The sequence below is a fragment of the Amblyomma maculatum genome, unplaced genomic scaffold, assembly GCF_055883805.1.
Source record: "Amblyomma maculatum isolate TAMU_Amacu unplaced genomic scaffold, ASM5588380v1 scaffold_13, whole genome shotgun sequence".
Lineage (NCBI taxonomy): Eukaryota > Metazoa > Arthropoda > Arachnida > Ixodida > Ixodidae > Amblyomma > Amblyomma maculatum.
Window position 1 is genome coordinate 36,083,651 of NW_028146738.1, and position 72,089 is coordinate 36,155,739.

A 72,089-nucleotide genomic window follows, 5' to 3' on the forward strand; every position below is an offset into this window, starting at 1 on the left:
CATTTGACATATAAGTATAGCTGAAGTAAAGGAACCCACTTTACATTTGACATATAAGTATAGCTGAAGTAAAGGAACCCACTTTACATTTGACATATAAGTATAGCTGAAGTAAAGGAACCCACTTTACATTTGACATAAAAGTATAGCTGAAGTAAAGGAACCCACTTTACATTTGACATATAAGTACAGCTGAAGTAAAGTGCTAGAAGGTTTGTAAAGTTTACGAAGAAACCGTGTCTAGAAGCTCGTTAAATCTGCTTCTTGACTGAGGCGACAGACGTTGAACGCTAGGGAGACCTTTCTCTTCCTTTGACAGCCGGTCGTTTATTTATTGGCATTTGGCGCAGCAACCACATGCATGATGCCTGTAAGATCGCTCACTCAGCGTTCCTACAGCGCCTATGCACGCTGTTGCATATATAGCTTGACCCGCTGCGAAACTTAGTAAAGAGCTTCGTAAAATACTTCCTCGGGTGTACTCAACGCTCGGCCGCACGAAGAAGGTTACTTTACATCCGAAATAAAATGACAAAAATGTGGCGGAAGTTTCGCTATAACGTAGTGGGATTTGCCTCTAGACCTCCCCAGGCTGCCGTTTTCGCGACTCGCGTGGACGAGACAGCGATTCAATAAGAAAAAGTTAACTACATTTTCTTAAAGGCACGGTTAGCAGCATGTTCTTCGACGTAATCGTCAAAACTGGCTTTACAGAATTTTATTCTTGGTTGGCCCTCTTGTATACTATAGGAAAAGAATAAGGAACTGCATACTCCTTCGGCTGCTGATTTCCTGGCATAATGACAAGTGTTACGCTTTCGCAACTCTCAAGACGGCTTCTCGCCACAACTTAGAGAGGCTTGTTTTTGTTTAGATATAAAATTGGCTATTTCACATTTTGCTAAATTAAATATATCTGATCTCTTCTGTAAACTGTTGGAGAAAAATTAATTTTATAGAAGGGGCGACCTGAATAGAATTGGTGCCTGAACAATATGCAAATGGCGTTTCAAAGGGGTAAATATATTCTTCATGATATGTTATACGTTTAGGGCATTCCTGCGCATGTTTCAGACCTTTATCCAATCTGCCACGCCAGGAGCTACCTTCATTTATTTATATATGGCTCACAGTGATGAATGGTCATCAAGATGGCACCGCATACATTTCTGGTCCTAGAAAGTTCGAAAATCTAGAAACATTATGCCGTTTCCAGTAGCTGATAGACCACTTGTGAGTTGTAAGCGGTAAGACAATCACGTAAAATATAGTGACAGTAAAAATTAACCCATGGTAGCCCACTGCATGAGAATCATTTGGCTCGCCTAGGTACCATTAGTCGTCTAAATCGCCCGCGCTACTAATCTAAAACTGATGCCGCGCTGAAAACTCTTTATAGGAGCGTTTACTCCCGTTCCAGGACCTTCAGAGCTCACCACTTCAATAAAGTAGGTGAGAAAAATAGAAATGGGCCCTAAAATTATGCGACTGAGAAAAAGAATGTGACAAAGGCGGCGTTGCTTTGTGCAAAATGTTTATACCCAGTCGACATTGCACTCCAACCGTCAACAAAACACGGAGACAGTTCACAGAAGCCAACCGACTCACTTTGTTACGGCCTGGCGTTGGTGAAAGTAAAGCGGTTCGCTAAGTACGATTCACATGAGGGATCGTCGGCCCTCGGGCCCGCATCACGAGATCCCACGTCACTGCAACCAGGTATGCGATTTTATGCCGCCAAGCGGACTAGGCGGGCAAAAAAAAAAACAAAAAAAAAAAGAAAACAGATTACACACTGGGAAATTGAAGGCGACTAAATTTTGTCCGCTTGAACCGCAGGCTTACCGACCCTCTCTGTCCAACTTGCCTCCTCCACCTCTCCACAGACCTATCCCGACCAGTCAACTAATCACAGGACACCAATGAAAAGGTCCGTCTTCTTTTGTCCCAGGACTGCAGTCGCAAGCTGAGCGCCTGCGGTGAGGGAGTCCATTTCTGGGAAGAATGTGCTGGTTGTCACATCCAGCGTGAACCGCAGACCGGAGTTCTCTCGCTTAATTCGACCTTTACTGTCAGGCTTCTGCGCAGAACTACCCAGGAAATTCGAACACCCAAAGAGGAGTAAGGGTATATTCTTTTCCTCTGATCGCATTTCCATGGCTGCACTCGACCTCCAGTTAGGCGCAGTATCGAGGGGAACTTCGGAGGCAGTCTTCAAGGGGAAGCATTTCACAGTAAAGCTCAGTTTGTGCGAACAAATTAACGTACAGAGAATTCCTTGCTGACGATAGTTATTTCTGAGCTAGCAAAAGTTTGTCCGCTTTTCCGTCGTATTACTGTTAGGGTAAATTTACTCTCGTTGGCACAACGGAGCCCAGACACGTAATCGCTTTTCCCATCCCAATGGTATGGTTGGCAACTTCGACAGACTTATGTGGTAATACTAAATCAATTACTTAGCACAGTTCTCTTGTTACATATATGTTAATTACACCATACTTTTTCTCACATTTGTGTGCTGAAGTTCCATGAATCTGAAGAGAGTCTGGGCCGCAATTTTGCAGCTGGATTCTGGAGGCAAACGAAGCTTTCGCTTTTACAGCTCATGAACGTATCTTGTCTTCCAAGGTTTTATATCGTACTTCTGTAACTGGCGGTCACCTCTTTGCGACATTCCCGCCGCTACAAATAAAGTTTCTCACTTTTCTCAGTCTCTATCTCTCTCTCTGCATAGAGGATTTGCAAAAACCTCAGTTTTTTGGCGCTCGGCCCAGGTAGACACGTTTGCATATGACGAAAGAAAATCACGTTGTATACGGTCACACCGAAGACCATTCTAACTGCACTGTTACTCATTAACGTGCGTTTCTGAAAGATGAAAAGCCTAGAACGAACATTACGGACTCGCTCTGCGCACCCATCGTGAGTTACTTGAACATCTTTGGTAGGTGACCTTTCTTTGTAGCACATTTATTCTTATATTGGGCAACTAGTGCACCTGCGTTAAAAGCTCTCAGCATGGAGCTCGAGAGGGAAGGCATAAATCCTGAAGCGATCCTCTCTTTCTTTTCAAGAAATATTTGAGTGACCTGTACCACAGCACCCACGACATTAATTTTTTGACGTTATATGTACGCTTAGACACTTCTGCTCTACTACGCAGGGCCTCTACTTGGAATCTATTTGCGGCACATGGTGTAGCACTCTGCAAGGTAAGTGTGATATGCGTAGGTAACACTTACTTACTATGCAATACTTAAACTATCTAGTAGGGCATTCGCGTTCCTGTCAGCATTTTAAGGTGAAAGCCTGTAATGGCTTATGCTGTCGTGGACAAATTGTGTCCCGCTTTTGCGGCAGCTCTGATTGGCCGAGGCGAGATGACGTCATAGAGGATTCGACCAATCACAAAGCACCACCACAGTATGCGCGAATGCGTCCGTTTATGGCCATATGTCAATCAATGATAAATTACCAATAAATAATTTTAAATAATTACTCATAACTATTTCACATCGCACAGCACACGGCGCGATGTCAGTGCACGTTAAAGAACCCCAGGTGGTCGAAATTTCCGGAGTCCTCCACTACGGCGTCTCTCATAGCCTGAGTCGCTTTGGGACGTTAAAACCCACAAACCAACCAAACCAACCAATCATTGCTATTTGATGGCTGATTAAATAATTATTTTAATAACTAAACAATTACCTAAAGACCAATGAATTATTTACTAATTAGTGCCAGTTGCGTAGCAGAATGCGGCACTCAGGCTTTCGCCTTTGACTACTTCAATCGTAAAGTCCCTCGTAATTTTTTCATGCGTGGCCTTGTAAACCATTACGGAGTTGCACGCGCTTCGCGATAAGCAAGACGGCAAGCGCTACAAGGTAATCTTCAGATCGCCCGTACAACAGCGACCAATGACCTAGTGACGCCTTTACTGGGTCGTACTTGCCGTCTTTCTTTCTGCACTTTCAATATGGTACCACGTCGTCAACGCCCGACATAACTACACTGTAAAAATAGAGATTTTTGAAAAATACAGAATATGCGGAGATACAGAAAGTGAAAAATACAGATTTTTGTTCTGCGGTGTTTTCCCTCTTTAATTTTTTTTTATTTTACAGTATTGTTTTGAGTAAAATTAAGAGAAAATATTTGTAAATTCAAAACATTATTTGTTATACTACGTTTTCTGTTTGTTACTTTTCTATCGCTTTACAGAGGTTTCCGTTGCAGCTGACAGAATGACATAATTTTAAGGCGAAGGCCCTTCTAGGCTCATGGAACGAAATCCCGTGCTCGAGAGTCATGCGCGAGATCTGTAATATTCCACGAGATTAGTTCTTGTCTAGCGTTCCTGTCATCTGCGATCCCGCGCCAAAGAACGCCACGCGACAGGAGCGATGGTGTACCATCCAAACTAGCATTTGCCGAAGAAAGTGTGACAGATGAGCCTTAACATTGCTTTCAACAATTATAATTATATCTAGCACTGCAAAGAACGCGGATATGAGGCAAACGATTAGGGGCAAATGATAGGAGAAAAGGGGTAGACTTTCGCCATTCTCCTCTTAACAGACATCTAAGAGACTCTCAAATTTTTTTATTTACAGTCTTCCTTTATTGCGCATGTTTTTCTGCCTGTAAAAGACAGTAAAGCTCCACTTTCCGCGAGTGAAAAGCATTTTTAAGGCTCCAGCCTTACTTATCCCATTACACAAAATATGGTCTATCGCCGATGGCAAACTCGAGGGCATCCATAAAGTTGATCTTGCAACAACCGCTGTCTAGCCACTGAAATGGCGACTACTGAAACGACTCCATATTCCACTACGGCAGGGCGTCACTCTCCCTTCTCATTTGGCCCACTATATGCTCGTAGGTATCAATGACGGACCTGAACGTGGCGCCATCGCTTATTCTTTTTCGCATCAAAACTGTTGCTCAGCTATATTCTTCGGAACACACCTTCTTGGTTGCCATAGCATGTAACTCCCCATTTGGCATGCATCTACAATTCAAATAAGAATCCCTTTGCAATAGAAAATTGAGGTCGCGACACCTGTGCCTTCAATTTTCTGCCTTCCGACCATGATTTCAGCTAGAAAACAGAAAAGTACCTTTTTTTTCCCTGAAAGTGTTTCGGTCAATAGCGCATAACAGATACTGTCTGTAAGGGAACAGAAATGTTTTTAGAAATAACTAATTTCACACACAATTCTTACAGTGTATGCCGCCAGTGTAAGTTCATCATTCGAGAGATATACAAGCTCAAATTGTCATCGGCCCTGGCAGTACGCCCTTGGTTGCTTGTCTTCGATTGGCTACGGCGGTTTGTAAGCATGAGCTCTCATTTCTTCTTTATTACCCTGTAAGCAAAGCTGATTTATCATCAGGGTCGCATTACTTGCTGGCGCAGTGACGTTTGGAATAGAAGAACCACGTTTAATATCACAATGCTATGCGACAGCGTGTTTCAATAGACAGAAGCCGCTTACCGGTCAGACGAGGCGCTAATATAGTTCATGACACCGCGCTTGTCGCCTCATGCATGACAAGGCGCAGGCGGAAAATAAAACTATCCGCTGAAAAATACATGAAGTGAGAACTACATCGAGCTATATTCGCATCAGTTCAGTTCAGTCGTTCAGTCGTGTCGGACTCTTGGTGACCCTATGGACCATGTCACGCCACGCTTTCCGGTCTCTCACTATCTTCTTAACATCACATAGCTTCATCTGCAATGCCTCGAGAATGCCATCTGACCATCGCGTTCGCTGCCTACCCCTTCTCCGGCGACCCTCAACCTTTCCCAACATCAAATCTTTTTCCAGCGACTATATTCGCATAGTTGCGTTAATTTGCAACGTTTTCGTAGCCCCTGATAAAGAGTTACTCTGAGTCAACAGAGACGTTCATGTAAAGCTTGCGAAATATTGCACTGACTTTAGCAGATATCAGTTGCTTTATTTGCGCCACCTCCCGAGAAAAAGGGGTTGAGATATATAGTACACACAGAATATTGTGAACGTTAACCGCCCCCCCCCCCCCCTTAAACATTTTCGAGGCTTCTTTCCACCATTGATTGCAAGCATGCACTTCGCGACGCCGGAATGCGAACGAGCACCTCCATCCGCGTAACTCACAAAGCGGCAAGCTCTTTCCTGGAAGTGTCGACAAGGAAAAAAATTATGTTTATAAATTCGTTCGTTACCCCCTTTCCCGAGCAACCCTGATATTCGAGTAGGGTAGATACCAGAACGTCGGTTCCCCTCATGAGACCTCTTGCGATTTTCATGTTCTCTTATCTCTAGATCTAATCAAGCACGCAGCAATACAGCTGGTAGACGCCGAACGCTCGCTTTGCTGTTTTCTGACGCCGTTTTTTTTCTCCCCCTTTGAAGTATGACCATCTCGGTCAAGGAAAGTAATTCATAGGTGTATGTCCCATATCAGGTAAAGAAAAAGTGCGCCGTCGATGCGAGACTCCGCTAAGGAAATTCTTGAAGACCAGAATACGTGACGCTCTAAGGCAGCGGTGTCATGGGCATAAGCACACCGGTGCGGTGACGTGTAGCAGCACCTCCCCCCACCCCTATCACAAACCAGCACTTCCTTTTTACTCGTGGCTGCTAGAGGAGGCTTTTTTTTTTCTTTTTAAGACATCCACAATGCAAACGTACAGTTTTGTCAAAAGTTTAGAGCCCAGGGGGTTTGCTTTTGAGCCATAACATGTGGCCCGTAATGCATTCCCAGGTTTCAAAACTTGCTGAAGGCAACAAATGTTTTCATCCTACCCTCTCCAATTGCTCAGACTTCCACGTTTGTTGAAGAAGCTATAATATATGGCTTAAAAGCCATCCCTCTGAGCTCTAAACTTTTGACAAAGGCTGTACCTCCCGACTTACTATTCAATAAAACATCACAAAAGGACCTAGTTACGTATTTATTTCTGAACAAAAAACACTACCAAAAGGAAGGGCGTGTCTTACTGTTTTTGTTTCCTAAAGAAAGATGCAACCTTGAACGAATAGACAGAGTAAGTGGCCTATGACAGATGAATTATTTCCCCGGATCGCGGCCATAAAAATGAAGGGGCGCATATAAACCACTAGAAACGGAAACATACAGCGTTTAGAAACCCTTGTACGCCCCGATGTGCGCACAAATAACTGAAGGAAAATATTTTTTCCCGAGTTTTTGGTCATTTCTTTTTTTCCGTTTAACGTCCGAATGCAACTCAAGCTAAAAAAAAGTTATTGAAGTGGCAGGTGCCACCAGGATTACAAAATCGTGGCAATCTGCTTCGAACATGCGAAAACCGCGAGAACTGGCAGATGCGCCGTCTTATAGGCTATGTTTTTTTGGCTAGTTCCACAAATGAAGCATAGCGACTATAAAAAGTTTCGAACATGCAAAAATAACTGCCCTTGCACACGCAGGGATGGAAAAGAAAAAGCGAGTGGTCAACCAAAACAATGTTAGACAAGGTGATCACTCTCGTAAGGATATGCGTAGAAATGGCAGTTGAGAACTAAACATGATAAGTACCAAATGACAACTCGAACACCTAGAAAATAGCTTAAATTAATAAACTAGAAAACAGTAATCCCAAGCCTTCATTGCCCGTAAAAGAGGAAGCTTGTTAAAAGTAAAAACGCATAATTAAGTATTCCGCAGATGTGAAATAAGCCCGCCCCGTGATGCATACATTCCAGAGTTGCTGCGCCGGAGCTAATTCCTTCAATTTTCTGCAAGTGCCTCAGCTCTCGTTCGAGTTGCCTTTGAGAGTAACCAAATATTTCAAGCGACACGTACTTGAGCACTTTAATGGCACATAGCCGAAAGACGATATCCGTCTGATGCCTGGCAATTTTCGTAGCAATGAAGAAGCACTTTACAAGCGCATTTGAAGTCCTCTATAAAAAATTCGCAGAAAAGAAAAGCGCCGCCGCTGCTTGACAGCATCTTTCTTCACAAAATAGCATTCATGCAATCTTGCACGAATTCAGCACGTTACTCTCGGGTCTGCGTCTTCAAGGTTTAAAAATAGACTCGAGGTTCGCAAACTCAAGGATGAGCATTTTCTTTTTATTGTGTTGCGGCCGCACATAAGCCATAGACAACATTGATAAGCAGGCGGTTAAAAAGCTTTTCAATTGCTAAAACAATTCGATGCGATCAACGTTCTTTTTGTTTGCCAATCTGCCCCCATGTAGCAAGTAGCGAACCTCAAATTTACGTATCTAAGAGGGTACAAAAGTATGCAATTTGGCGCAAAGTAGCCAAACCACGCAACAGTAAATTCGTGAGTCATGACCAAGGAGGTTGTAATAGAACTGTGTCGTGACTCTGTAAGGAGCAGAATTGATTTTCAGTACTGTTGAAGAGAGTTTAGGACGAGGATATTGGATGCAGCTAATTTTAGATGGAGAGGAGAATGAAGACAGCTAAGAAATAGTAGGCAGGAATTATGGTCCAGGATTACGCGGCAATATTTGCTGGGGAATTTCTTGGTATTAGATGGCCCCAGGGTAGTACTTCTGCGCGAGCTATTTATTTATTCATCTAGTTATAAACACGGCTCCCGCGCATACGCGACATAACTGCACAGCTTCATACAGCGTTACTCGTCTACGTCTGCAAACGTTTAAGTGTTCCTCCTCGCCCTCTCAGGAGTGGAGTGACTTCACTGATTATGCAGGCAAACTATCCCAACATGTGCTGAGGCAAACACGGTAGATGAACCTAACTGTCCAACTTTCGGTGTACTTCGTGGCCGATACGTATGCAAGTTAGGCGAGTATTCCAGAGACAGCTTTGCATGCGAGTCTGGCCCCTCCGTGCGAGCGAGTTAGGTATACCGTGCCCGCGCGCTTCTTTGAATTCCTGCGCCTTCATGTGTGCGGCGAGATGCTCCTTTCGCGGCTGCGTACGAAAGCGAACCTCGTTCGTTGAGGCTGCAGTGTCGGTTCATCATCGTAGGTACCTTGTTGTTCACACAGAGATAAATAAGTGCACGTTAGGATACGAGTCCTGGTAGCAGCTGCCCCACGGCATTAGTTCCTTGTTGAACACTTCTGGTTGTTCTAAGGGCGTGTTCAAACACTGAAAGCACCTCTGACATGTCGCAACTAGAACTTCTCGTGATACTGCTGTTGGGGCGTCAGGCTGCGTGAGTTGCTATTAGGAGGGCGGTCATGCTAAGTGCTTGCTGCCATGCACCAGAGAATTACTTTGGCAGACATACGCAGGTGAAATAGTTTATTTTGCATTATCGGCGTTTGACTTCCGACATCACCATTCCGCAAACATGGTGCAAGTTGCACCTTGCATCCAGACCGAAATGTTGCCAATGTGCCGCGAAACGGCCATTTGTAGCTGGGTGATGGCAGGCGTCATGAGGCTCGACCCTATGATGAAATGAGCTGTATTTCTCATTTTAACAATAACCTTCTCTTGTTGAGAGAGCAGAAGCTTATACCAGTGTGCTTACTCTTAACTACGTGCTCGAGCACCTCAAATTAGTTGAAACACCCTGCCCAGTCAGATATTTTTGTGCTCGTTTTTTTTATAGCCGGTGGGTAGTGATAAGAGAATTGCTACTACTCTTAGCGGCAGGAACGCCGAACATTTTCAGATTTCACCTTTTCACAAAAGAACATCTGGCCCCTCCCCCCTTTCTTTCTCTCTAGCTGCACCCCCTGAGTGCTGCACCCCCCCCCCCCTCCCTCCTTAGAGACGTCACTGTTCTAAGTTTTGGGACAGACAACTAAAGCTAGCTACAGAGCGCGCAGTGTGTGTGTGTTTAGTTTAGTTTAGTTTATAGGATCTAACGCACCAGAGCGACTTATGAGGAGTGGCGTTTTCAAAGATCCTGAACATTATGACTGCATGGGGTTCTTTGAAGGTGCATCCAGGCGACGGACCATGGACCTCTCTTTGCCCGCAGACCAAGAGTAAGGCGACGTCCAACTGGTCGGCGCCAAGTCCACGGACCGGGGCAGGCGATAAATGGCTGGACATTTTTCTCAGGCCGTGGAACACGGACCTGGTGGCGTCTGTCACGGTAGGGGCGCGTCGCCAACCGATTGAAGTGCATAAGCTAGCCAACATCAACTATGTAGTACAGTCGTGAGAAAAAGTAGCATACAGCACTTAGCCGATGGCGAAGATCGGCGACCATCTAGAACCATCTAGCAACAGCTATTTGGGATCGAGACAATCATGGAGTTGCCCCACTTTATCGACATGCATGTGTCGCTACCGCTGTCCTGTCGCTCTCGCTAAATAGCATTTCGATGCAGTTCCTCCGAGCGCCGTCGCCACCTAAGTGTTGTATAGAACGTTTGATCACGACTGTACGTTTAGCGAACGTTTTCAAGAGCACAAAACAACATAGGCAGTGACAAGAATGGCGTGCGATGGCGTGCGTGGTTTTTTTTTTTTTTTTTTTTTTTTTTGAGAACTATGAATCCCATCAGATTCTAAGAGAAATAGATGTGAGTATACATACATTAATTCTTGAAAATCGTACATAATGGTATATGGTGCAGAGTGTTACATGTACACATTCAAGCTCACAACAATCGGAAAAACGGGTATGTGATTACGTGTTCACGGAAGGCAAAAACTAGTAGAAAAGCTGTTTTAAACAGCGTTCAAGTACCGCGCCTGATGGTACGTGTACCCTACTGCTTCCCCATCCCGTCCTGAATGACTAGTTTGCATTGGCGTGTTTAGTAAAAAATGTCGAAGAGGTCGGTTCCCGACTACAACTTAAAAATAGAAAGAAAAGTTTGCAGATTGAATAACGCGAACTTGCCGACACGGCGCAGCCGCGTATGCGGCGAACGACGGCCGCTCGATACTCCTTACTCGTCGGTATAGGCCTTGATTGTTTCGCATCAAAGCAACAGGGAACGGTGCTTTTGAATTTGACCAGCGCTATAGTTAATGATCTACTCATTAAAAAAAAACCTACTCATTTTCTCGTAGCAAACGAAAGCTATGTTCCTTTCCGCGAAGCCTTAGCAGCGGAGATAGGGGTGAGGCTGGGTGAGCCGGTGCACCACAGGTAACAGCTACTTTGCCGCTACAAGCAAAAACTTGCTTCTGATTACACCTACGAGTCACTGTGTATGAGTCAGAGATAGTGGTCAGATTTGATACGCCTTCATGCCAGGCGTATTATTCTAGAGAAAAACTATTTGCCTACGTACGCTGGCGCAAAGCATATCCGCCGCTGCTGTACCGGTGGTGACAGGTTACGGGAGGTGCGGCGCGGTGGTAGGGACAATGCATCGGACGATGCTTGAGCGCACTATTGTCGTCCATTCGACACACGCGGTTATAAATAACTAAGATGCTTGTAAACACCGCTTCGCTATACCGTTCGTCCAAGAGGCATGTAACAACGGCGAACTGTAATTCACGTTAACTGCGGGTAAATTCGGGAGCCGGCCTCGTATGTTGTTATGGTCCTTATACCGACTTCATCTTTGCGTCTGGAATTAAACGGATTAGGTGCAACGCTGACAAACGTAGGTACGTTGCTAGTGATTTAGCGTTCAGACGAAGCCAGTACTGTGCCTGACTATCGCCCAAATGCACGCAGAACTCAGCATTGCAAAATAATTCTTAAAACTTGGGAGGCCGCGTGCTACGAGCGCTCACGGAGCTACGAGCTCCATAGTGTATCCTTTCGACCTGGCCGCTGGTACGGCTTGTCAGCAGCTCTTTTGGCCGCCGTGTAGATGCGGTCGCGGGTGGGGGGACAGCTTTCCTCGCCTGAACTATCGTGCGAAATGGTGGAATATTACACCACAGTTTCTGACGGTATACCATCTGTGCTTGTGAGCGTGCGGCGCATCTTTTAAAGCCCAGCGTACGACTTGTAGCTGACTGAAATGGTAATGTTGCCTTTAAGTGCATAAGCGCGGAAATGGAGACGTATAGCAGAGCTCTGACCAAAATAACTCGTTGCAGTTGCTGCAGCTGGCGTAATTGCCAAGCCACATTTTACCATAGAGTCAGCGTAATTGTCATCGACAGTGTGCCTTAGACGCTTACTTACTGGAATAAGTTTTATAGGCAAGATGTGAGCCTGTTGCCACAATCACCGTTTCTAACCGGTCATGGGCAATGGAAAGTCGCCTTGCGTGCGTCTTGGTCGTCTTTATTGCTGAAACATTGAAGCTATTCAATAGCCTTTTAGAATTATTTTAATGCTTAGTTAATTATAGCGTCGTTCGTCGCTTTCCATAGAACGTGCTTCAGACGCAATATTACTCGCACCTCGAAAGTATGTAACCTTCTCCAGAATTTGTCTTACATTCTAGAGCACCAAATGTGGGAAGCGGCCCTACACATGTATCGATAACGTTGCACTGCACTGTCCAGTATAAGCTGCAAAATAATGCTTTGCTTAGTCGCAGGAATTCTATTTGACTTGAATTACGTTTGTTCAAGCAAGCCAGAAAAACGAGAACGGGTGTAGGTAATGGTGCCGACAAACACAGCGCGAAGCTGACAAGTGTAGCGAGCTGCACTGTACAGTGAAGGCGCATCTGGTGCCACAACGCTTTCCGGCCCCTTGCGACATCAGCGGCATCACGCCAGCGGGCTCAGCGAGAACACTACCAATTGTTCTAGTTTACTTTATTCAGCAGCTATCAGATTCTTACCATGGCTCGCTGACAACAAATTAGAAAATTAGTTTGGTTACTGAGACACTTAAGCTTACAAATATATAAGTGGTTGACTTGGTCGAACGTAATCCTGAACGCGGGCGTCTCTAGCTATTTATGCACCTGGGCGAGGTCGTAGCAGAACCGCTCTACAATTTGGCTTTGCACTGCATTGAATGAACGAGGCCCGTTTAAGCAGTGCAGTGCAGCTAACTGCATATAACACACGCCATTGGGCAAAGAATTTTATGCTTCCCTCTGCTCACAACGACGAGGGATTTCTGTATTTCCAAACGGATAAGCCCCCTACACTCTTTATGCTTAATCCATAAGAGCAAATAGAGAAAGCGATAAGCCATAATTTAATACAGACGTATGTCTTCCTTTCTGAATTGCAAAGCTCAAACGAAGCTTTATTTTTCGCAGCAGCGGCAAGCAGCTAAGAATGCACAGGGTACATGAACACGGCTTTAATATGTACTGGGGACTTTCGCGAGAATAAAGCTTATCCATTCGACTGACGGCCTCCTAGTGGATTTGAAGTCACTTTTTTTTCGAGAATATTTACCCTGCCTTAACCTTCCAGAGCAAGCCTGAAGAAATATGCTGTCATCATCCGTCTGACTATACCCACTGCAGGGCGAAGGCCTCTCCTATATTTCTCTAATTAAACTGCTTATGTGCTAGCTGCATCCACTTGACCCCTGCGAACTACTTAACCTCATACACCCACTCAACTTTCTGCCGCCCCCTGCTACGCTTTCCTTAGCTTGGAATCCAGTTTGTTACCCTAAGCGACCATCGGTTATCCTCTCTTCGCACTACATGTCCTGCCCATGCCCATTTCTTCTTCTTCATTTCTACTAGAATGTCGGTAACTTGAGTAATTTCTCTGACCTACTCAGCACGCTTCCTATCTCTTAATGTTACCCCTTAAATTTTTTGTTACATAGCCCTCTGCGTTGTCCTCAGCTTAAGCAGAACCCTCTTGGTTAGCCTCCACGTTTCAGCTCCATAGGTGAGTACAGGTAAGATAAAACTGTTGTATACTTTCCTCTAGAGCGATACCGGTAAGCTGCTAGTCATAATCTGCGAGTGCTTGCCAAATGCGCTGCATCCCAAGCTTAGTATTCTTGTTATTTCCTTTTCATGATCCAGATCTGCGGTTACTACCTGTCCTAAGTAGACATATTCGCCTACTATTTACAGTGCTTCGCTACCTAATGTAAACTTCTGCTCCGTCCTTAGGCAATTGAACATTACCTTAGTCTTCTGCATATTGATTTTCAAGCCTACCTTTCTACTTTTCCTGTCTAGGTCATCAATCATTATTTGCAGTTCATCCCCCGAGTTGCTTAGCAAGGCAATGTCATCAGCAAATCGCAGATTACAGAAGCATTCTCCATCTACCCGTATCCCTAACTGCTCCCATTCCAAGTCTCTGAATACTTCCTCTAAGCAAGCTGCTGTGAATAGTACTGGGGAGATCGTGTCTCCTTGCCTAGCACCTTTCTTTGTGGGAATGTTATCACTTTCTTTATGCAGAACTATGGTTGCTGTGCAGTCACTATATATATGTTCTAGCACTTTCACGTACGACTCGTCTACCCCCTGATTTCGCAATGCCTGCATCCCCGCCGAGGGTTCTACTGAGTCAAAGGCTTTTTCGTAATCAATGAATGCTATGTATAAGGACAGAAATGCGTGAAGAGTGTCAACTTTATTTTTCTGTTCCGCCATGAGCGAAAGAAACAAGTGTTCGAGCAAGTGTGTTCAAACGACTCCGTTTCGCGAAGTTAGCACGTCATCCTTACCTTATGTTTTCTTTTCAGTTGGCAGAGCTGGCTAGCGTCCCAGAGTTTTGCCTTATATAATGACAGAAAATGATCACGAAGCGGCGTTAAAAACAGCGCATATTTTGAGTGGGTTGAATTTGGGCCTACTGCTGCTCCTCGCACAAGCATGCATTCACCGCATGTTTCTGAAGACAGCAAGTGAGCCAGTTGATTCACCACAGAAACTTCAGTAGCAGATGTAATTTTCTAAATGTTGGCTTTAAGCTAAAACCAGATGGTCATCGGAGTTTCCGTATTAAGCAATGATTATTATTTTCCCTTGCCCTTCTTAATATTTCACTTAACCCAAAGCTGTAGAAAAGAAGTTTCGTTTTCTGCGGGGACAGAAAACAACACGATTCAACTTTTGTTCTCAGTAAAATTAGACTTTATGGACCTCTTCAGGATACCTTAACGTCATGACGGCAGGAAGCAGCATTTATTGCTGAGTAAAGCTTCGTGATCACGGTAATGAAGGGAAAGGCGATGCATTTTCGCCTCCGAAACCGGCGCCGAAACTTGGGACGACGCAGCGTAGGTCTTCTGCGAACAAGGCCTGCCTTCGTCCTGTCTTCTAAGTCTGTGTCCGTGTTAAATGCGCCAGTCTTTTTATTAATTATTTTCTTGCGAAATCAGCCGGTGGTGGCGGCACAAATATTTCATTTCACGGCTTCTCGTAGTTTGAATGCGGTTACCTACTGATGCAAGCTAAATTTAATATGTCCTCGGTGGGCACTTTGACTTAAAAGATAGCTGATGCTTCCCGCGGAAGTTGGATGCTTGCGCAGCGCGCACTACGACGCCCACCGCACATGCACGGCGTTTGCAGCTGGTTTGCGCGTTGTTAATAGAGCCCAACAGAGCGTCCGAGAAAAAAGGGATCACGTGACACGTAAGCGAAGGAAGGAAGCAGTTTTTGGTGTAACAATGAGCATATAGGCAAACACGCGATCTCTTTTAATTTGTGGAGGGAAATGCAAAATTGGCTCATAACGCAGAGCTAATCCCACGTTTAAGGTACTCAAACTGATACGCATATTATTAACGTCTATCTTTGAACTATTAGATGAAACCTGGCTCGTATTGTTAATTCGTAAATATATTTGAAACTAGGTAACCAGCATACTAATTACTATCATTCACCTGTTTACTGACGCCCTCCAACACTGGTTTTGATAGGGCGCAAAAGGAGACTTTTACCATTGAAGACATGCGGTTCGAAATCAATGACAGATCACCCTGAAACATGTGCCATAGGAGGCATCAATAGAACATATAAGTCAATCGTAATGAGGTGCGGGATTTGATACCCAATACCGCTGGATATCCACCGATGATACAACGGGTGCAACTTTCCCATAACCTGGTTCTTGTACTCTTTCTCGTAAAGTCTCTGTAAAGGGGTCTCTGGCCTCACTATGTGTAATGAAAATTTACGGAACAGTCAAGCTCCTCCTTTAAGGATGTGACGCGGATAAGCTCCAAGCAATGGCTAACGCTGTTGATTCCAGTTCACATACACACACTTTGCTCCTCCCTCAATCACTAACTCTTAGTTTGTCTCTCTGTACTCACACAAACAAACACTCACTACATACACCCTGTACTCTCATATACCCAATATACGCATACTCATTACTATGCGGTCGTAAGGTGGCAGAATACAGTGCAAGAATATCCGACACAGATATAAAGTGCCACATGACGTGTCTTCGTGGCCTAAGAGTAGCTTGACTGCGTCGGGAACCAAGGATATCGGAGTATTCGATTCCCGCCTAGCTTTTACATCTCAAAGAAGCTGCCCGAATCGGCAATAACAGCTAACGAGGTTGCTTTCCGGCCCACTCATCAATGTAATATTGTGTCATGACGTTGAGACAACTCACAGATCAGTCATTGCCCGTTCATGTCACCTGCCGACTGCGACTTGCCAGAGGCATGCTTGCTGTTTGTATCTCACAGCACCAACACCGAATTTTATGGAGCAAAGGGGCTTTCAACTCTATGTCATAGGAGGCCTATGTCCCTCAGGCTAAAGATGTCCATCCACCATGGAAATTTACCCTCGCGCTAATGAGAAAATTTTCCCGGTATTGTAAGTGAGCGCCCTGAGGGAAAGACTGATTTTAATGGTGCCTCATAAATGTATGAAATTTTTGTTTGGTTAATAGGGTTTAACGTCACAAAGCGACACAGGCTATGAGAGACGCCGAGGTATGAGAGTTCAACGAGCAGAAACAATGTAGTACAAGATGATGATAATGAGAGGGATTAGAAACGAACTTCCAGAGAATCATTTGTGGTTCCATCTAGTAAGATCCATAAGATTAGCAAACAAAAACCGTGAAAGAAATCCGTCAGTATGAAAAACGACAAAAAAAAGAAAAGGAAAGAATTGACATCATATTTTGAACCCGTGAAAATTGAACAGCATTCAGCTACCAGTTCACGCGGGATATCGGAAGTGGGACACGGTGGGCGTTTTAGAAACATTACTCCTTTAAGCTATATTAATGATATAGTACCCAACATCACGTCTTAACTATATATTCAACTCTTACCCACTGACAGCGTAAATTATACAAATAGATTGTCACCTTTGACACCGTAACTCTACGGGTGGATTTCATTCGCGTAAAATGAGTGCTGCCGGCTATGTGAGATGCATAAAAAAAACTATACTTATCACCTTTTCCACATGCTCGAACACGCTTTCCAATACGTACTCAAAAAATGAAGCAGTATTTCTAATAACAAATCTTTTCCAATATCTTGGTGTTTATATCACTGCTGATGCCGGAATTGATCATCCCATAAAGCATTTCAGATACTAGAACTCATCAAACGCAGGTAATATCTTCTTGACTGAGACAAAGCTTACAACGTATACTTCACTCATAAGATCAGTTCACAACATTTATCGATAATATAAAATGTGTGCAAAATTACAATTATTAACCTTCTTCGAGTCTGTTCAAAACAAAGCTGTCAGATTCATTATTCACATTAATCGTAGAAAAGTACGTCATTGCCAAAGTAGAGCTTAATTACTAGAAGCAAGTTCTCTTACTTTACGCTCTTTCTGTCATTGTAATTAGGCGAGAGCTCATTTGCAGCTAGTGGCATTGCTCCGGCTCTTTATATCTAATCTTCGAACTGACCATGCTCATAGATGACAATACTCTTCTTCGCACACACGCTTAGGTATCAGACTTCTTCCTTAGTGACACTCTTTCGCGAATATGATTGTTTTCAAACACAACTTTTAGCCCACTTTGCTTGCCTAAACTTGCCGTAGTATTTGTTTGCACAATTATCAGTTTTGGGAAACCAGAGATATCAGTCCAATTTTCGTATCACTTTAAGCATACAGAGTTGTGTACTCGTATATCATGTATAGTTTGATACTGCACTTGTTAATAAATGCTGTAAGTTGTAACTGTTTTACGTAGCCTCGGCCCCTCCTGCCCCTCTTTATGTAATGCCCACTTGATCCTTTAGGGCATTTGTATAAATAAATAAGAAATGCGAGAACCAACCGCTGGCTTGGAGTTAACTTTTAATGACAACTGCTCGAACGAACTTTGATGTACACGGACGTATTTTCACAAACGGATACAAAGGTCGAATATGTTCATGTAAGGCCAGCGTACCCAGCGCCAGTGACTGATAGCTAAATCTTTCAATTTCCCCTCCGCATAGACAATTTCAGTGTCACGTGCCTCTCTACAAGGATAGACGAGTATAGAGCATACGGCCCGCAGGAATTTGCAGTGACTGAGGAACGGCGCCGTCCGGGTACTTCAAGGAGAAATGACTAAATTCGCTCAGCAAAGCGCGGTTCCTCCGAGCCAGGTGTCAATGCCGTAGACATTTTGATATTCGGAGGATTTGATTTTCGCTCTATAGTTAAAAACGATTTTATGGCCTTGAAGGTTTTCCAACCGAAGTATTTAGGTATCCAGAACAGTTAAGGCTATAATGTGTTAAGTGGTATTCAAGGCATTACAAAAAAAACATCAGGTCTAAATCAACTGGAGCCTTCATAATTTTCTGAGTTTGATCATGGTGAAAGGGGTAGGTCTTGCACAATGCACGCACTGGTGCTTCCGATAATCGTTACTGCCTCAGGAATTAACTCAGACTGGCGTGCGACAACACGCATAGTATTTCTACCCATGGTCACGTGCATCAATTATTCAGGTGAACCAATTAACCGCGACAACGCCAGTGTAAGGGCCTGAGGTACCAGTTCAAAAACTAGAAAATCATTCTTGCTTCGAGAGCCTGAAAGTGGCCCACACACTCTAAAATATTGTCACTAAAGCATGCCTAAATTTAATCTTACAGAATAAAGGTCTCCCAATGCGTCAGATACAGGGAAGGTGTTTTCATTTCATGAAACCGAGAGAGATGTGACACCTTTGGTAGCCGTTTGTTGAAGAATTGGCTGACGCTTCCCACCCGTGATTCGTAGTTGCAATTCAAGGGGTAGATTATAATACAGACTTCCAGGACCCTTGGATTCCAAGTTAGGAACGGTTGCCTTTAGGCTACACAAACATATTTGAACGGCTTGTTACGGATCCATGTTTAAGCAGCAGCGCTCGACGGCGCCAAACTTACAACTGTCTTTTATTAAGAAAACATACATAAACTTTTACCCTAACCAAATAAACAAACATGCGCAATGTCAAAAACATGCATCAAGCCCAGATGTAGTACTTATCAAAATAAAATCACTTCAAAAGCCCACGTGTATACACTGAGCCATTATCCTTTGCGTAGCAGGCTCATTTCCCTGGCTGACAGAGCTATGAAAGGTATGCCGACACACTCGTCTATTTTCTGATTATATGGAATGCCTCAGTCAGCTCCCGTTTGCGCCGGTCATTATGCACAAACAACTCTTCTGCACCTACAAAAAAAATGGAACGCATTTACAAGAAAAGCAATGTTTGGCTAGGCGTGTGGCTTATTTTTCTAATGCGTTACAGTCCTCCATGAGCGTAACATTGATGCTTCTGCCAGTTTAGGCAATGTACGTGCGGCGACAACAAAGATGAATTTGTTACACTACATCCTTGTGACCCGGAACGTACCCGTTTACATGCTTAATGTTACACTTACTCACTTTGCGCCCTTCCCGCTTCCTTTGAACGGCAGCCCCCAATTTTTCTAGTTTGTTAGGAGCTGAGAATAAAACATCCACATCGTGCCTAGCCCTCCTTCTCCTAAATTTGTGAGAAAAGGCATGCACATATAACTTAACGGCCACCTTCTTGCGTTCTCTAGGAGCCGTTTGCAGTTCCGAACCGCGCCCAGAGTACTTCAACAATCGGATAACTTGGTCTGGACTAGACACAAGAACGGCGTCAGGGTACCCCGCTTCCTTACACCTCTTTACCTGAGTGGCGACGCTAGTGCTCATTTGTTGAGGGCAGGACTTTTTCCCTGCCGAACGTGAACAACTCGTAACTATGCCGTTTTTTTTTTTGCAAGCTTGGAGTGAAAGTAATTATAGTTCAGCAAGGGCTTGTCACTTCTTGGAGAAAACTAATTACAGTATTATTTGAAGTGTGTTTTCCTGATAAAAGACACTTGTAAGTTCAGCGCCGCCGCGTTGTCCCAGCTCGCTCTGGTCTTCGTCCTCTAGCGCTGTCGCTTAAACATGAATGATTACCAACTAGCCGAAACATCCGTTCTTCTTCCAGTTCGTTACGAATCTCTTCACTGGCATACCTTTGGCGGGTGGGACAATGATTTTTCTGCAGGTTTTGTGAAGGCTTATATCCTTTGTGTTTGCTCACAATGAAGGCGTGTATGACATTAGTGTAATCTCATTCGCGGCAGCTACATTGTGCTCAGATACGCCGCGCCAAGCGACGTGAGCAGCGAGCGGGAAGGCAGCAGAAATGTCATCAACGTATACCATTTACAAAGATAACCTAACTGAAGAGCTACCGGCAAGTCTTTTAGATATAGTGGCCCACTGTCGCGAAAGGCTGATGAAAATTCGGCAACGGCTTTGTTTGTGACAGCATATATACTTTGTGCTTGTATTGCAAAAAAAAAAACGTCTTACGAATGAATTACAAACAAGCTAACTCAAGATAAACCAAGCTAAACAAAGGTAAACAGAGCATCTGCTCGACAATTAGGTTTGACCACGTTAAACCGCTATTAATTTTTATTGACAGTCTGTTGTTGAGAAACCAGCATGTAATGCGACGTTTAAGCGGCCTACAGGGAAACATGCAATAAGGAGCCCTCCCCAGAGGATTCGGAGCATAGACTAAATCTATCTGATTGCGAGACTGTCACATGGTCAGTCATCTGTTATTGCTCGACCAGCGCCGGGTACGTGGCCACGTGCCCGCAGTGATCAGTGTTGCCACAGGTTGCCACAAATTCTGTAACTGTGGTCCATAATCGCAAGGCAGATAACATCATAGCGACAGCTTTCATTGAGATTACCGCATCATGCTTCAGAGCATAAACTACGTAAACTGTAGAAAGTTTTCGTAACTATTAGTCTTGTATCCTCCTGCCATACACATATGCCAAAACAAAAAGCAGACAGAGACATTTGGAAAGAGCCTGTCCTTTATTAATTTATCCGTAGTTTATTGCATGCGCCTCCTTAAACCGCCGCACGCGAATTTCTTTGACTACGGGACATCAGGTGCCCTAATTTTAGATTCCTTTGTGATTGTGTGTACTGCCTACTTTTTTACACGAATTAAAAGGACCAGTAAGTTGTTAGTCAACAGCTGGTGAGGCCTACACGAGGCTGTGTTCAAATCACCTGTGCCCATAACAACTCGACAGCCTCTGCAGTCCGTACACAGCCCTTCCAGGAAGCACTCCACTCAGAATCTGTATTTGGTTTCTCAGAAATAACTCAATGCTTCGCAAGCGCCTATGATTACCTTGAATGAACGAAGCCGCCATTCTGTCAAAATGGGATTAACTAAAATCGCCCTGGTTGCCCATTTGCGAGCCAAATGCACGACGAATATTATATGATGGTACGTTTTTTCCGCATGCCCTACTCACAGATGCGAGCATGTATTATAAAAGATTTTAGCGTCAGACTCTGTGTCTTTCCTTTCTCCCTCTAAGTCATTATTTTTGACGTAACAGGATACGACTTTAGGCATTTTGGCGTGCGTAGGTTTGCCACAAGAGAAAAGGTATTTCTCTAAGCGACCCACTGGAGCTTCGCACGTTGCAAAGAGAAGGAAGCTCAGGAAGAAAGTCCACAGCAGCACGCCGAAGAACAGGGTTGCCTGCATGGAAGAATTTGTAAATTGTAGTTGCGAAACAACCAAGTTCGAAGACAACACTGCGGTAAGGCATATGCGAGACGCTATGCCCTACATTTAAAAGAAACCATGCGCTATACAATATTCCCAAAGCTAAATAAACGCCTTGGAAATGTACACTATAACACGGGTATATTACATGTGGAAGCCGGCTCAAATTATAACAAAGTAAGCATACAAGTTTCGAAGAACAAGAAACGAAATGGTCTTTTTAATTAATGTTAAAGTGTTCAGAATGTGAACTATCTGAAGAAAGCTTAATAGGGAAAGCATTCCGCCTCGTTAAATTTTATGAATCTCTTTCTCGCAATAGCACGCACCAGCACATACAAAGAAATAATTTGTATTTAGGAAGCCGTAAACAGGAGCTCTTAATTAGTGAGTTTCGAAGTCTTTCAGCGTGCTCTGTATCAGCGAAAAGCAATTTCTGTGATGACAAGATACAGTGAATCGGGTCAACCCTGAAGCATAGGCTTTGCAGGCACCAACTGAGCACAATAATGATATCTTCAATGCAGTGGCCCAGGTGCAGCGAAAGCCACCTACATTTACCTTGTTTACGTGTGGCCTCATATGCCTCCATCCTCATACATTTTATTTAAAATGCCCTTCTGAGAAATCTGGCCCTCTGGCCCCGAGATGCCGACCCTGACCTCATCACCTTCTCTACCTTTTCTATTAAATATGCTCTTCCTTACCACCTTCTTAACTGTTTCCAAGAAGCCCACTGTTTCGTTGCCTTTGTTGCAACTAGCCGATAAGGGACAAAACACTCCCCTTATTTTTCCTTATGAATCGGTTAAGCAATAGATTTTACAATTTGTCTACACTCAACAGTGCCGATTTTAAACTCAATTACCTTTCTCTTATTTTTCCCTCTCACTTTAGCAGCGCAGTAACTATGCCACTTGCCTAGATCCCAACGACGATTGAGTATCCCGTCTTGTTACTACTATCGCAGAACTATATTATCACTTCGCCTATTTTTCATTTCAAAAAAGGGCCTAAATTAAGTAAAACACAACAGTACACAAGACCAAGTTAGAGCAGAACAAAACCTCTTTCTGTGTTTTTTCTCGCTATGCAGACAACTGACACACGTTCAATTTCGCGTTTTGCGGCTAACTGTAGACAAAACATCAATATAATGGCAAAATTTGCAGCATTCAAGAGCATATATCACTAAATACCCAAACTCTGCTACGCTGTCAAGCGGCCGCAAAGGGTCTCCTTAGAGCGGCGCAATGTCGATACTCCCATCGCTAAATGGCCTAGCATACCACTAACCCAGCCTTCTCTCTGCGACTCTTCTAGTAGCCCTACAACGTCGCTGTACACTTCTTAAAATGTTGTCAACACTCTTCATAGATAGTTCGTTTCTGACATTGTTATAAAGACTAGTACTTCATAGCATGAACGAAATAGCAACCGTTTTTAATGTTCATGTGAGCCGTTAAACCGAGAAGATCGGTAAAAAAGGCAAGAAGTTGCACTCACCAAAGCGAAGGTAGAATAGTACAGCCTCTCCCTGGAGGCGCTGTAGTAAAGGCTGAGGAAAGGAACGTGTATGACGTACAAGCCGAGTGTCAGGCGGCTCAGTGGCACGAAAGGTTTCCATGCTAGGAATGCGTTCAGGTAGCCTAAGGTGAAGAAACAAAGAACGAGGGCCATGCTTCAATTATTCAAAGCAAATTTATATACTGCTGCGAGCTAAATTACATTTCCATACTAGATTTCAAAGTATTGACGACAAATATTGAAAGTCGTATTAACGCTATCCATCTTTAATAACTTTTAATAGGGGGCCCCTTACGGGAAAAAGCTCGTGGAGACCGGTGTTCTCCGAGGCCGCGAAAACCAGCGAACACGGTTGGCAGGGACAATGCAGAGAGAGGAAAATTGTCTTCTCACTCGTAGGGGAGAGAAGGGAGGCACCGGTAGGTGGCCTGCCGCAGGGAGAACCACGGTGGGGGAAAGAGGGCAGCTGGAGAGGACAGATGAGGCTCTTACGGTGTTAAGGAAAGCGCAGCTTGACGCTGGTTGCCCAATTAAAAATCCCAAGGGTGGCTACGACGTACGATAAAGGGAAGAGAGGAAGAAATTTAGAGGTCGCTCAAGCCTCGCCTTAAGAAGGTACGCCAAGCGCCTTTCTTACTGCCTTTTTAATCAGCAAATACTTTTTTGTTTAAGTTGATTTTGAGAGAAATAAAGGCGCATAAACTGCCCGAAAGCGTTTAGCACCTCCTTTCATTCGCAAATACATTTAGATTTCCAAAGTTGTTGTTTTTTTAGGAAAGGAAGGCGCAATACCCCGCTTCTCACTGCCCCTTTTCTCAGAAATGACCACAAATGCACCTTTTCAGAGGTTCATACGTTGGCATTTCGAATACCTACCGCAAAATAGCCTCGGACATGACTTTAATATTGATGCTAAATGACAAGCGAAATGGTATGACTCTACCCTCAACACTGCACAAAGAACAGTTATGTCACAAGTTTGACGCGTAATAGCGTACGCAATTTATCCAACGCTGTTTTTTTTTTTGTTTTTTAATTTGGGATACGGTGGCGGCGATGGCTTTTCGGCCAAAGGAGCTTATATATGGTCGAGAGATAGTAGAGAGATGCTCATGCACCTGCTGCTATTATTGCTTTGAAGTGGTAATATGCAAGCTTCCCTTGACTTATCAAGTGTGCTGTGTGATGCTTTTGAGTAAGTGGCAGCGAAGCGAGACCTTCGACGAGGGCGTACAAAGCTTCGAAGATATGCGGCGAGTCCAGGGAACCACACAGCAATGCTTTCGAGAAGTTAAACTGAAAGTCGGTCTACTTGTTCGTATTTTTTCGCAGGAACAGCGCTCAAGCACAGCAGACAAGCAAGACGACGGGACGAGTGATGGCCACCAACTTAACGAGTTGTTCGAAAAAAAAAACATAAATTAGGTTTTCGCAAACAGGTTTATGCGTTCGTAGATAAGAAAGAAAGCACTGAAGTCGTGCGACCGATTGCAGTCTCCTTGTCCATCAGGCAAGGAAGAATTTGAGCCAACAACGACAGGAAGTTAGACGAGGTAGACGCTTGGGCATGTTGGCTAGACCTTATCGGTGCAGCGCATCCGACGAGGTCGAGAGGAGACACAGACAGAGCGCTGAATTTACAACTGATGTTTAAACAGAGGCAGAGCATCGATAAATATCAGTTGTATGTTCGCCGCTGTGTCTGTGTCACCTCTCAACATCGTCGCATGCGCTGCGCCGATAATGTTGACAAGAAAGTAACGAATGAAAACCTACTACATGTAGGCAGTAGGGAATAAGATATGTGTTCTTCCTTGCACAAAATGTGCAGTGTACAAAGTTCTTTTCAAATGTGCGGAGACCTAGACTGGACAAACAGTAAGCTGCTTGAGCATACGTCTAGGAGAACGTAAGAATTATTTGGGCAAACCTCAGTCCACATACTTGGATCTCCATTACAAAGCACGTCGCCATAAATTTTCTTGCACCGCCCCCCTCCCCCCCCCCCCCTCCCCTTGTCTAACGAGGCTTTAGTTTCGTACGAACATAAGTTCAATTGATAAGGGAGTAGACAGGAGCTTATCTTATTCACAAGAACTGGAACTCATGTCTAAGCACTTCGTCTGTTGTTATTCATCAGCGCATCGAATATAACATTTGACGATTCTGAATGCTCTTCGGGGTTTGTTTGTTTCTTTTTCTCTAACCTGCGAACGTGCTTACATAGTTGCGGGATGTCTCTGTATATATGCGTATTTTATTCGATATATTCATTTGATGTTCAGCTGCCATCAGCTCTTGTTTCTTTTCTGGTGCATTTTAGCGCTGTTCCTATGAAAAATGAATTGGAAAAGCGCACTGACAGTCGGAAGCTTCTGCTCTCGAGGCGCAAACAAATAAAAGTATGCAAGTGCAAAAAAGTACGAATACGACAAAGGTCGTAATAATGGTAGTTTCGAAGGAATGTGTGGGATTTGTCGCACGATGTAAAGAGGATTACAAGTTAATTAATATGCATTTTTATCGAGTAAGCCCGCCTTCCGCCACCAACCTTTTCTTTTTTTTTACAGAATGATACTGCGTTGGGAACCGCGTGTGCATCGAACAAGCTTCCAAACCTAGGCTTAAAAAACTAGTATCGAAATATTTAGCTGGAAATCGTGAATCGTGAAATCGGAATAAGTGAATACTATGATATTGTTAAGGAAAAAAAGAGGCGAGCGAACGTTCAGCACGGTTCCATTATCTAGAACGCGTGTCATCGCCTTCTTTCAAAATGGCATCGTCCTCGGGGCCACCTGGTGACACCATGTAGCAATAAAGCGGAAAACATTGAACTTTCGTGCACTCACTGTAAGGCGGCCTCCCGATCGTTCACGTCACATGTCAGCGACGTATTTCCGTTATTCATGATAAGCAGGTGCGAGGAAGTTCATTAATTTCATCCAAAACCACCCACGCTTTCCTCTTTTGTTACTACTTTCGGAGAACGCCGCGTGATATACCACGCGTGGAGGACATGGTACATCTTTTTTGTCTTTGTGAAGTGTAACGCACGATTTCAACTTCTTTCGCATAGATCTTTTTAAAACCTCTATAAGTCTGCCTTCCTGCGTCGTAGAAGTTTATTATGGCGGCGAGGCCTGTCGAAGTGGCAGAACTTGGGGGCAGCACTGATTGCTTATATATCTTGCTTTACAACCCGCACAATCCGCCTTTTTCACAAGTCCGCTCTGTGCATGCGCGCCTCTCCCCTGGTTGAAAACAAACCACCAACTCCAGCTATGCATGCCTAGTTCTTGGCCTCCGCAATCGGCGCAGGTGGAATTGATCTCGGAGGCCATGTGTAGTTAACATTCGTGACAGGCGTATGCGATAGAAGGCGGTAGGTGTCATGAACGCGCACCGTCCTTTCGCTGGCGGCTGCATCTCACTAGGACCTTTCCAATCAGTAGCAGACGAATTTTCAGCCACTCCCTGAGGGCGCCACATTTTGGGAAAAAGGCGGATTGCAACGCAGTGAATGTGAACGCTTCCCCGCGAAGCAATGCTTGTAGCTACGACAAGAGGAAGAGGAGTGCGGGGAATGAGCGCAACATTATTGTCACAATAGACGTCTCCAGCGCTGAATACAATTTCCGCCCTAAACACAGGTTTTTCCACCATGGTAAAGGCATTCGCGCTGTACACGGAAGATGACTACCAAAGTGTTTCAAAAGGTTCGCAGTGCGGAAACCAATTTATCGCGAATCCAAGGCGCAAGCATGCTATGCGCACGTTCTGCTTTTTTAGGCAAATGGGTCACGTCTGCTATCCTATTTAAAACAATGACATTATATGCGCCCGCGTATTGAGCGTTCCATCACCATGAGAGCGATTTTCTCGGCCGTTGAAATAACTATCCGAATTCTAGCATGCGTTGTTAACGACATATATCAGGCGCAGGTGCCTCTACAGATAACGCATAGTAAGCCAAATAACTTTTTAGAATGTTTAGATCTAGAAATCCATCAAAGTGGGCCTACATCTTTTGCAGCAGCTACTCGCGGACTGAATGGTTGAACACTTAGGCTGTTGGAATTTCAAGGAGACTCTCAAACAAGCATAGCTGATTAATGAGCGACTCAGAATAGCGGCAAAGAAATAAATGTGCAGCTTTGAGCAGTGTGCCGTTATCAGCACCCGATGATATTCCTGGAGGCCATAAACAGCTTGATCGTAAGGACAAATGCGGTCGGAGGGCGTTTGCAATCCCGAATTAAAATTATAAAATGGCTTGCAGGAAAAGGAAGGCATGGTATCTGTCTCTTTTTCGGCGCGCCGCTGAATCGTGCCGTAAGGGGAAGGGGAGTGAAAGATGAAAGTCAGGACGAGGTGCCATAGTGGATGACTCTGGAATAATTACGCTCATCTGAGGATCTTAAACGTGTGCTGACATCGCTCAGCACACGGACGTGTTCGCCTTTCGCCTCCATCGATACGAGGCCGCCGTAGTCGGGTTCGGGCCCAAATACTCCAAAACAGTCGCCAAACGTCTTAATCACTGAGCCATCGCTGATCTCTCTTTTTTACTGACACGACTTGAGCTCTGACCCATTTGGAAATAGACTCCACATCCGCTTCATTGCAATTAGTAGTCTCCCTCGACTTTAATTGCAAAACATTAAAACAAAAGTTAGGAGCATAAAACATGAACAGCTTCAGAAACGAAGTGATGTTCAAGTCCTGCTGCATCTACTGCGTACAATTTTTTACAGTTAGATTAGATAGCGCACTTGGGTGGTATTATTTAGGACTTCTTAAGGTAGGCTTCGCTTGCATGTGGCTGACGGCGACAGGAACCTTACCGCAGATATTGCTGAGCATAGCCACTCGCTAGAGCCGATCCATAAAACAACTTCCAAATACTTGAACCCGGACAGCACTGGAGTATGTAATGCACAGAGCAAAAATAAGTCGGAGGCATATAAGGCATACAAGGCATATAAATCGGTGGCACTAATTTTGCACGTTTAATCTAGCCTTTTTTGTACATCTTCGTTGTCTCCTGCTAGATCGATACATTATTATATACAGTACACATTCACTTCCACGATAATAAGCTTATCATCACCATCCCCCTCATCTCCACTATCGACACCAAACATTCTAAGCGCTGACTGCGACAACGTCACACATGGTCGAAATTTCAAGCTGGATATAAAGCGCATAGAAAGAGACAGTGCATAATACAAAAGTGCTTGCATTATTTTAGCATACTCAGAAGTGGTTAGGCTCGATATGGAAATCCCAAGAGTGAGACCACAATTATAAGCAATTTGATCGAAACGGCGACATGAGGTTCAGCGTTCTTCTTTGGAAAGGCCCAGCTCTGGTCGTGCCCACGTGTCGCCGCTGGCAATTTTGCTGTGGTCGATGTGTTGGACATTTTCTTAAGCCTTACTGCACTGCCGTGCTCTTACATGCTGACGAAAGGTATTTACCGATTCACGCCTTCCTTTTGAATAAGTGCCTTCGTCTCCATGAGAGAAGCAGATATTTCAACTCCTCTAAATCCACAAGCAAGAGCGCCTCACCAAATGCCACCCATATTTTGCACATATAACGCGCAGCTTGACCATGAACTGAGTGGGCGGGGCCCCGAAATTTACGCTCTTTAATTATCCCGCTGGCAATGCGCGCATTGACGCAACGTTCCGTGGCCTTGGTTGAGCGTTATAAACACCTCTGCGGCTGCGTTCGACCAATTGCTGGAGCATCAGGTAATGCGAAGGTTAGCGCTAATTTCGCTAACTTCAGACTACAGGACGAATATGCAACACTGCAATCTACGCACGCAAGTACACACACGCACATATATATGTGTGCTTGTGCGCGTTAAAACGACGGTGACCTCACTATCGCACAGTGTCAACCATCAAGTGTAAGTTGAAATTAAAGCAACCATAAGAGTTCCAGGTGCCATTTTCATAGCAAAACGTATTTAACTTGACTATCGTCTTAGAAATTGTAAGCCACTCGTGGAAACCGCGAAACTTGCGTCGTGTGCCTTCTTTCTTCTCAACAAGACGTCCGTCGTTAGACGATATCTCATTTATGTGCGGTTGTGGTACGCGGTGGTCCCCGATTAAACTTTGTTTACAAGAATACCCGTTGCATTGGTTTCCACTTGAGTCAGGCCCATTCTATTTATTTTTTATTTTGTTTTCAGGTAACGTCAGGGCCGAAGCGCTAATGAGGGAAGTGAGTGAATACAAATCAATATTACAGAACAACTAAATCTTCGCTCGGGCTGCTGTGTTTTTGCTCCATTTATTTCTCAGGAGTGCTGTATTTTATAGTGTGTTATATTCTATCTTATTAACCAATCAGATGAACAATTGCCAGTTTGTAGCAGAAGGGTGCGTTTGACAAGCAGTCGCTGCTCTCCACTTGAGTTGTACGCGGAAGGGTGACCACAAATTTGCGTTATCGCAGAGGCGCCTGATTATCGTCAAAGAGTGCTTATATTTTAAAGCAAGAACCAAGCGGGTGAAAACAATTTAGCCAGACCATCTCGCCAGGGAAAAGAACGCTTATTAGGAATGGCTCGGTTCTTACCAAAACGCATAACAAAAACTACTACTTTTCTTCGCTAATATGGCAGATGGGAAATATCGGCTTTCTCTTTTAAAGGCCAAGAGGCGTGATTCTTGTTTTTGATGCTCGAAGTTCTACTACTGAAATGCTGATTGGAAATAAGCAACCTCAACCGAACAACAATTGTAGAGGTTCAATTATCCTTGCACCAAGTGTCACAACCGTCAGCCATCGGCCATAGCTGCAGTCGTTGCTACCGCTTCGATCTTGGCTGGCTTCCGCGCTTGGAAAGCTTCTCGGCAAAGGGCTAGTCTGACTTCTGGTTGTTCGATGATCTCTGCAATCTGTCTGGTACGACTACGGTCTCTATCTTTAGCGAGATGGTATATGTGTACGGCCTATATACCTAGGTTAAATGAAGTATTGGCTCAGATGAAACTTTATGAAGATGACGATGTAAAATGCACAGCGCGAGAGAGTTTTGAGGTTGGACCTTGATGAAGACAACGATGCTTACTACCTCGCACGAGAATGTGTTGCTGCTTACACTATGAAGGAAGGAATTACAACTTTATAATTGAAAGAAAAGGTAAGGATTAGGAAGGTGGTCGGCCTGTGCCTCAGGGACCTTGAAGATCCAGGGCGACATAGGCACATGCCACGGCTCAGGATTGAATGTGTGGGTCGTCACTGGCCATAACTTTATTTCCACGTGCCAAGGAAGCGATCAGGTATGACTTCCCTGGGAAGCAGATGGGTGCGTATGTCCCAAATTATATTGTTCACTGATGCGATTTCGCGGCAGAAGTGGAAGGTAGGGCTAACTTCTAAATTAAGCAGTCTGTAAAAAAATGTATGAGTTAGGGAATGCATGTTTGAAGTTTTCCGGATAACACCTATTTCTCTCTGGAGAATGAGCTATGTGGTTGTAGACATGTTCCTCTCCCGTGTCTGCAGTGTGTGGTGTAATCGTGGTATGAGGTGAGCGGCTATTGAAAGGACTATAGGTCTAAGGCGACGTCCAAAGCTCGGCTGGCTTTTACTCGAACGTATGTGTGGGCTGCCTCGTCGCTTGAGGTCCCGCGTGCGTTGGCTGCCAAATTAGGTCGGTTTCTATGTTTTTGTACAGGCCGTTTTTACACGAAGCGTGATAGGCTGCAGCGATAGCACTGTGCTCTCGTGCCTGGGTACGACGATGAAGGCGACGATGCTTGCTAGGCAGCGCGAGGTGAAACAACATGCGGTGCACAAGTACGTTGCAACATGTGCAGAGCCTGAGGTACTAGGGCTCAGAATAACACGCAATTCGCAAATGAACGCAATAGAGCTAGTGCTCTAAAAAGAGCAGCATATCTTCTTAAAGGCCTTATTTTTGTAGTGAATAATAAACGATAGCAAGAAAGCGTCAGTACACACTATACAAATTCGAATATCCTTGAAATGAGAGCAATGCTTCTGTTTTCTTAAAGGGAGGAGATAGGCATGGTATTTTGCAAGTTACTGAGGATTAGGGCATAACTGGTCATAAAATATTGCAACGACCACAAGCCACTGCGGAGCCTGCTCAGCTTCGCTGTGGCACTCACGGACGCTCTAAAAATGACGCACCCGAGAGCCAAGAAATGACGAGGACGATTTGATCCTACTTTTATCGGGGGACGTCAACACAGCAACATAATATAGCCACACATAAACCAAGCATTATTTTCACGCAATAGAGACACGTCTTTCGATCACTTAACCTTCTACTCCGAAGGCAGCAAAAATCCCAAATAGACATTTTCAGCGTCCATCATTTTGTTCTTAGAGACCGAACACTGTCGATATCCAGCAACTAGTAGGTTTACGCCTATGAATTTTAACAGTATTATTACCAGTCTTTCTGAAGCCGAAGTAATACGGTAAAATGTATTGCCTTAGAACAGAAATAAGGGGCTCAAAATGTGTTTCCCTGACACAAAAGGAGAATCTAAAATTCTTTTTTTTTTAGAAGCCAGCCAGATGTGCCAAGCAAGTGGGGAAGGAAAGGTGAGCTTAGACAAGGACATAAGAGTGACAGCATAATATAAATACTTTTATCTAACTAAAATTGAAAAATTCGCTTTTCATGGACATTTAAAAATGATATTACATAAGATGTACTCATCGCAAAGCTGATAATTCTAGGTTTGTTTGCTGAGAGAGCAGCGCATTACTTGAAATTCAATATAATTTCAAGACGTTTAGCTGGCTCTGCAAGCAATCTTACAGCAAACTTATTGGAGCCTTCCTTATAGCATGCGGCTCGTACTGTGTTTGGGATTTGAAAAATGCATTTCGAAATGCATTTTGTGCATTGCTTCGAGGATCTGATTCTTTTGCCAGCAAAAATTAAACCTATCAAGGATTGTTAGGCCTCTAACGCGCGTGGTGCGCCGTGCAATAGACGCATAAAGAATCCAATTTTAGTGGAACCCACCTCCCTAAAGCAAAGCCAAGCATTGGACGCTACAATTCGATTGGGCAACTGAGCCTCTCGTGTGACATTCTGCCATATCTGCTGCTATCACTATTCTATTTGGAGGTACTTTAAGGGGGCGAACATTGTGCCGCAATGTATTTGTTCGCCAAAACCTATAATGTGGAATCATGTGATTCATTACGGTCCACACTCTGGCGGCAGCATTTCCGTCTCAGCGAAAATTGCGCCAATTTGTGCATTAATGCCGCATAAAGAAACTCCCTTAACTCTAAATCTTAATTCGCCGAAGTAACCCTCAACCCTAAATCTTAATTCGCCAGAGTAACCACCAAAAAAGCAAAACATCTGTAAGTACAGTGTGCTTAGCATGAGCGCCTGGCTTTTACCAAGGTTAAAGCTAAGAGCCGCAAAGGCCCTACACAGAAGACAGACAAGCTACAACAATGGGGTACAAGCAGAGGTGGCATGCATTTATCGAAAAGTGCTGCAGTTCAGAGTGCTGCAAGCCCCCGTACCCGCCTGGGATGATAAATATGCAAATTGTAAATAAGTAACAAATTAGAAATATCCCGTGAAAGGGGAAAAAACGAGGTTATATCAGCCTGTAATAAAAAAAGCAGTAAGCCGGAATAAGTTTGCTATGTCAATTAGTTTGCTTCAAATTTCTCTGGTGTTTTTAAATTTATTTCACTATTTAAACCGACATTCATCTTGCTCTCTTCCATTGAACACGCGCACTCTCCACACCGAGAGCGTTTAAAATATAATTCCCCGATTTTTCAAAACAAACTACGAAGGTTACGCAGAAATGTAAGAAAAAATAGAATATAGCCAGCTTCGCAATAAAAATCTCAACGAATACGCCTCTTAGCGTGGTATATGGTGCACTAGGGCATAACGCCAGAAAGCAGCGCATGTACAGTCGTAAGCAGCCTTGTCTAGAGCGCGCCGACAGTGTTCCGCGGAGCAAGTCAGCGCCATCTAACGTTAGACTCTGAGTTCGAGTTATGTGTCCCATGCGCATGCGCGGCCAAAATAAAGCAGTGCCTGCTCGTGGGTTCCCGGCCTCATTTCCATCCAGTGCTTGCGCTTCATGCCGCCAGGTACGCGCTTAATGATATGTAACAGCGGTCTGTAAACCAACGTGTTTCGCGCGAATCACGAAGCGGCTAGGCAAGTGGAATGTGATATCGGGTTATCGCTAGGTTCAAAAGCAATTGCAAGTGATAGCGGATAATCGCGCGCTTCAAACACCATAGCAAATAGTGCGAGAATTTGGCCTAGTTGGCTGTTAGGTGTTTGTTTTCGTCCTGTCCGTATACGGTTACGACCACGCACGTTGCAGGCGTCTCGTTTGATGGCGTGTTTTTGGGCCGAGTTATAAGCTATAAGGGACACAGCACTTTGCATCGCTATAGATATAGGAACTTGATTTCCTCCACGATGAGGTACAGCGACGATGAGTGGTGCGTATGCAGGAACACGCATTATTCCGCAATCAGTCGCGCTTGCTTGTCTGGCCGTCTCGTTGCAGTCGAGAAACACGGCGTCATCGCGACGCTCTGGGGACCGTCACAACCTCACAAATTATGGTGCCTCGATGCGGAGAGCGGGCGCGCATCGAGGCACCCTATCACAAATGCAGTCAATACGACCCTAGCATCAAGAAAAGTGTTCGCAAGGCAGGGGTTGGATGTTGAAGTGATGAGCAGGCATCCTTCCGATTTGCCGCGCATGCGCACGGGACGCATAGCTCAAACTCAGAGCCTAACGTTAGATGTCGCTGACTTGCTCCACAGAGCCCTGTCGGCGCGCTCTAGACAAGGCTGCTCACGACTGTACACTTATGGACCGAAATTTGTGGAGTGTAGGTTCACGAGGAAAATAAAAAAGCTTATTTCGGTGCTGTCGCGCAAAGGATTGTAATGGATTCTAATGAAAAACTAAGCGCGACGACAGATGTGTACTCCACATTTGCAGAGATTCTTAGTAGGCAGACAGCGTTGCAAGGACAAATATATTTTCTCTTCGAATCTGCACCTTACAACCTTTTGAGTATGAGATTACTATAAAAGTCATTGTAGTGAACTGCTCCGATCAAATTTATTCCACTAGTCATAATGTAACGCGCCGTACCATCGCACAAAACACTGCGCTCTTGCATCGCGCATCCATGAAACTTGCCTTGGGCACGATTTCTTGTGTTACTTTGAGTCCAGCAGCTAAATTTCATGGCCACTGCGTCGCTGCGGTGCGTTTGAGTTTTGCATGTTAATATCAGTGATCGAGAAAATCAAATCGAAAAAAACCTTTTTGGATCACGTTTCAAAAGAACGGTACCTGCCGATTACCTTGTTGCGCAAGGGACAAAACTTGAGTGTGCAGTTTTCGCTGATGCTTAACAGCGATCGTACGTACCTGTTTTTTTTTTTTTTTTTTACTCTATACAGATTTCGTTGTTAAAGCTGCGATAGAAGATTGCTGCACTGTCTGCAGGTGGATTGCTGAACAAGGTGGAAATTCCGTCCGTGATAGAGGGTGATGATAAGAAGACAGATTATCTAGAATCCCTAATCCAAAGTTTTTTTTTTATTTTAAAGAGCATTATTATATTCGTAAATAAACACCCAGCCATACCGAAGGGGAGTGAAGCGTGGCCTTGTGTTAGAGCATCTGCCTCGTGCTCAGGAGGTACCAGGCTCAATCCCTGGTGCCGCCGGGTACCCACCAGCTTTTCAATGGGTACAAGCTTTCCCCCGGCCTGATGCTCGGCTCTCTGGGGTGAAATGTTTGGGAAAGGGGTCATAAGTCTCAAATAGTTGCTCCGATGTGGCAGTGATCAGTTCCGCCACCAGGCAACAATAAGGCCGCCTTGTGCGGCAAAAGCCCATGATGTGGCCCTTTTTTTTCTGTCAGCCCGGCCTTTGTAGGCCATTAGTTGTTCAAAACTTTAAGCCCTCAAAGGAGCACAGCAGGGTTAGCAGAGCATCTTCCAAACGCACACCCCTGAAAGGGCCGGGCGCCGAGCCCGGGGACGCTTGTACCCAATTTTACCGGTGGGTGTCCGGCGGCGGGTTTCTGACCACCTCCCGCAGCCTAGACGGGCGCCCAAACCAATCAGCAACTTAGCTTGAAATATGAATCTGCAAACACAAAAAATGCGCATTTCAAAACTTGTTGAGCAGAATTTCACGATTTTTAAAATTCAAGCTGGCTTCCCTGCGCCCGTTATCGGCAACAAAATCAAGTGAATTTTGCTTACATCATCAAAAAATAGCCTCTGTATTTGATGCATTCAGTTGCATCAAATACAGAGGCTCCCTTGTTATAAACTCGGCTGATTGCATACATGGCACAGGGATCTTGTTTCGTTTTTTTAATTCTTAAACGAATATCCAGTAAATTTAGGTTTATCACGAGAAAGGGGTTGTTTAGTTTATGGGGTTTAACGTCCCAAAGCGAGTGAGGCTATGAGAGACACAGCAGTGGAGGGCTGCGACCGTGTGGGGTGCTTTAACGTGCACTAACATCGTACAACAAACAGGAGGTTTGCTTTCCGCCTCCATTGAAAATCAACCGCCGAGGCCTAGATTAGAGCCCGAATCCTTGGGCGCAGCAGTCAGCTCCCTAACCACTGCGCCTCGGTGGCGGATACAACGGGGAAATGGATTTGGTAAATGTAGTTATCAGAAACAATACTTTCAACCCAAGGTTCGGGGGAATTCCCCTAACGAGCCGAATTTGTAACAAGGGATTACTTATACTCGTTGGCATCCACCTGTTAGCCATACGATAGGAAACGAAAGCTATGCAGCTTTCTCAAAACCCACTCTCGCCATACCACTTCCTGGCCTTCCTGGTTATCTCAGTTGGTACAGCGTCTGTCTCGGAAAGGCGGTAGTCCTGGGTTTGAGCCCCGGACTAGAATGATTGTTTCTTGAACTACAAGTTGTAGTCATATAGCTAAGCTATATTTATTGCAATGAATAATCGCTCGTTTATTACAACTAATATAGTCCAGTCGCGCAAACCAAACAAAGAAAGTCACCTTTCGAGCCAGTCATTTTAAGCAGCGCCAGTAATAAAGGCGTTGATTTTGGCCTGTGTTAATCTCCTCTTATCTCTCATTTTCTACAGCTCCTAAACTTTAGTGTGTTACTACAAATCAATTTCTAAATTTTATTGTTCTTTTTTTCAGAATCCTATCACATTCCGCATTTTAATGGCTCAGTATTGCTACGGGTACCATCACAAAACGTGACAGCCTCTATTTGAAGCTTCAGGGTGTGAAAGTCAGAATGAAAAGAAATACAAGTACGCAGTGACTGTTACCCTTCTTTGTGAACACCTTAGGCACACCGTGGAAAAGGAAAACAGGACGAGGAGGGTGCATAAGATAGCGTAAATGTGATTATTATGACAAAACCCTGAATCCTTCGTGGTTACAAAACTAGGGTATAAAAGAGTGAAATGCTCACAGCAGAAAAGCGAAAAACCACCGAAGCGAAAAAACTGATTGCTACTGAACATCTGATTTTAAATAGCTGGAGAGCAGGGAAATGAATCAGGTTTCAGAGCGAACCTTTAGTGCCATTGGTGTCAATGAATTCCGTTCATCAACGCAAAGTTGTCACAAAGTCGAAGTCGCAATCCTAAAACACCCCGATCCGCATTAATGCAGTTATTTTGCGTCACTTTTTGTTACTATTTTAGATTGAAAGCACTTCACGACCAAAGTTACGAAACCAGAGTCATATATGAGATCTGACGTCACATCAGGCGAGACAACCTGCTGAATTTATAGTCATATCACTAAGCGGAAGAAAAGCGACCAACAGGGATTCTCTGAGAAGCTGGGAACGGAACGGGACCTAGCCCGGCCACAGAATCACCCTTCCTTACATGCAGTAGGGAATTGTGGTGTAATGGGAGGTGACGTTCTCGATAATATGCGACAGTGCAGTCCCCCTGTTAAGGGCTTGTCCTAGAGTGAGTGTCAGGCTCATCTCCGTTTTGAGCACCCGGAACGAAACTTCCCGTGGTTCCGGGTTTCTTCTGACTGCAGCCTTAGATTCTATCCAAGGATAAAATACGACCGAGAGACTGATAAATAACAAGTACCGTGAGAGAGAAAGGTGGACCTCCTCAATATGAGGCGGGTACTCTACCACAAGGCCATCGCTTCGGCCCTCTCGGTCTTGTGAGCCTAGAATCGCAACATTATTTAAGAGAAAAGTAAACATCCATAGGGGCCGCCTGGGTTGAAACCGAAGTATTTCTCGGGATCCCCGTGTGTGGAGTTCGTAGCTATCGCCACTTTTGTTCCTCTTTATTGCCTGCTTCGACAACACCACAAAAATAAAGATCAATATGTATAATGCAACAGCGCCACTCAAGACCACATGGTTGCTTTAAAATTCTTCAGGCGTACCATGTTTTCAAGAATGTTCAACCACTTGTGTTGTCGCTTTGGGCTCGATAACCCTCTCCAATGAAAGAAACAGTTTCAATGACTTTATCATGTGCCGACGCACATTGACATTTCCATAACGAACGGTCATTTTTGCTTTTCACAAAATTTGAAAGCCAAAGATCATAAGCATATCAAGCGCCATACCTTAATCAGATTACCACACTGAATGTTTTACTGCCACTCTCTCGCGCTGAGCATTGCGTCACATTGCGTGTCGTAGGCATCCTCAATTTGCATTTTTGCGAAATTACTCACAAAAAACCTGCAGTGCATTCCCCTCTTAAAGGGGTCATGACACCAATTTTGGAATATAAACTGTAATTGCATCTTATTCCTGTTGTGCAAAGCGACTAAATATAAAGTTTCAGCTCCATCGGAGTTGCAGATAGTTTTAGTACTAGTGCTTTAGTTTCTTCCTGAACGGCTTGCAGATCTGGCAACCGGCTCAGCCGGTGACGAAATGAAACGACACCACATCGTTTGCTCCATGTTCTGTGCGCAAGCAGCGTCAACCGCTTTTACGCTAAGGTACGGTAAGCCGATGTGGCTGACCAAACTGCAATCATGCCACTAACCGCAGTTGCCGACAACTGAGTTTTTCGATCTCTGTTAGCAATTTTAACCTAGGAAACAGCGCCGTCTGTGGGCGGGATTCAGGTGCACATCGGCGATTGAGTCGAAAGGCGCATGAGCTAGCCCGCTCCAACAAAGAACACAATGTACTTACACTGAAACACGTCTCAAAAGCAGCACATAAAATGTGCAGTGTGTAGAATGCCGTCCGAGGGCACTTTTGTAGAATCTTGGAGTACTACACGACGGCGCAGCAGCGCAGCGTATAGGGTACGTAGCACATACATTGAGGCACCCAGTATCTCTGTCTTAGCAGTATAATTTACGCTGGTCGCTGTCAGACTTAAGTCTGGCCCCAGCCATATCATGAAGTTAGATGATAAGCTCATGAGGCTTACAACACCGAATGTAGCAAAATTACACCAATTGTGCCCCCCGTGTGCGCATCGGACCACGGCGCTCTGGCCGTGTGCTCCTCCGCAATCGTCGCTAGGCTTAGAATACTTGGCACCGAAGCCACAGCGGACGGCAGTTTGTAATTGATTTGCGAGTCGTTCTGACAATTGGCACTCGATCATGAACCTTCCTTACACTCAACCCCGGTATTTTGTAGTAAACGATATGACCATATTCAGCAACGCCTTAGCAGCGGATAGCGTACAAGAACACGGGCACCGCGTACAGGGGAATCTGCTATGCGGCTGTAAGCAAAAACTCCCACCGTATGGGTCAGCCTTTCTCAAGAAGTATTCATTTATGAAATTACTTTTTTAGGGCTATCTTGCTATTACTAGAACAAAACATTTTAGCATGCTCTTCTAATACTGGCGCAAAGGATCCGATGTATCGCTGGCGCGCAGGGCTTGAGGAAGGCACGGCCAGTGCATGTGGTCGGCGCGGCGTGTTAACGGCGGTTGGGGCAGTGCTACGATCGGACGAAGCCGGCGGTAGCGCCGAAGGTGTATGTGGGGGCAAGGTCCAAATCGCACTTCACTACTGCCTGTGGTCTGTTTTCAGAAGCACGATTAGTCCACTCAGTGGAAATGATGCTGGTCTGAGCGAGCGCGAACACAGTACTGTGCATCGCCAGTTTATCGGCGCCGGCACAGCAGCAGGCGACACAGTGCCGATCTGTGAAGTCACCAAACATTTCAACATGGCGATCGCAGTCAGTGGGAGGAGCTTCGCTGTCTAATTTCGGTCACTTATTCCGAAATACATAATGCGTCTAGGGCGCTCCAATTTGGGAAATCCCAGTATTATCTGCAAGACTAAAAAACTGTAATTTATTGGATGATCATGACACGACCCCTTTACGTTGCGTTCAAGGTGAGAGACGGTTTGGCTGATAAACTTAGCTTACCCTCAGATTTTGAGTGGCCGAACTCGACATATGATTATGACTTTGCGGATCCCGAAAATTGAGTTAACCATGTTCAGAGCTGACTTGGCCCACGAACGTAATTTTGGTAGACAATGAAATATTTAGGTAGGAACTTCGTTAAAAGCGATGGGCAGTCGAGATTTAGACGCTTTCACTCGTTACTACGTCAGACCGTCAGGCGGATTCAGACCATCTTCCATTTTCTTGGTCAATATAAACGCAATATGGCCATATTAAGAAGCTTCGTTTTATTCCGACATCTATCCTCATGTTTACAACAAGCTCCAAGTACGTACTAGCTTCAAAGAGAAAAAAATTGCACACGATTCGACTCCGCCAGACAGCGTAATGTTGTGAGAAAGCTTCCGAATCTTCACTATCCATCCACATTTAAGGATTTTCCGACCTATTTGCGGGGGTTTTCATGCCAAAATTCTTTCCTGGCCAAGCCTATTCTAGAGAGTGGGCATAATCTCTTTTAAACCCGGGTCAACTCAATTTCCGAATTTCAATTTTCACATTGTGTGATGTCATATTAATTGGTTGGCGACTCAAATTTTGGAAGCGGGACAAGTTTATTACTCGCACCGTCTTTCGTGTTTACCGTACCTTAATAGAGCGGTGCGGTAGCGATGTGTTTAGATAATTAGGCACTGATGAAAGTTGATGAAGACGACGATATTGCCACGCACAGCGAGAGAAAACGGCAGCTAAGCATCTCGAAATTTTTTCCAAACATTTTTAACTGACATTGATTCCTAATTCCTAATTTATGTTTGATACAGCCTAGGTGCGCATGAATTATTCATTTTGTGTCTGCACTGAACTCTCGCCAATTCCCCACACTGAGTCATGTTGACTGAGGAAAGAAGAAAAAGCTAAACACGCGGGATGATCGGCTGCGGCAGATAGCTAACAACAACACGTCGCTATTGCACTCTGGAAGTACGACTCCAAATTTTTTAGACCTCTTCCAAATATTTTTTACTGCCGACCTCAAACTCTGGTTCGTACAATGCTCTTCAGGAAGACTGAGGCCGCACTTCAACAATGCCTCGATAATATGTCACCGCTCATGACTTGTGGAGGGCTCGTATCAGCTATCAGCTATTAGTCAATCATCAGATATGGTTTCATTTAGCATACCATCCTATGCCGCAGGAATCATCATGCAAAATTCTAAGCATTCACAATAATGAAAGGTCCCACCTTTTCAATCTCAATTTGTCAATTAGCACTTGCCATTGCATTCTTTTCAGGTCCGGCGTGTTTTACTGAATCAGAAAATGGAATGGACTGGGCTGCAAAACCGTTTCGCCAATCGGATTTGCAATCTGTTGGCTTTTACGTCAGTATTTTCCAGGTTTACTGAAGCACCAATGAGTGTGCCGAAACAAGTACAACCTTACCGAATTCAGATGCCTTATCGTGTTTCACATCGCAATCAGCTATACATGGAGAATCACGAAGTGTTTCATCATCATCATCATCATCATCATCATCATCATCAGCCTGATTATGCCCACTGCAGGGCGAAGGCCTCTCCCATAATTCTCCACTTAACCCGGTTCTGTGCTAGCTGCATCCACTTGACCCCTGCGAACTTCTTAATCTCATCCGCCCACCTAACTTTCTGCCGCCCCCTGCTACGCTTTCCTTCCCTTGGAATCCAACGAAGTGTTTACAGCTTTCTTTATAGCACTTTGCTGCTACAGCAGCTTGTGAAGCCGCTGTAATGTATACCACTACTGACGTTGCCTGAATTTGGGATTACGGCTAAAAACTACTGGTTTGCAACTACTGTAACGAAAGCTAGTACTGTCACCATTCCAGTATTACAAATACTCCTCTTACGTGCCGTGTGGTAAGATAAATCAAGAGACAAATGCAAAACTACTCCGAAGTGGAGTTTAGAAATTTAAAATGCGGCTTTTAGATGCGTTCAAGCTTTATCAGAAGTGCTATGATCCTCTTCGCTGAGTATAACACCTTCCAGAAAAAACAAGGGTACTCTAAATTGAATACCTGATCACAGCGATTATGCATTTACTCCGGTACCTGCCATCCCTTACAATACAGCTTCCACAGGGCAAACAATGGCTTCGCACTCACCGCCTCTACCTGTAGAGAGGGCAAAGGAGCTCCACGAGAGCGAGAAAGACCAGGCGATCTTGTCACCGAAGGCGAACGCCATTTTGGCCCAATTGCTATCAGGGGCTTCCCCGCGGTTCCAGTCGTACTTGTTGAACACGCACGTCAGACAGCATGCTGTCGACATGCACCACAGCATTGCTGCAGTCCTCTGGCAGGGGAAAGAGAAACGCATTCGCTGAAATGACTTTGGAAATATATGCCAGCGGTCGCAGTGATAAACGCCGTCTCAGAATTAAGTTCTAGTAGGTGTACGAGCTGTTCAGTGCACTAGCTACCGTAATCCGCACTTTAATTTCCTCCGCAGCGGCAAGCATTCCCATAGATTCACAAGCACAAGCCCGATGATTTAAAACTCAGCACACCAAACTTGCGCTACTGTCAGCTACATTGTGCGCATGTGTGCACGCTGCTGTGGGGCTTGTATTAATCGATAGATTACTCTCGTGCGTGCCCTGCTTTCCCGCAAATCTGAAATTTCAGTGCGAGATAGTTTAGTGCAACCGTGCGCCGTGTGTAATTCAATACTTATGCGGCAGGTTTTACCGTATCATGATATGGGCAACAAGCAGAGCTCGTGGCCGTTTCCGCAAGCCGCAGACAGGGCACATCTGGCAGCCGATGGTGGGTCAGTGTAGCCTGCTCGTTGGTTACTCAAAACCTAGCTGCCCTTATTTACACAGAAACTGTATGTCTCGTTAACTCATTACAGGGATAAATTCCGGTGCTGGCATTTATCTAATATATTGCTTTATTTAATAAGGTAGTAATCAACTTGATCTCGAGTTGAAGACAAACTATTACTGAGTAAGAGTATGTGGGTTAAAAAAGCGCTTGACCCATCAAAACCTAAGCGCTGATATATCCCTCTTAATAAAAATTGCTATGGCAATTACAGCTGTGGTATTGCGAAAGATCACTGGTAGCGTTACCATATTGTGTTTTCTCAATTTTTTTCATTTGGTTCGAATGGGGTTGAAACGCATTAGTGGGGACGTTTCCATCTACCTTGGTGGTTTAGAATGACTACTTTATAGAACGAGAAACGTATTGGCATGGGTTCATGCATGTTGTCGTGTAGCGTGTTTGTGGTCCTCTCACCTCCCTCATGCATGCCGCGTTCAGAGAACGACGCAGCGTCTGGCTGCATCCACGGCCCTCCCGCAAGGCGTCTGACGTGCTCATCACTTCTGCTAGCGCTGCGGCGTCCCTTTTGATGGCGACGAATTTAGCGCGAGGCACGAGAAAAGAAATGCGAGCTCGGCGTGGTCACGTGCGCGGATGCTCTATCGGCTCTATACTCACGTCGGGTCCTAGTCGAATAAATAGGGGATGTTCGCTAGAACCGTAAAAACGGCGAAATAGCTAACACTTTACTTTTGCGGGATATTAGCAGCTGTTTTGAAAAAAAAAAAAACTGCGTTTCATGTAAACATTGAACAACGCTTGATTTAAAGGATACATTTTCACGGTGTTCAAAATTTCAAAGAAAAAAAAAAAGAGCTCTTCAGCATTTGTTGACGCCGTTTTGAGCCGAAGAAGACAACCTCACCGTTGAGATGTGCGAGTCCTTGTACTTGAGCACCAGCAGCAGCGTGATGCAGCCAGAGAAGTAGGACACCGCGTGGTATGTGGGCAGCACGTAGACGTCGTTGAGGGTGTCGATAGTTGCTCTGCACAAAGTTCGCTCGTAAGAATACACCAACGCGCTAGTTAATAAACATGGAGGCCAAAAGGCCACACACTCTGAAAAAAATATTGAGCCTCTGAATATGATAAGCGCGGAAGGTAGCAAACATGCTTCAGGAGAGAAACCATTCTCTACCCATCGGATCAACATCTGGCTGCAACAGCAGGGTAAGCTTATGTTTGCTAGACTGTCTGGTCGATCGATGTGGATAGGAGTTGAAAATCTTTTCTCTAAGCACCAAAGGACGGTGTGACACAACGTCCGGTAGCACTTGCTTAACCAGACATAAAACCGGGCGCATTAATTATGAAGTTTAAACGTTGGCATCCATTAGAAGGAGGGGGGAGGGGTACAAAAAAAAGGCTTTCGAAAATTATTAGTACGATATGTAACAAACTTTCGTACTAATGTCCCCGAAAACAGTTTCACAGGGAACAACAACTGAATTCTAGGCGCAGAATTAATGGTCTGAGGTGATAGACGTCGTAAAGGCTTAGCTAGAAACTCTTTACGGTAATTATGCTAATAATTTATCGATCAGTGAATGAGCCAATTTCTACGTATCCTGATGCTAGAAACAACGAACGCAGAGTGCGATAACAGAAATGATGTTCCGAAACGTAATTCAAATATCAACTGACAGACAGTAATTGAGCAGTGTCATTTGAGTTTATTATATGAAGCTATTGACCACCTAGCGACTCAAGCCTCGTCAACGAAAGTTTCAGTACTATATCGTAGTTACCGCTTCACCCAAAACATGCGTCACCGTGGCGCCATCTAGTGAATGTAATAGAGCCACTTCATCGGCGATGTGACCTAAGTGTTTCTCTTCATCGAAGATCACACTGGGGTTAGGGCGTCCGTCTCGGCTGCGGGAGGTCGTTGGTTTGAAACCCCCCGCTGGACTCCCACCGTTAAAAATGGGTGCAAGCAAACCCCCGGCCTGGCGCCCAGCTTCCTCAGGGGGTGAGCTCGCGCTAACCTCGCTCCGTCCTCCCGGGCACATCAGTTTCGAACACAAACTGGGGTGGGTACAAGTATAACATAGTATGAACGGTTGATAATAAATGCAAGCGCCAGGAGAGCGTACCCGATTCGGAATTATTGAGTATCTCGTAGCGCCGTAAGGTCGATGTGAGCAGGATATGATGGTCCTAAGAGACCATGCCGCAAGATGCAAAACAAACTGCTTATTCAGGAAATTTATTTTCCAAACTCAAGTTAAAAAACCTTAAAGCGGAAAATGAGGTTCCTAAGAAAGGTTAGTGATAGTCATGTAGAATGTTGAGCTTTGAGAGGCTACCGAAAAAGCATTTGCAATTGCTTTTACACTTTTTGTGGGAATGCTGACTCACGTTTTATCACATTTCTTCCATTTAATGACTGACATAAATTCGCCTTTGAACTGCAAATGCGCTTTTCCCATGCATGTAACAAGACACACGTGCTTCTCGCAACTTTCACGAACTTACATGCTTTATACACAGTGTCAACGAACAGTCCTGCTCAGCATGACTTGTTGCAAGTCGGTGTCACTTGACTTGCGACAAAAGGAAATAAATACGGAACGTTTCTACACATGGTTTTGATTAAGCAAGCCTTGTTTAACACTTACTTGTACGTTTTGCCTAGGATGACCGGAAAAGGATAGTAGTCGCTGTTGTGCAGTTGCCACGCTGAGAACGAACAGCCTGCCAGTGAGAGGCCCGACAAGACAGCAATCGCTGACCAGTGTTTTCTAGAAAAGGGAGCAAAAAAATAAAATGCTTTTCGGACTTGGGGTAAACATTTGGCTGCGCGGACGGTCATCTGAAACAGTCTGCTGTGACATTAAGTCTGCGTCCGAACCTTCACATCACCCGTTGCAGGTACTGTATTGGCAACCTGATACCCCAAGCACAAAATTTGCATTACGTACTAAGTTTCCAGCTCATACAGATGAATCTGGGCAGTATAATTTTGCTTTCTTTTTTAATGCGCAGCAACTCTAAAAATTTCTCGCTAATTTCGCATGTAACCATATTAGTCGCTTCGTCTTGTGGCAAGCGTCGCGTTGAGCTCCGCCAATTTTACAAGGACGTGACTTGTGGGGATTTTTCTGATTGCGGAGCTGCTTTTTCGACCAAAATATGCTATGCTCCTTGTTTTCAAGCAACAAGATCAAGAAAAGAAATCTTCAACTTGAGTCAGAGTGCTTCGGATGCTGGAAGCTTTTTCTTTCTTTCCTCAGCTCGCAGGAGATATCTGAAACATCCGCACGTGCCTCTTCATCCAAAAGATAGAATATGGATCTCAGATGAAGAGGCACACCCCGCAAGCAACCAAGGAAAGCATTTCACGAGCGCAGACAAGGACGCTGGACAGCTGTGAAAGGAGGCAACTCGAAGCAATCGTCACATTGTAGTGTCGTGTTAAAACGGACGGCCCAACGTGTGCACCAGGTCACTTTTATTTATTAATTAGGCTTCAAATTTGAGTACCATGTTCTGAAATATTTGAAGTCATAGTTTGCACTTTTTGCAAGAGCGCAACCGTTAGCAAAACTAACATTATCAAACTCTTCCGCCAAAGGCTTTTTGCAAGATGATTGCTGTACACAACTATGTTTGTGGGGAAAATATAAGGTACATTATAGATTCGTAATTATTCTCAAAGGAAAGAAAAGTATCAAAAGTATCAAAGTAGCTTGTCCCGGGTCGTTCGACACGATCCTACCATTCTTTAAAAGTGAAGGAATACTCATGCCGCACTGAAACATACAAGAATTCTTTCTTCCCCCGTACTGTGCGGGAATGGAATGTCCTCAAAGCGAATATTGTAGAGGCTTACTGTGGAGTCATTTACGGAGTCGCTTAGGAATTCGTAACAATTTTGCAGCATTCAACTTTTTTTTTTTCCCAGTGCTCATTTTGACGCCAGGCGTCGTCTAATATTGTATAATGTTTCGGTATTGTGTGCCGAGTTGCGTGTACCTCAGGGAGGTTTTCTTTTTGTCAAAGTGTATTTTACACCCACTCCTGCTTAAGGCTTTGCAATAAAGCCAGCAGTCTTCTGTAAATAAAAATAAATAAATATGTGACACATAATTTCAACAGTAAACATTAGGTTGGTCCTTAGACTGTTGAGATTTATACAAAACTGTCATAAAACCCACAATTGTCATTATCCGGCCCAATGAACTACCTAGAGAATATCTAAGCTCAAATGATTAGTACATCTTCATGATCTTTGAGATAACAGTTTTCCTAAGCTGACACATTTGATTACTCATTATGACAGTATCAACTTTTTCTCATTTTGCTAAGGTGATGGAACTTAAAATCCACTCTAATGTAACGAGGATAAGCTATCCCTGAAAAAAATTATCAAAACTAGTGCAATCGTTCAAGAGTTGACCGTTTAGCCCCACATACCCTCTTATGACAACAAGAACTAATTTTCTCGATGAATTTTTTGAAATGCTGCGGACTGGAGTGGAGCTCTGCATCAGGGGGAAGATCATTCCTGTCTTTTGCAGTTTGAATGAAAAATGAAGAAGATACACAGTAGTATGGGGAGGCGGTGGATTAGCACTTCTGTTGTCTCCCACACTGCGAAGTCCGGTAAGTGGGCAGGGTGAAACAGTTTGATACCTGTGCATAATAAAATTTATTAAAAAAAAGCAAATTTAATGAATTTTATGTCGATGAACGGGAAGTGGTGGGTTAGCTTCAGGCTTTAAATTAGAAGCACTATTCAAGTAGCTGTAGTAAGAGTAAGCAAAGCAAGCAGCTCACTGATTCGAGAGTGTTAGCAAGGTACGATTAAAGCGTATCCCAAATAGTGGATGCGTGCCCTAATTTAGCTCTAACTATAGCTAGATAGGCCATAATTTTTACAGAGTGCAAGGTAAGCTTTAAATGAAGGCAAACGACGCCAAAGCATCGGCTAACATCCTGTGTTATTCTAGAATAGTAAATCTATAAAACTTCGCTGGTTATGGTAATGCCTAAGTATATGCAGGAAACCACGGGAGATTACTGAACAAAAATGACGTAATTAGGTAGCAAGTATGAGTGCTTTTGAAAAACAAAAATGTAACGCATGTCTCATTGGTGTTGGTAGACATTATGTAATTGTTACACCAGCATTCAATGAGATTTATGTCATTTTCTAATTGGGTATATCGGTAGTACTACTGATGCAGTAATATATTACGGAGTTATCTGCAAAATAACGAATGTTAGACGATATGTTATTAGAAAAATTGTTGATATAGATAACGAAGAGCAAGGGGCCAAGAACAGTACCTTTAGGCACTCCGGAGACAACACGGGACTTTTGTGATAAGTGCTTGTTGGCGTATATTAATTACTGACTGTTGGTGAGAGAGACGTGGATCCAAGTTAGAATTGAGGGGTTAATCTTTAGGCATGATTGTTTTGAAAAAAAAAAAAAAGACGTCTCTGAGGAAAATCATCTAATGGTTTCTCGACGTTAATAAGCATTGCGTCTACAGGAATGTTAGTATCAATAGAAGACCATATGTCATTAACAGATACTGCTACTTCTGTTGCTCAAGATAATTCCTTGAATGATCCATGTTGGCTGCATCGGAAAAATTGACAGATGTTAAGAATTTCATTGTGCAGGAGTAAATTATACGTTCCATTAACTTCGAGACAACACTAGCAAACGAAATAAGGTGATGGCTTTGACATAAAGAAGACGGGCCTTTTTTTGGAACCGGAATAACCTTGCTCACTTACCGGTCAGCCAGCACCACTTCAGATGAAACGGACTGCTGAATTATGTGAGACAAAATGACATTCGTGATGATTTAGTGCTGTTAAACATTTTAGAATTAGTTATACTGATGCCAGCTCATGATGTGGCATCGTGATGCGACACAGACACAAGGTCATTCTGAGGAATCCTCGTGAGAGGACATATATGCCTTCCCATAGTGAGAAAAAACATACGTTAAAAGCTGATGATCCTTGGCGATTGCAATAGCTGGAACCCTCAACGCGCCCCGGGGCGTCCAATCCGTGTGCGAAGTGCCAATTTCCGGGTACTATAGAGAATGCTCCCATTCTTTTTCAGCATTTTGGAAGTATTGGTGTACTATACCGCAATCAATCCCAGGAGTACTCCGTTCAGTTCCAGCACTGACCGCGTTGACGAAGCCGATAATTTTCTGCCAAGAAATCTGATCTGGCCGACGATAGAGCTGAGATTTTTTCTCGCGACGGTATTACGAGGGCTTGGTGACAGATTAGTCTTCACAATCCTAAATATATGATGGGACAAGCATAAAGAAATGACCTGGATATCGCTCGACACCGCATGTGGTGCATAAATTGCCGTGTAAATGCTAGCATTGCCAAACTTTCAGCAGAAACGCTGAAACCTCCCTTTTGGAATGGGAAAGGTTATTGTGGCAGCCCGCTGAAGTCGGCCACGGAACTGAAGACGCGTCACTGCGGAGGCTTGAACGCAGACCTCATCCCCGTGGGTAGATATGTGCACGGTATTAGGTAAGTAGATAGCATTCAACCCCAGCAAACATTCGACCACTGATGCCAACAGCCTTCAGTGCATTCAAAATGGCTTCATACATCACGTTGTCGTAATTATTTTTAGGGTCAAGAAAAAGAGCTGCGGAAATGCCCTTCGAGCTTTTGCTGTAGCTGAACTGGTGACACAAGATAAATGACGTCGCCAATAGTTGGGCGACCTCACGGAAAGCCAGCCATGACATTAGGGCAGATATTATAGGGCTCAAGGTATCACTCAAGGCGCCTCAGCATCATCCTTTCCGTAAGCTTTCCCACGTCAGTAGCCAAGGAAAAGCTAGAGCGGATATTTTCCTGGTTTGTAACGGCTGACTTGATTTCCGCTGGGGAGCAACAAGACCCCCAAGGCAAGGAAGGTCATATTGGTAGAGTAGATTGCCTCGCCTGTCGTACCTAACTTTGTACATTGCAGCATATAAGATGTCATCTCCCCCGATGAAGACGAAGGCATACAGTTTGCAACGGCAGCTTCGAGTTTTTCAAGATAAAAAAGGATATACATTAATGACTCCCATGATGCAGGTGGAACACACTGAGTGCTCGAGGTAGTTATTCCATCTGCAAATTTTGTGCAGAAGTCTGTCGCTACTTCAATCATCAGATGACCCTGGTGTACAGCCAGCGCACAGAGTGGTTGTCTTTGTTAGGTAGGTGTTATAGCCCCTTACTATCCACCAAAAGAAGTTCATGCGCTTTCAAGCATGCGGATACTGACAACGACTTTCAGCAGTGGTCCGCTAACCTGTCTATCTTCGCTTGATATTCTTCTGCACACGCCAGACCTCTCGGAGATCACTTAACCATCTTGCGTGTCTGCATCACGTTTCTACACGCCACCGAGTTGCACAGATTCCTGCTAATTTTATACTGAAATTCGTCACACTTTAGTTGACGTGAGTTGATGTTTAGCAACATTAATTTCCAATGTTATAGCATCTTATGAGAAGCAGCTTTTAAAAAAGGCGCCGAGGGACGCAAGCGGAGAAGAGGACACAGCGCAGCGGCCCTGTGTCCTTTTCTGCATGTGCGCCTTCTCGCTGGTTTTATTTGCTCGAAATATGTACCAATTAGTCTAGCCAGCTCTCAACTCTACTGAATGGTTATTGCCATGCCTCCTCCATGTGAGTTTGAAATAATCTCCAGTCGATGTGCCGGATCGGATGCAGCAAGTCCTTCAACCTTGCTGTAACTAAACTGTGTTCGCTCCCATTCGGCTCCACATCAGAAAATAATCGAATACACTGGTGCATAGAAAGCAAACCTAATGTCGTGTCAAAACAGCTGCTGCAGGAATAGCTCTAGAGGTAAGTAGGGCATGCCGTCGTTCATTACTAAATGTTATTTGCCTAAAGCAAACAAGGCGAGATTCTTTCCTGTGGTGCTATTCCCATAATAAGTTTCCGACGTTTAAATCAGCACTAATAATAGAAGGGATCCATTTTATATCCATGAAGGGCTAAGCATATCACAGTCCAATTGAGAAAGGGGGAAACATGCGCCCCAGTAAGTGGGAACTGCATCGTTTCTATTTTGGTTACGAAGCACGCGTAGTGGTTGTTATTGTGAGGTTGAACAGGGCAGTAAACGTACGTCATGTCGATGCGGAGCTATCCGAGAACTTTGCTGCATTCACCACATGCAGCGGCAACGAAAGGGTCACATCCGGAGAGCATCACTTCTTCAGTTAAGTTGGACAGTAGATGATCAATATCGGGAAGTGGTTGGTGAAACATATTACAGAAACTCAGGATTTGTGACTTCAGGGCTCCTGCTTTGGCAACGGAACAGCGCAGCTCATAAGATTTGGCAATGAAAAGTCAGAGCCTGGCCAGCTATTGTACTTTAAGGATCTTGAACCGTTGGATCAGGGACTTCAGCACAATTAACATGCCTCGAGTGGCTGATGATAGAGAGGCTGTAGCGAACGGCAAGGGGCGTTAACTATTGTCATAAAGATCAGAAGATCTTGGCGGTCTTGCTCTGGGAGCCCGCCCGCTGCTTTAGACGAGCTAGATGCTAGGAGCTAGACGCAGTGGAGCGTCCGCAAGTGACGAGGTCCGACGCAACTCAGTAGCAGAGCGCGGATTGGACCCTCTCGGACGAGGTGGCACAGGAGGAAGTTGAGAAGGAGGTCCTACTAGCATGTCGGCCCAGCCGGCGTTGGCAGTAGTCTGCTTCCTTCGAATTACCGCGGTAACTTCACGGTGCATGAAGCCAGCTCGAACTATGTTTTTAGGACGGCACGCTCAGCTTTTATTGCGGGCAGTCCTTAGACGAGGCTTTATGTATCCCGTTACAGTCAGAACACGTGGGAACTCTATATTAAGGGTTCAGCGCAGAAAGGTTGAAGACAACGCCTGCAGACACGGCAAACTCTTTGCCGCAGACACCACTCAAATGTTACAGTTTCAAACACTTGCGGCATCGCGGAGGTTGTGGATGACATTAATAACCATGTTACAAGACGGAAAAGTCCTACCTTAACGTGCGATGGGATGCTAATGCCTTTGAACATATTCTTCACACAGCGAATGTTTGAAAGACGGGAAACTCGAACATAAGGGCAAGTTACTTCCGCAGCCTCGCGATCATGGTCCAATGGCTTTTACTTATAGACTCATTGACATCCTAAATTGCACCGCAACAGGTCTCCTCACCGTGCAGGATTACTGCACAGATTGACATGCCCACAAGGTGAGTGATGGTCTCAGATTACTCAAGTGGGCTTCTACGACAATAAGGTTCTTTCGTGAATTCACCCGAACGTCCTATATTTTGTTAGGCACGAGAGCCCCAAGCTTATCTGAATGGCTGCTTGCTAAGGCAGCTCTTATTGTTGGTCAGGTGCATAAGAAGGATTGTGTGCAGTGGTGTTTGGCCAGATCCTCATCAACGTGGAGCCACTTGATGATAATGCTACTCCTTATAGTCTTCTCCAGCTCTTTCGGCTGCAATAAGTTTCAAAGTCATCACCGTGACTTTCCTCGCTGATGTACAAATAGGCCTACGCGTTGAAAAGACCGCGTTACTTGTGTTTGTTGCGAGCAGAGCGGAAATGGAGCCGTCATAAAATTTTAATCTTAAAAAATGTACTCCAGAACCACAACCACACAGTCAGTTTTACACAACATCCAGGTCTTACGCAATTAAGAGCGTCTGCAGACGAGATTAAGTTGGTAGTAGAATTATTCACCGAACATTTCTTTATACGCAAGCTGAACGTCTCTTATAGCTGTATAACATCATTTCTGTAGGTAATTATTTATGCATTCGGCGGGAGAAGGCGCGTTGGCAACTTACCTGTTATTGTCTTTTTCATTTGTTGTGCTTTTGTCGCCCCCAAATATATATATTACCTTTTGAAAATCTGTATGGTGGTAAGGCCAACCAAGAAGAGCTGAAAGTCCGTGGACAGGTACCACAAGTGCTGGAAGGATCCCTGTTGGAAAGAGAAGGGCTTGAGCCACCAGTAAATATTATATTTAAATTGTACACCTACAGATAAGCGTTCGTTTTCCGATGCACCTACGCAAAGTGCTTAAGTTCTGACGCGCATTCGTGTCGCCGAGTCATTAATTCCCCACTTCGTTGACTACTGCTTTACTTTATAGGGTTTAATGTTATCTTGACGATTATTTTGAACTTCATGACATTATACTTAAATAGCAGCATGGTCATCACGAGGGTTTTTTTGCGACATTCAGCTCGTCGAATATACTATACCGATGATTAACTGCTTTAGATGCTGGAATTCAAGCTGATTCTTCGCTTTTAGATTTTTCTAAGGCATTTGATCGACTTCCCCAGCACAGACTACTTCTCAAGCTATCGCATATGAATACTCATCTTCAGATACAAGCATGGATCAAATACTTCCTTTTATCTCGCGTTGTTCACTTCTGCTAATTGCTCTAACTCAACATGGCCCCGGTCACATTTATTGTACCCAAAGGGAGTTGGCTCGGTCCACTGCTCTTTCTAATATTTATTATTTACTTACCAAATTGCATTTCTTCCATAATTAGACTATTTTCTGACAAATGTGTTGTCTGCCGAAGTATCTCAAATGACTCTGACTACAGTATTTACAAGCTGGCTATTAACAGTTGGTGCTAATTGCGGGTAATGACACGAAATGCTCCCAATAGAAAGCTCTTCTCCTTTACTAGAAACACATACTATTTTAATGATAAAAAAATTGAGACAGCTTCCTCTCACAAGTATTTAGGAGTTCACCTTTAGTCAGACTTGACTTCGATTTATTATATTAACTGGACTCTAGTAGCTGCTAAGCGTTTATTTCGCCTTTTAAAACGTAACCTTTGACATGCTCCGGAAACCGTGCGCAAACTTGCTTATATTACATTAATTCCACCTAAAGTTGAGTACGCGTCTGCTATATGGAAACCAGATCAACCTTACGTGAAAAATAACATCTAATCCACGCAAACCCATGCTGCACGTTTCATTTTTTTTTTTTTTTTTTCAGAATACTCAACGCGGTAAAAGTTCGTGCTGGACTTGAAAACATTTCCCATCGTGGCAGACTAGCTCGCTTAACCATCATCCGTTACTTCACAACGATTTTTTCCACTCGCCCTTTGCAGTTTTTCCACGCCGTAACCATCCTTTCAATACAAACGCATCACATGCCACACTTCAACTTTTGCTAAACCATTCATACCCAAAACCACTATTGATTAGAACCAGCTTCCTTCCACAATTGCAACTCAAAAGAATATGGCATCATTTCATAAACTTTTAAAGCCTGAAAGCGATCTGTAGTTTTCTCCTAGTTCCGTGCTAGTGAGAGTTATGGGAAACTTACGGTGCCCAGGGGGCGCCACGAAAACGGTGCTAAAATCGCTCTCTAGGTGTCTGCTGGGTAGTACAAATCTACGGCGTCTGCATCCGAATGCATGCAGCCGGTATGGATTCCCAGTCGATATAGCCAGGGGGTGTCGCGCGAATTGGTGGAGATCTTCGAAAGCTTTACATGCAACTCAGCTTAAGCACGTGAATACACGAAACCGCAACAGGGATAGGCAACGTGAATAACCTTTCTGAGGCACATTCTTTTCGATAGGAATCTTGCGCGGGCCGTGCATGGGCCGCTGGAGATTTCATTCAATGCATGCTTGTCCCTGAACTTTAAATTGATCCTACGTTGGTTTTTGCTTTTTACACCCCGCTTAGCTAATAGTCGCACTCGTAATATTTGGAAATACAGAGTCCACGTACTGGAAAGTCACACAGAAAGCTGAAACTGGGTCGGCAGAAAAGTTAGATTTTTGTCGCGGCAGGAGTTTCGGCTTTCATCGTTAGGTACATATATCAGTGAAGGCACGCTTACCTCGTTTCACTGCTCAACTCCCAACCGCCTCTCAGTTATGTTCTTTCAGCTCGCGAGCCAGAGCTTTTGCCGGTTGGCGGAGAGGGGACATCGCATATTATCTGTCAGCTAAGGAAATCACGTTGCATATCGAAATAATATTGTCGGCTGCTTAGTAATTATAAATATGCACCAAATGCCGTCTACTGCTGTTCCCTTTTGAAAGTGAATGGCTGTTTTCATTGAGATAGCAAACGTTTTAAGTGAGCTCTAATTTGCAGTCCATTACCCCGTAGGTGCAGTTTTTATACTTGTACAGCTACCAAAACAGTAGCATAGCGGACGGTTTCTCTCGCGATCACAAATAAACACGCGCACATAACTGGTTGTACTCTATAATTTCCGCTTGAGCCGGTGGAGCGGCCAGCGAAGGGCGAAAGGCGTTTCTCTTGACCCCCGCCGGGGTGGCGCAGTGGTTACGGCGCTCGACTACTGTTCCCAAGGATGCGGGATCGAATCCCGGCCTCGGCGGCAGCTTTTCGATGGAGGCGAAAAGCAAGGCGCCCGTGTGCTGTGCGATGTCAGCGCACGTTAAAGAACCCCAGGTGGTCGAAATTTCCGGAGTCCTCCACTACGGCGTCTCTCATAGCCTGAGTTGCTTTGGGACGTTAAACCCAGCTAACCAAACCAAACCGTTTCTCTTGAACCAGAGAGTGCATCCACCTTATCGCATGCACCGCAGCCCCGACTCGTGCGGCTATGAAAGAGAGCAGTAGAGTCGAACAAAGAAATTAAATTACCTGTGGCACCCTACGACGCAAGCGGCAATATAGCAGTGGTGACGATGTTTCGAGACGAAGAGGCACACGGCAAGAGCGATGCCTCATGCTTTGAACATTTAATTCGCCGGAAGGCAGCCGCAGCGCTTTTTTTTATGTTAGGCTTTTGGCGGTTAACAATGATGTCCATGATACATTACGAGTCTTTTGACGCCCACCAAGGGCCAGAAAGAAGCGCGAATCGACGTAGAAAGCCTGCGAGATACGCGCTGCAGAATTGGCAGAGCCGCTGTTGTACTACCTACTCAGGTTTTTCTTGGCTGCCAACAGGCGGCGCCACGCTACTCAAAACTCGAACGTAAGGCTCCTATGTGTATGAGATTTTTTTTGTTCTGTTTATTATGCTGCTGTTTTTTTAAATTAAGTTCACGTGGCATTTTGTTGTTCCGCCACATTTTGACACTTGTTGACAATTCAGTTATTTTGTGATTGTTGAGTTCTTTGTTCATTTCCTCATGTTAGATGTTCCGTCATACAAAAAGGAACGTCACATGAAGGAAAATTACATTTTTACCACCAATATTATAATACTCATATGTGGTTTCCTTTAGGGGTTCTTGAAATAAAAGAAAAAAAAACGTCCCAAAACCACTCAGGCTATCAGGGGCGCCGAAGTGAAGCGCTCAGAAATTTTTGACAATACCTGCAGGTCTTTAACAGTGCTCACGTACATCATGATTTCCGTCTTTATCGAAAAGCAGCATATGGTCGGGGATTTGCTCCCGTGTCTGTGTCCCATGTACTTAGTGTGGTGCGTTCTACCACTGAGTCCCAGCGGCGGACACACTCTAGGTTCCGTATTAGGGGCTAGATAAATACCTAAGTATTCGTAATTAGTTGATCGTTTCATCCCCTAATCTATTAACGCCTAACGCCTAACGCCATTATAGAGCGTTTTTTAAAAGAGGGGCCCGAGTTATAATAAAAATCCTGTGCCCTTCAGGCATGATTTCTCTGGCGCTTTGCTAATACTGCAGTGGTGATCTAGAACTGCATATTTTGTGAGTTTGCCATTCAGTGCTTCTCCATGCCTCCATGTTTTAATGCGACAGCGTTAAAGGCTCCATCGTCTAAACAATTTGCCGTCGTGAGCGACAAATCATGGTCATGGTTCTGGTAGGAGATAGTTGGCAGGTGACATGGCCTCGTTCTGATCGTCCGGTGGGCTAGGTGACGTCACGAGACCATATGAAATAGCAGGCGCTGCAAACTTGGAGTTCTTGTATCAGACGGGTGTGCGAAATTGGAATCGAACCTTTCAGGAGACTTGGGCGATTAGTAAAACCATTATCAGATGGGTGGTTGAGATGGCAACTGAACCTTTAATATACTTAGGCGGTGAGTAGAACTCTTATCAGACGGGTCCGAGAGATGGGAATCGAACCGCGCAGGACACTTGGGTATTGACACGCAAGCACGCCCGTGCGACTTGGTTAAAGCGGGTTTTTATAGGTATTTATTTCGGGTAGTCTTTCCCGTAATGTGCGACCGTATTCTAACGAACATATCTATATCACCGAGGCGCAATTTCAGGGATTAGGGATTACTTAAAAGCAAAGTTAATGTACGCAAATGAGGAACCGCAAGAGGAGCTGCAGACAGGAGTCATTAAAATATCGCGTTGCATGCTTGTTGATAGAGCTTAAATATATCTCCCATTATTCATGCCTTCTATAGTTAGCTTATTCCCTTTTTTTTCTTGATGCAAGTACACCCCGCAATATTCATTTAGGGCAGTAGCATTTCAATCTGAGCGGGGCTGTCAAGTTCAGCGCACAGTACTATATTTGTTACGCCCATATAGCCACGAAAAGGCCGTAAAGTCGCTTGGCAGAAATACAAAATTGCCAGGCTTAGCAGTGACGGTTCAAAAGGCTTAGGAACAATAAAACTGGAAATTTTTCAGTACGTTTTAAATAACCCATTGCAACGCTGTTTTTATTCTCGAAATTTGCGGTAGAGTCCAGTGAGCTGCAACGTAAAAGCAAAGCCATTAAGCAAACTGGGGCATATTTGTAATAGCTCTTTTGCTCCTAGGCCAAGTGCACCGTTATCAGCAAGAGAAGAAATGTTCATTAGGAATTTGATGCCCCTTCTTCTTAGCAAATAGCATAGCATTTGCAAGCGGCTGTTTCTCTACGTTTTTGCGTGCATATGTGTGTGTGCGTGAGTGCGTGATGCCTACTTGCATACATGGTGCAAACACGGCCGGCAAGGTGCACAAATTAAGAACTCAGTTTGTTTCAATTTGTTTTCAAGGCTCCAGAAAGCCAAGCAATTGGTTGTGTACTTACATTCTCCAAGTCTCCGCCAAAGTTCCGCACTTGTAGCAGCAGAGTGTACCAGTGCTTATCCATCCTGGAATAAAACTGGTCCAACATTTCGGCTAACCCTGGCCCAGAAGTGAAGAGGGGCACCAGGTAAAAGAACCCAATGACCGTGAACACGGGCACTGTTGTCCTGGTGAAGTAACAAGCAAGAGATAGGAATCGTGACATGGAATTATGGTAATGTGGCATCCACTCATGCGTCATGGGTCATATCTTACAAAGGCGGCAATACTAATGCAAGACATTAAAGCAACAGATGCGGTCAGCGCAAAGATCCATTTTTACCACTGAAAACCGCTTCATTATTTGATGCAGTACACACATTGTCCATGCCTGCATGAGACACCTAGACTGTTTAAAACAGTCTTGACATTCTTAAACTAGTTGGAAGAACAGGAAGAACAATTATAGGGTCACGGCAAGGCGGATTTAACCCTTTAATTACCAGCTGTGAATGTATATCGTATTGGTCGCATGCCTTTTGCTCATTTGACTAATTCAGGGAGCTCGGCTACAAAGTTCGGCCTCAGTATATACTCTCAGTTCTCAGGGTTTTCTGATGACAAAATTTAGGGGACGGTTAACGTCACTTAAGAGTTGACGTGATGGCATTGCCGCGTGAACATTGCGTATTGTTATAAAGCGATGGACTCAATTATTATAGTTAAATAGCAGTAGTAACAAGCAGGGCTGAATAGTTAGCATGAGCAGTGCTACTTAGTATTCCAAAGTACAAGAGCTAAGTCGCAGTGTTACTGACCGGTGAATATTGATGGTATTAGTTCCATTTTAGAGTTGCTGTATTATGACGTGTACTTCCTGTCCCTTGTATCAGAACTATGATGCTTCTAAATTACCGCATCGAACGAACGCTTGTCAGCGGTGTACAGCTAGCGAGCCCGGCTTGCAATCGTAGGGGCGTCGGTTCGAGTCAGCTATTCCACGTTTATGGCAAAAGCATTACTTGCTCAATACTGGCGTGAGCATGAACTCTAAGCAAGAAGCCACACCAAGACTATTCCGTGATTTTATACCAAAACTGTGAAGCAACCGTTCATTCTGCAGCGTTCTACGCTTCAACTTTCGCACCAGCCGGATAGTTAAGCTGGAAGCTGGTTTGTGATACAGATTCATACTAAGACATATGTATCACCAACTGTAAGCCGTTAATCACAAGAGATGTGTACCGAAAACTGAGAGACCATTGCCGTCTTTCTTTTCCTTTTTTTAATTCCGTTTTAATGCAGTGATCACAAATTTCGCCAAACTGTCATTTTCACGATGCTAGGCCGCCAAGGAATGCGTTTGCAAAAGCAAAAAACCACGCCGTACAGTGCTTTCGTGCGTGTTATTAGATTCAAGCGGTGTTAACTCCCGTCAATTGTTTTTTTTTTTTTTTTCGCCAGGGTGTTTTTTTTTTATAAAACACTTCTATATGCCTTTTTAATTGCATCACTTTAAACATGATCATCGTGTTGACCAGTCACACAGAGTTTCTTTTTTTTTCACAACCCTGGGATTTTCGACGGATATGTACCGGGACGCTACCATATTATTATTCGGCGTCACTATGAGGAAGCAGTATGAATAAAGAAGGGCCCGCGAATGCAAAACTTCCAGCCGATGCCGAAAAATCTCTGGTTTCTAGTTGTCTAACAACCTTTTCAGGAGAGACTGCAATTATTCTGAGCATAAAAGCACGTGTGTAAAAGAACTCGGTGTTCTGTTTGGGCTCAGACCTTTGATCTGATGCTTTCCGCGACTAGCGCTAGCCTCAGAAATGTATCAAATAATAACTGCTGGTAATTGGCGGCACCTCAGTATATCAAGTTTTGTCAGCGCAAACAAGATTTTCATTTTTAGATTTCGCATAAGCGAATACATTAACATGCGCCATGCGATGGTAATGTTCGTTTGTACGATTCCTTCATATTGTTACGCCGAGTAGCGGCGCAATGAGAAGCAGCAGAAGAAGAAAAAGAAGCAGAGGAAGCGAGGCGCGGGCAGACTGATCCGGGTTTCTGAGCCGTGTGCGTCCGTCCATCATACGACGTTCACCTGTATTAAAACCCTTTCATCCGTTACATTTGGTGGAGGTGCTGGGTGCAAACGTTCTGGATCAGCCAGTACCTCGTCGCAGTCGTCGTGTAGCAGGTTTACCCCCTTTATCTCCTCAACAGTACCTTTCAATGGCTACCACCCGCGCGACGCAGACTCATGAACAGCGACCTGAAGAGACGACGACCTTTCCCCACCAGCGAGAGCCGCGTACGTTCCACGGTGAGCTCCAAGATGAAGTTGAGGAACGGCTCCGACATTACGAAAGGTGCAGCAAGTACAACTGATGGAACTCAATCGCACGTCTGTACAATCTTGTTTTCTTCCTCGTTGGCACGGCTCTGACGTGGTTTGATAACCACGAAGAAATCCTGACGACCTAGGACCGATTTGTTGAAGAAATTACGAAGTCCTTTGGGGATACCCTTGCGAAGAAGGAACCCACTGAGCATCAGCTTTCCCAAAGAACCCAGCTGCCCAGTGAGACTTGCACACGTTGCATCGAGGAAATATTGAAACTTTGTCGCATTGTAAACCGGCAGCTAGATATCAGAAGAAGACAAGGTAGGGCACCTTCTCAAGGGGATTGCTGAGGATGTGTACAACTTCCTTATTTCGCGGGACACCCTTGCCACAGTAGCAGATGTCATCAAGCAGTGCAGGGCATTTGAGGTGTTAAAGGCACGTCGGATAGCGCCGAAATTTGGCCGTCTTTCTAGTGTGACAACTGTTGCCGGTATCGACATTCCGGAGGCTGAAGACATCGATTCTATGGTCAGGAGGATTATACGCGAGGAGCTGGATATTCAGCGGCAACGTATAAATTTCGATGTACCTTACCACCCGACATCGAGGTCCGTATCATCATGGAAACAGCACACGCCATGGGCTGGGCTGCACAAAATAACAGCGAACCATCTTACAACAACGCCGTGGAGCGGACCCTGCAACAAACATCGCACCCTTATTTCCAGCAGCATCCAGCCCATCCGGATGAAATGCCTCTTGGTGCTCCTCGTCGCGCTTCTGTCGCCCCATCTCGGCCTGCTGCAAGGGATCCTGAAGTGAACTACCAGATCCGCCAGCCACCCGTATGTTACGGCTGTGGGGGCAGCGGACATATCTTCCGCTTTTGCCCGCGTTGTCAAATTACCCGACCTCCTGTCCAACGAGCACCGCGCTTCACGAATAGGGCCCAGTGGGGGCAGCAGCCACCCGCTACCTTCTATCGGCCCTCTTCGCCTCAACGGTATGCACGGAATGACTCACCTGTGTCCGATCGCAGCATCACTCCACCCGCCGCAGCTACAACCCCGTTCGCCACACCCACGTCGCCGCTTTGTTTCTCCACCGCTGGAAAACTAGGTGGGTCGCCGGACGGTCAATTTCACGCATACCTCTACCTATCGTCATGCTAAAGAACAAAGTGTCAGTGTGTGTAGACAATGTTAAAACGGATGCTTTGATTGACACTGGATCCGCTGTGTCAGTAATAATATAAGTAATAAAAGGGCTGAGGGGACGGGCCTGAACGAACCGCCTCCATGAACGCGATATTCATGGCAGAGCCACATTGTCCCCGTTTGTTCTGATGAAGAGTTCAAAGAACAAAGTCAAGAAACGCTGCGCTGCCACCGTGGGGACCGCTGCTCTATCTTGGGAGCAGCTTCACTGGGCGAAATTATGCCATTCATGCAACACCACTGAAAACTTAGCTCTAAAGGCGCCGGCCTCGGACGAAGGATTGCGAGCTGGGTTTTAGTCACCACATACCGATTGCTCGCAACAGATTTCCGCCGTCACCAGAGCTGGCATCGCAAAAGAAAACAGAACCTGCGCAGCTAGTGTGCACACGTGAGACGTCATTCGGGCCATTCGAGCAACAAGGCTGATGGAGCGGTTCTTCAGGAATGTGTTCAATCTGATCTGGATGTAAAGCAATGAAATTATTGACAAACCACGGAAGAACAATCCAACCAAAATATGGGCCGATATGCAGGGGCAAATCTCAAAATAGAAAAAGAAGGAGCAAAAGTGTTTTAAAGATTATATTTACTGTGGATCGCGAACTTGTAGCGAAAGAGGCAGTATTAATAGCGCAGTTATTCACTAGGGCGGAACAAGTTCAGCATGTTGACATTCTCATACACATCAGCAAAAATCTCAGATTAGTGCACTGGCATCAGCTGAAAAAAAAAAAGAGCACCATCTTAAAAGCTACTTTCTCACGGCGCTAACCTACAATAAACAACCACAGCTATATTAAGGCTGTCCCACGACTTGGAAGCTTCCGTAAAATGACAGGTTATTACGTTGAGCCAAGCCCCTTTATGCTCGTTGCTTTCTCGTCATTAGTCAAGCCGACCTATGCCAATATATCTATAGGCTTAATAGAAGCCCCAGCTACCTCAAGTTGCAAGCATCATGCGAGCGTAAACAATCATCGAAACAGCAGCTTTGCAAGCGTCATTGGCCGGACATTGAAAGGATACAAGAGCCAAACATCCTCAGACACCCAAAGAAAACAAAGAAAAGCTTCTGACCAGTTATCGTGTCTTGGACGCTGCTATGTGAATATAACGCCGAGAGTCGCGCAAAAATTACCTTCCGCGTAAGCAGGCCGCAAAGGTGAGCTGCGTATGTGGTAAGCAACTAATTTTGGCTCACTGTAATACCAAGCGTTACAAAGCATAGCCAGTTTTCGATGACTGCTTGATATCTGGCATCAGCCACGTTCAGTTTGTTGAGCATACTGTGCACATGCTGGCTGCACGGCGTTGATTCGCGTGCGGTCTATTGTCCTGCCAGGCGCTTTTCGGCTCATTCATGAGTGGTGCGTTCCCCCCCCCGAAAAACATCAGCAATGTACTGCTTGCAGTGCTCCATCAAACCATCCTTTGATCTTATAGTAATCGGCAACACAGCGCCTTTTCCCTTGTGGTTTCTTTGCAAAACTTAAGTGAGCATGTCGCCTCAACCACTGTTTGTGAATGCGTGAATTATGCGTAATATATTACTTGCCTGCGAATCTTGGCAGCCCGGCGAGGGGGAGGAAACTCCCATAGATACCCATTGCCCCCCATTCAAGACGTTAGCGCTATTTAATTTCATAGTGGCCAGAAAAGCTTGAAGAGTTGCAAAAAAAAAAAACAAAAAAACACTACGTTATTTTGCGTGATTGTAACCACCACCGGAAAAAAAAAAGCGCTTGCTGATGCCGACGTCTTTTACCAAACTCGGCCACCACTACATTTCGCCGCCTGCGTGCACAGGGAGTCATTTCATTATAAACGCCAATTTCCTTCAGTCCCCAAGTACGCTGCTGTAATTTAAACTGAAACTAGCAAGAGTTTCCTACCCCTGACGAAGTGGCCTCGTCATCAGATTTTCTTGTTTTTGGCTACTGTTGTGTACATCATGTTTTTATTTTATATTTCAGCTAGCAATGGCTTTTCCATTCCCGCACATTACAAGCGGTAATTCGAGCGACGCAAGTTCTTCGATAAGGCCTATGGACGTAACAGCCCACAAGCTACCACTACTAATAGCATATACCGGTATGGTTTAGAGTATGCTCCCCACAGATGGTGCAACAATATCAGCAGTTATGGAATTATCATGCCCTCCTGTGCAGCCTGGGTCGGCATTGCCCATCGTATTTCTTTATTTATATTTTTAAGCATGCTGTAAGCCTTGTTATGCCCTTTAGGAATGGGCAAACTAGTGCGACCATTATACAAAATGCAAAAAAGCAGAAACACACAAAAAATGAAAAACATGCGCACTGCAACACTGTAATACACATTCAAAAAGAATCACGAAGCGGCCATATAAAACAAATAGGCTGGTCGATAGGTACTAATAAGACAAAATCTTAAACTGGACACTCACAGTGAATAAATACAATTTAGGAACTATTTTTTTTTTTGTTATGCCATTTGCTTCTCGAAAAATGGCTCGACTTTTTAGAGAAAATTACCAAGGCAGATATTCTAGCAGCCTATTTCATTTTTCGATGGCTGAAGAAAAAAAATTTAAATTTATATGCATCGCATCGGGCTAGGATGGGCCTGATGGACTTTTCATGACTTGGTCTTTTTGAACAATGACAGGTGCCTTAATGTACTTATCTGCATAAATTTTGATTCCACCGTTATAAAGAACGAATAAAAATTTCATGGAAGCTACGCGGCCGACAAGAATGTGTAGGAATACCCGCTTTAGTTCGCTTGGATGATACACTATCGTGACGTGAGTAGCAGTAAAAAATAAAACAAAGTACCTTATTTTGAATTTTTTCTAGTGTTTGGCTGAGGTATGAGTGACGATGACTCCAAATGATACTTCCGTAAGGAGGATAAGGTTACTCAGGCATCGTCGACAACATCGAGGCTGAAAGGATACACCTATACAGCTTTACTAAAAACGGCAGAGTCACTAAGCCATGAAACATTTCTTCAGCATAACTCTGAGCACAGGCTCAACTCTTTTACAAACTCGTGTCGCGCATATGAACAGTGTACACGAGAGCGAGCACCAGAACATACCCAACCACAGTGGGTGATTTATCTGCTACATCTAAGGAACTGAATCCCGAAATCAGCATTAGTGCAAAGAGTTCCAGAGTGCCTGTACACGTAGACATTTAATGCAATGAAAGGGCCAACAGCGAGGCGGAAACAGCAGCGTATCAGAAAACAAATGCTTCGAACGCACATCTCACCTCTGCGGGTTCTCACAACTGCCTTATGGATCTCTCATCTTCTAAAAAAATTAAAATGAAATAACGCGGCGAGTTCTGCCGAGAGGAAAACTTCGGGGAACAAGCGCCTCTTATTCTAAATTTCCCGGAGTATGTACCGACCTATGGGCACACACGCTGTACACTATACATTCCGCTACCGACCAACTAGAATTCCGCTAACCCCGATTTTAAGAAACAAGGCTTTCAATAATGACCCCGATGAAGGGAAGTACCGCTGCTGCAAAAATACCCTCAAGCAACCACACACATTATATGAGACGCCCAAGAGTATTCCAACCTACGCGGAAGGAAGCTCGTAGAAGCTCCATCGCGATCCTGCTGGCCTTGTGCAGCGATTGTCTTGTCCCAACAGAGCACAACGGCCTGGACGTCACTATCCTCTGGTCAAAGCACGGAGAATCCGTGGCACTAGGTCCTAGAAGCATTGCATACAGTAGTCTAGAAGGATATAAAAAAACAACTGGAGTGGAAGTCGCCTATATTTACCAATGGGCCGGCTGTAAGCAGGTAGCGGCCTTCTTGTGGAGGGCCAAAAGCGGTTAGCACAGCACACAGCATTTTGGTACCGCGGCCGTCGATGCAGCCTTCCAGCACTTTTTCTACTAATTCTAGTTCATATTCATAAATTGTATCATGGTATTTTATGGTTCTATTGATTGATTTTGATTAGTGGCTGATAGGCAATGAGTAGTTAATGAAAACATTGTAATGAATTAGTTGAAGTGAATAATTATAAATGAAAAAAATGTAGAAAGGGGGTTTTAAGGTGTCAAAATGCTCAGAAAGAAAAATCACTATCTGATGATGTCAACTAAAAAATTTAGTGTTTATAATTGATAAGTTTACTGCTTGAAATAGCTGAAAAAAGAGTCAAAATAGTAAAAGAAACTTCAAAGGTGTCAAATTGCTCGGAATGAAAAGGCAATGCTTGGTGATGCCAATTAAGGATATTTAGATGTTTTTGTTCATAAAATAATTAATTCAAGTAATTTAAAAAAATTAAAAACTCGAAAAGTGAGCTCAAAGGCATCAAATGCTCAGAATGAAAAGCAAGTGCTTTAAAATGTTAACACAATTGACAGTATGCAAGGTTGGTTGATTTGTGGGGCTTGACATTCGACTCACGCTATGAGAGACACCAGGGCTCTGAAAATTCCTTACCACCTGGGGTTCTTTACCGTGCACTGACATCACACAGCACACGGGCTCTGCTTTTCGCCTACGTTGAAAAGCGGCCGCCGCGGCCGGGGTTCAATCCCGCATCCTTTCGAACAGAAGTCAAGCACCCTAACCACTGTACACCGCGGCGGGTCTAGTATGTAATTGATCAACTGAGATAACTGCAAACGAAGCACTAAAAAAAGGAGGGTACAAAGATGTCAAACTGCTCAGAATGAAACCCCAATACTTGGTGATGCTAAATAACAAATTAAGAGTGTGTAATTGATCAATAATTAGAAATAAGTTTTAAAATGAAAAATTTTAAGAAGGGGTCAAAAGATGTCAAATTACTCACGGTGGAAAGCCAGTGTTTGCTTATGCTAAGAACTGGAGCATAAAAAGGAAAAAAAAAATACAATATTCAAAAAATCATACGTGTGCGTTATACGCTATTGCCTGTCGTGTGCGTCGTACGCTATATCTTTAACTGCAATGTGCAGGCGTCCACTTATCAACATTTAATTGTGTTTTTGGAGAAAAATGTGTGTTTTTGGAGAAAAATGAGAAAAAATAAGGTGTTTTCGAAGGCTATTATTTCTTTTTTTTTCATTGTTGAGCTTGCCAGCTCGTCTTTTTACCGGTTTTTCAAAAATAATCAAGCATTTCTCAGATTTTTTTTTTCAAATATTTCAATTATTATTTGGCCTGTTACACATTCTTAATTTTCTTAATCAGCATTATTAAGCACAAGTTTTTCAGACACCATTCTGACACATTTTAACCTCCTTCTAATTTTTGAATTATATTCAGTTTAATTGATCTGTTACGCCCTCCAAATTTTTTAATTACCATCATGTATTGCCTTTTCATTCTGACCATTTTGCCACTTTTAATCCCCTTTTCTAATTTTTGTGTTCATTTTTTCATTTCCTTATTTATTAAAATAATCACATAAAACAGTGATTTCAATAATTCATCGTCTGTTCTACAACTTTCAATCATCAGTCACTAGAACCGCAAATCACCATGATACAATTTTTTACGCAGGCTCCGATTATTTCCGACATGCAGTCTCGACTTCTACTACTACGTACTACTCCTGCTGCTACTGCTGCTGCTGCTGCTACTACTACTACTGCTACTACTACTACTACTACTACTAATACTGCTACTACTATTACTACTGCTACTACTACTACCACAACCACTGCTACTACTACTACTACTACTACTACTACTACTACTACTACTACTACTACTACTACTACTACTACTACTACTACTACTACTGCTGCTACTGCTGCTGCTGCTGCTACTACTACTGCTACTACTACTACTACCACAACCACTACTACTACTAATACTACTACTGCTACTACTATATTACTGCTAATAATACTGCTACTACTACTACTACTACTAATCCTACTACTACTACTACTACTACTACTACTACTACTACTACTACTACTACTACTACTACTACTGCTACTGCTACTGCTACTGCTACTGCTACCACCACCACCACCACCCCCACCGCCCCCCTAATACTACTAATGCGCCGATTGCTTGTCGACCGAACGAACTGTATAAGCAATCGCTTAAAACAGACACCACGTAAACTTCCAAGAGCAGCCCTCTCATACTCACCGTTGATGCAACAAGCATGGTTGCATCACCGTTTGGAAGAGCTTGAGTTCACAAAGTGTTTTTTTTTTTTTTTTTTTTTTTTGCGGGAAAAATCCCGGCACTGCGCATCAAACAGCGTGCAACCTCCTTGCATGCGGTGGCCCAGACCTTTTTTTGCCCACCACGAGGTGCAGGAATGTGGCTTCACATCCACCGCACTGTCTCCACTCAAGCAGTATTTTTGTATCCTCCCAGACAGTAACTGCAGGAAGACGAATGAGCACCCTCGGCCTCCGTGACAATGGTGAAGTCACACGCCAGCACAGATGCCTTGAGCAATGAGCAAATAAAGAGTCATTAAAAATGTTTCAATCCATCGTTGAAAGGCTTTCCAATAGATGGCCAAATACAAAGGTGAATGGAGTGATATCGGCATCATCTTATGATGACATGCTAAGCTAATATTTTAGTACTACTAGGTACAGGACATTAACTTGCCTCCCAGGCTAGGTAACCGCTGTTTGTCCCTACGAGAATGTTTAGTTGCTTTTAATGTAACTTGTACATTATGTAATGCGACAAACTCGCCGCAGGGGCTCGACGTATATCGCCAAGTAAACTCTTGCTTAACCGCGCCTATTCGAGTTGTTCGATTGGAAGGATGGCGCGAAATGCCTGATTTGCAGCAATCCAGACCTCTTATGCCCACATTCTTTTCAATAAATCGGAATTTATCTTTTTGCCAGCCTTAGGAGGGAGACTTTCTAAACTTCGCAAGAAAGCTATTAATGCGGAGCAATCCTGGCAATCCATCCCACAGTAATTGCTCTGTCAGTCCTGATTACCGACAGGTGTCCGTTTCTATGGTTCGCACCCGTTGGGTTATCCGGGCCCGGTACTGTGAAGGGACTAGACATGCGCTGAAGGGTTCCGCACCAGCCACAGTGCAGTGCATAGACGTTTCTCCGAGATTGTCTGCGTTTCACCTTGGAACTGCCCTGCCGAGTAGTCCAAAGTATTTCGAGCCAGCAAGCAATTTTTACAGCGACAGCTGCCACAGCTTAACTGCGTGATATTAACAGAAAGCTGGCAGGGTGCCACCCGTGTTGTTGCTGGCATAAGCCGCGTGGACCTAGAAAGGAGCTCTTGGAGCCAGGGAATACAAGCTAGCCCCCCCCCCCTCCCTACCCCCCTGCAAAAATAAAAGCCCGACTAAAAATTGAAAGCACAGGTTCGTCGCATCAAACTCGGTAATTAAGCGACCGCTGCAAAACAAATGCCCCGACTTCAAAGCGTTCGCCTGATATGCAAGTAGTAACATACGTTTACCGCATGAGCGCTTTCTAACGTAATGGCGAGCTTACAGTTAGCGCAATTAACTACACCAGTCTTGCTGGACATTAATGCGGAATGTCTACGCAGAGAAGCAAAAAGCCGAGAGCAAGACATTATAATGACAACATCGTGCGAGACCAGAATTCCAAACCTTAAGAATCCGCAAATTCCCTCGCGATCACCGAAATAAAAAAGACTCCTTGAAAATGCTCCACCATTCAAAGCACTTGGCAGCGTGCTACGACCGCGCGTGCCAACCGACAGCAAAGAAATGGGTAGCAGAAAAAGGCAGAAACTGCTCTCACCGACGGTCCTGTCATCGAAAAAAACTACTACGCGCCTTGCAAGCGATTCCAACGCGTGATTGGCAGATGAGCGTGTTTCATAAAATGCTCACTATCATGTTATACTCACCCAGCGTCTCTATCCCTCTAACCTACGAAATATGGACAGCCGCCTTATGTTCGCAGCGCGCCGAAAACTTCTACACGAATTGTTATATCAACTTTATAATGAAGATTTCAAACAATCCCGATTAATTTTTCTTCGCGAACCATTCGGACATCTTGTCCGTACTCACCACACTAAAATACGATATAGGAAGGCTCACATTATAATATAGAAAATGTACTTTCGTTCCTATGTGCAATCGCCCTTTAAATTAATTTGTCTCGCATGGCTTTGAGCTGTGATTCGGTAGATGCTTTTCCAGTATATAAAATACTTGGAGATTTAACGCGATTTCTTGAGTGTTCTTGGTGTTGATTTGTTTCATTCTATTTTCCAACCATTGGGATTGTTCTACATTGCCTGTATACTTTCTGCGCTCCTGTTTTCGAAGCGGCCTGGATTTTTTTTGTACAGTTCTGTAGCCACCCTTACTTGGGTCCGAAAAGCGACTCCAGCATTTATACGTAAGCCATCCTTTAATATAATTTTCGACAACAACCGATGCCGACAATTCAGGAACATTGCGACCAATGCACTCGGACAGTACCCGAATATGAACAACGCATTCGGGCAGTGCCCGCATATGCTGTTGAGGCGGAGCGCCGTTGTCAGAACGGGCCCACCAGCAGGTAGCCGGAGCCACCGACCTGTGCCGCGTGGTCACGCAGTGAAATAAATTGCTAAAAGAAATGAAATAACAAGTAACAACAAGAACACATCAACAAGTCCGGAGACGCGGACAACCGACGTGGATATTAAGTAGAGTTGTGAGCAAAAGTGGTATACAACACTCAGCCAGTGACAGAGGTCGGGAAAACTGCATCGAAATACCGTCTAGCGACAGCGTAAGGGACGGCGACCTTGGCACATGCATGTGGATAAACTGATTTACCGCCACTATTGTCTCGATCTTAGATGGCTGTTGATAGATAAAGTTAGCATGTAGTTTTCTCGAGCTCCGCCACCGGCTGAGTGCTGTGTACCACTTTTGCTCATTAATGTGTATTACAATTTGGATTTTTGCTCTAATTTGAGAAATTTCGCGAACCAAAGGTTTATTTTGGTTCGTAAGCAATATAGGCTCCGTTTTTGCCTTTATGTCGCTAACAAAAGCTGTTTAAGGAAAATAATGGTATATGGCAATAAACAAAAGTTGGCAATATTTATTGGTGAAAGCTTTTTATGCACATCACACCTAAACTGCCTGCTTTCTACCGGTTAAAAAGAATTAATAAGTTGACAAACAAACCAGCAGGCGTTTGTACATACTGGATGAACAAGAGGAAGAGAAACCATATGTACAGGTATATACACACACAAAAAGCCTATCGTTAACCGTGAATACATAACTTTCAGATTCAAAGTGAAGGGGACTTCATTGCCGGTAGTGCCAGCTGTGTTTTGAAAGAGGCGAAGTGTGAAGACGCCGATATAATCAGGTTTCGGTGTTCTTTAAAAACCGAGCACTGGTAAATGTGATCTCATGCTATCATGGCATGCCACAAGTTTGGCTTTGGCACGTCCTGTAATGGAAAAGAGTTTACCCTGTGTGCATTCACGGACAAAATATTTCTGCATTGCCTGGCTGGTTAATGAGAAGACACTGTTTTCTATTTGTGTCCTTTTTTTCTCTATGTGTCTACATGTGTCCTATTCATCTCCCAATAAGGTTTAGATCATTTACTGTCCTGATTTATTCAACTAAACAGAAGGTTTTTCTGCGAATCTCCATCTCGCGGACTTTTGCGGGTGTTGCTCAATTTAAAAACACATATTCAACTAACGTATTTATAAGCATTTAACTCAGGTGCCTTAGAATTAGATCGTATCGTGCTGCGATCTCAGTGCTGATTTAAGAACAGCATTTGACGCCAATTAATCGCGACACAACCCTTACGGCATGTGTCCTACTCCTCGTGCGGCTTGGAGACTTCGAATCCCGCCCACCACAGTATTCATAGCCCGCTGCTCAGGCCACAACTTTTATATCAGGTCCTTTAGCGAACTCTCTACGATATTGCATTGGTTACGGAATGCCAATTTTATATTCACGAACTCTTAGGGTACTTCCTTTGCTACTGTCACTTTCTTGACCCTAGGGGTATTAGGTACGCCTCAGATTGCCTTGAGCCCTTGCCACTTTTCTCGAAATATAGGCATCACCAAAGTCGAGTCATGTTGGCGACCGTCAGAAAGACTCCGTCTGCGGCCTGCCTAAGCACAATAACAACTTCCTTGGTCGCACAGTTGAATCGCATGGTTAATAGAATGCGAGTGCCTATAGTTTTACCTAAACGCTTTGTCTTAGTCGGTGAACAACAAAGAACCGTTCAGAAACGGGAGGGCACCGGCCTGCGTCTGCGAACGTCCACCATGCAAGAGGAACCACGCACGATCAACGCTTCTCTCTTAGCGTTTTATTGATCTCAAAGTCGCCAGCGGTGAGTGTTCCTCTATATCCTGAAATTCGGAATAATGTGAGCAGGCCTCTGGCTTAACGCTGCATTGTTTCAGGTAAGCAAGGCTTGGCGAATTCATGTTATGACTCTTGTGGCTTTCCCTACCTTGAGGCTGCAGCGGACTCGAATCCAACTAGTATTTATGGTGGGAACCCAGTCCGGAGCTTCATAGCCATCGCCGCAGTTAATCATCTCACGCGTTAAAAATTCCAGTCTGCCCCGCATGTCGTCGCCTTCATCGTCTCCAATCCATGCGCACTGGATTCAAGCGCACCGCTATTGCACTGCCCTCTTGAGTTGTTTTAAGCGGTTCCAGAATTCTGTAGCCCGCTGCCGCTACTTCTAGTCACCGATTTGGCACATTTTTGCCTGCAGCCGATTCTTTACACCATAGCGTCGAACCGCAAACGGCATCAAACGTGAGGTGCTGTGGCACATACCTCGCATTTAGCCAACTTTGCTAAATATACTCCAAATTGTTTTTTT

At 44.4% G+C, this 72,089-nt stretch overlaps 1 protein-coding gene across 2 annotated transcripts; it reads right to left on the minus strand.

Moving 5' to 3' along the window:
* Positions 1-21,345: 21,345 nt before the first annotated feature.
* On the minus strand, positions 21,346-52,820 carry LOC146172566 (nose resistant to fluoxetine protein 6-like). 2 transcript variants are annotated; one of them, XM_084585903.1, is made up of 7 exons: positions 52,745-52,820; positions 52,602-52,684; positions 45,303-45,425; positions 43,547-43,667; positions 41,956-42,145; positions 23,353-23,495; positions 21,346-21,819 (listed from the first exon to the last, which is right to left on the minus strand). In XM_084585903.1, the coding sequence occupies exons 5-7, from the start codon at positions 42,131-42,133 to the stop codon at positions 21,583-21,585; spliced, it is 558 nt and encodes a 185-aa protein (XP_084442029.1). In that variant the 5' UTR covers positions 42,134-42,145; positions 43,547-43,667; positions 45,303-45,425; positions 52,602-52,684; positions 52,745-52,820; the 3' UTR covers positions 21,346-21,582. The 2 variants fall into 2 exon arrangements, with proteins under 2 accessions (XP_084442029.1, XP_084442028.1); XM_084585902.1 differs by lacking the exons at positions 43,547-43,667; positions 45,303-45,425; positions 52,602-52,684; positions 52,745-52,820 and having other exon boundaries at positions 41,956-42,246.
* Positions 52,821-72,089: the final 19,269 nt, after the last annotated feature.

Excerpts from the sequence above, each read along its gene's own strand:
- LOC146172566 (XM_084585902.1), bottom strand. The coding sequence starts at position 42,169 with ATGCGTTTCTCTTTCCCCTGCCAGAGGACTGCAGCAATGCTGTGGTGC. Across the intron at positions 23,496-41,955 it reads CCTCTCTACAGGTAGAGGCG|GCTACCTGAACGCATTCCTA; the intron begins GTGAGTGCGAAG and ends TCTTCACCTTAG. Across the intron at positions 21,820-23,352 it reads ACTATTCTACCTTCGCTTTG|GCAACCCTGTTCTTCGGCGT; the intron begins GTGAGTGCAACT and ends TCTTCCATGCAG.